This window comes from Esox lucius, chromosome 20 (assembly GCF_011004845.1).
Source record: "Esox lucius isolate fEsoLuc1 chromosome 20, fEsoLuc1.pri, whole genome shotgun sequence".
NCBI lineage: Eukaryota > Metazoa > Chordata > Actinopteri > Esociformes > Esocidae > Esox > Esox lucius.
In genome coordinates, this window is record NC_047588.1 from 35,369,010 (window position 1) to 35,439,892 (window position 70,883).

The 70,883-nt window shown below is 44.9% G+C and overlaps 4 protein-coding genes across 6 annotated transcripts in view; all 4 read right to left on the bottom strand.

Moving 5' to 3' along the window:
* Positions 1–76: 76 nt before the first annotated feature.
* LOC105021931 (gamma-crystallin M3-like) lies at positions 77–1,578 on the bottom strand. Its single transcript, XM_010889961.2, has 3 exons — positions 1,509–1,578; positions 666–911; positions 77–415 (listed from the first exon to the last, which is right to left on the bottom strand). Exons 1-3 carry the CDS (start codon positions 1,518–1,520, stop codon positions 128–130), a joined length of 546 nt encoding a protein of 181 aa, XP_010888263.1. The 5' UTR covers positions 1,521–1,578; the 3' UTR covers positions 77–127.
* Positions 1,579–3,379: 1,801 nt separating this feature from the next.
* On the bottom strand, positions 3,380–4,603 carry LOC117593479 (basic proline-rich protein-like; the record flags this gene model as incomplete). Its single annotated transcript, XM_034288831.1, has 1 exon — positions 3,380–4,603. A coding segment is annotated over one exon (1,224 nt), but the record flags the coding sequence as incomplete, so codon positions are not given.
* Positions 4,604–19,104: 14,501 nt separating this feature from the next.
* On the bottom strand, positions 19,105–54,641 carry mao (monoamine oxidase). 2 transcript variants are annotated; one of them, XM_010889960.5, is made up of 16 exons: positions 54,481–54,641; positions 34,327–34,421; positions 33,579–33,716; positions 27,262–27,366; positions 26,889–26,980; positions 26,576–26,717; positions 25,027–25,176; positions 24,335–24,339; positions 24,180–24,262; positions 23,916–24,012; positions 23,735–23,788; positions 23,579–23,636; positions 22,523–22,620; positions 22,116–22,227; positions 21,734–21,796; positions 19,105–21,626 (listed from the first exon to the last, which is right to left on the bottom strand). In XM_010889960.5, the coding sequence occupies exons 1-16, from the start codon at positions 54,530–54,532 to the stop codon at positions 21,471–21,473; spliced, it is 1,500 nt and encodes a 499-aa protein (XP_010888262.1). In that variant the 5' UTR covers positions 54,533–54,641; the 3' UTR covers positions 19,105–21,470. The 2 variants fall into 2 exon arrangements, with proteins under 2 accessions (XP_010888262.1, XP_010888261.1); XM_010889959.5 differs by having other exon boundaries at positions 24,180–24,339; positions 54,481–54,640.
* Positions 54,642–65,828: 11,187 nt separating this feature from the next.
* ndp (norrin cystine knot growth factor NDP) overlaps positions 65,829–70,883 on the bottom strand; it is a 24,458-nt gene continuing 19,403 nt past the window's right edge. The window contains exons 1-3 of one of the 2 annotated variants that reach the window (XM_034289115.1): positions 70,839–70,883; positions 69,823–70,344; positions 65,829–66,392 (exon numbers count right to left, since the gene is read on the bottom strand). The exon at positions 70,839–70,883 is cut by the window's right edge and continues 30 nt beyond it. In XM_034289115.1, the coding sequence (XP_034145006.1) occupies positions 66,168–66,392; positions 69,823–70,026 (429 nt within the window). In that variant the 5' untranslated portion in view covers positions 70,027–70,344; positions 70,839–70,883 and the 3' untranslated portion in view covers positions 65,829–66,167. The remainder of the gene's footprint in view (positions 66,393–69,822; positions 70,345–70,838) is intronic. The other variant, XM_010889957.5, reaches the window with a different exon arrangement.

Sequence of the window (70,883 nt, forward strand, 5' to 3'; positions counted from 1 at the left end):
TTGCCGCAGTAGGGGTGACATATTGAAACCCTTTATATCTAGCAGGGGGTATTCTGAGTAAATGCAAAAACCAAAATTAGAAATAGAAATACACTTTATTCAAATGTTTCTTTACATAATGAACATATTACATGGACATGTTATCCACGATACGCCTCATGCTCATGAACCTCAAACCGCTCGTTCCCGAGCCCAGGTGACTGAAGGACTTGTACTCGCCTGGCTTCAAGTAAATCATCCTGCCTCTGTAGTGGGGCTGCTCGTACATCAGCCAGTGGCCATCCATGACATTGCATGACTGGCAATCTGACATGCGGAAACGGACCAGGACGGACTCACAGTCTTCCATCGTCTCGTGCATCTGCCCTCCGAAGTTCTCCCTCTCGTAAATCCTCATCCTGAAGTTCCCTTTGTGCTGTGCAGAAGGGCGTACAAATTTCATGGCTCAGATGTGCATAAGCACCAGAGTGCATGTTTGTTGTTGTTTATTAGAAGATTATTGAGATTTAACCGAAATATTTCCACACTGATGAAATGTAATTGGCATTAGCAAAGCCACCAGTGAACCGACAAGGCCATTTCTGGAATGTGGAGATATTGCGATGTTCCTGTGCTCTAGGAGTTCTACATGAAGCGCCACTGCTGCTGTTCATTACGAAACCTACCATTGGGATCATGCGGCAAGACCTGATGCAGTCGTTCATGCCCATTCCCATGCGCTGGTAGTCAGGGTACTCTCCCCTCATCATGAAGTACTGGTTCCCCATGAAGTTGTTGCGATCGTAGACCACGAAGAAGCCGCTGTCGACCTTGCAGGAGTGGCACCTGCTCAGGAAGGAGGACATGTCAGCGCAGTCCTGGGTGGTTTCATAAGAACGGCCCTGGAAGTTCCTGTCCTCGTAGAAGATAATCTGGAAACACATAAATAATGTGTAAGCTACAACATTACGGCAACGTGAATACAAACATATTCATCTGCAGATACGTTACGGTTTCCGAAGGGCTGCATTGCTGAAATTGTCCGACCTGTTTACGCCTAACAGCGGCCTGTCTGTGACATTGCATTACACAGTCATTTTTAGCCAAGTTTGCCGAATACGCTGTTGGCTCGGTAGCAAATAACCAATGTTTCTATTGTTGAATAGAGGTCAAATAAACCCTAGCTATGCTATGTGTAAAGTCGGCTGTATAATGTTAAATATGGGTGGGGGAAAATAACAACACAACATTCAAAAACTGGAACTTAATATAGTGCAGTTTAAAAAGAAATATCTAGAAGAGTCAACTTAGCCATATTATTCTGGACATTCATAAATAACCCTCTGAATAACATGCTAACAAATTCAACAATTGTTTAGAGAATATTAAAAAAATCACAGGAACGTTGGAAAGAAGCAACACTTCAACTATCAAACTTGTGATTTGCTAAACAAGCCATTATTCAGCCGTTTGTGAATTATAACACTGAATGTGTGTGTTTGTGTGTGTGTGATGAATCTTCCGCTTACTTTTCCCATCATGACTGCAGTTGTTCTGAGATCTGCCGCTGCACTGACATCCTATCTCATTTAGCCCTCACCTTTATACCTGACTAAACCCAGAGAATCCATGGCCCCCCTTTGTGAAAAGCCCTGACCGAGCAGCACATGGTATGGAGGCCTATAGAGTGCTAGAAGACTTTACAATTGATTTTTCTATTGAGAAGTCAATGAGTGTTTTGAGCTCACAATAGCCTCTTTGACATGCCGGACAGTGGACGCCACACTAGGTAGGCTACTGTTCAATGTGTGCTGTGAAAGTGCTCCATTGGGGCACAAGGCTATACAAACAACTTTGCTTTCATGCCTGCTGACTGTGTGATACAGTTTTAACATCATGTGTTATGAAACAGGCATACTAGTTGTACAGGTACCACATAGCAGTCTTTTGGAAACTCGGTCCAGTTTAGCGATGGTTAATATGGAGGCAATAAATATTAAGCAGTCATTTCAAATGTTTCTATGGCAACACACAGACTAGCCATTATAATTAGGGAACGTTATTTCTCCCGGGTATGGCTATTCACCGCCTGATTTTCCGTCTGACGGCGCAGCAGGTAAACCCACACGAGTGCATGTGCGCGCACGCCCACACGCATACACACACACATATATATATATATATATATATATATATATATACACATATATATACACACACACACACACTGTCGAGAGGCAACCCAGAGTGAATTACGCACAGCGAGGTGCTCAAACCTTCAGGTCGCTGCCTTGTGCGTTATTGTGCAGCACTGCTGAGACCTCCAAAGGACTTCTTCATCGTTAACATTTATTAGAATCTGTCGGACATACTCTCATGGTAATCCATCCGGAAACTCATCCCTTTCAAGAACGATTATGTCACGTTGGGAACGCGATGTAGCCAATCAGAGTGAAACGAGAACCTTCTTAAGACGGAATGAAATGTGCCTGTAAATCTGAAGCATCTACTTGTCATGCCAGTCCCTGCTCCTCAACTGGCTCGACATTCAACAGATTTTCTCATCCCTGGTAGAATGTTTCAAGAAGTGGACTCAGTTTTTGTAGACTTCACTCAAAACGGTGGTCAAATTTTAAATGCTGTGAGGTACTCCACACGCTTGACTGAGTAGGCCTCCTCTTTAATTTGCTCAAAATATATTCTACAACACCTGATACATTTTCTACCCAGGTTCTGCCCATTAGCCTCCCAATGAAAACAGCTGTGGTCTACCTGTCACGGTCGTGGGGTGGAAAGGACACAGGCGCAGAGTAGAGGTAGGGAAGGTAATCCATGTTTAATCAAACAAAAGAAAGAAGGACTCCAACAAACAAAAAGGCAGCAACCAGTGACGTGGGTCTTCCTTACACAGGATACACAAAACCAAAATGAACCACCCCTTGGGGCCTAACAAACTAAACTTAAATAGGGTCCCCAATTGGAGGCAATAACTAACACCTGCCTCCAATTGGGGAAACCAAAAAAAGGAGTAGAGGTGGCTAAATGCCACCTCCTGTCCTGTCCCGGCTATGCCCCGAGCCCAGCGCAGAGATGGCTAGGGGCACAGCCGGGACGTGACAGTACCCCCCCCCAAAGGCGCGGGCTCCCGACCGCAAGACCGGGACGACCACACCCGGACCGGCGGAGGCTCAGCGCCCGGAGCCGCCGGCACAGGCCGGGGAGGCGGAGCCGCAGGGACAGGCCGGGGAGGCAGAGGTTCAAGAGACGGGAGAGCCGGCGGAGGGACAGGAGCCGGCAGGAGAGCCGGCGGCGGGTCGACAGCCGGCGGAGGAGCAGGAGCCGGGGGAGCCGGCAGAGGGTCGACAGCCGGCGGAGGAGCAGGAGCCGGGGGAGCCGGTGGAGGAACAGGAGACGGGGAAACCGGCGGAGGGTCAGGAGCCGGCGGAAGAGCCGGCGGAGGAGCAGGAGACGGGGGAGCCGGCGGGGGAATAGGAGCCGGCGGAGGAGCAGGAGCCGGGGGAGGCGGCGGAGGGTCCGGAGCCGGGGGAAGAGCCGGCGGAGGAGTAGGAGCCGGCGGAGGAGCAGGAGACGGGGAAACCGGCGGAGGGTCAGGAGCCGGCGGAAGAGCCGGCGGAGGAGCAGGAGACGGGGGAGCCGGCGGGGGAATAGGAGCCGGCGGAGGAGCAGGAGCCGGGGGAGGCGGCGGAGGGTCCGGAGCCGGGGGAAGAGCCGGCGGAGGAGTAGGAGCCGGCGGAGGAGCAGGAGATGGGGGAGCCGGCGGGGGAATAGGAGCCGGTGGAGGAGCAGGAGGCGGGGGAGCCGGCGGAGGGTCCGGAGCCGGCGGAATAGCCGGCGGAGGAGTAGGAGCCGGGGGAGCCGGCGGAGCCGGCGGAGGGTCAGGAGCCTGCGGAAGAGCCAGCGGAGGAGTAGGAGACGGGGAAACCGGTGGAGGGTCAGGAGCCGGCGGAAGAGCCGGTGGAGGAGTAGGAGCTGGCGGAGGAGCAGGAGCCGGTGGAGGAGAAGGAGCCGGGGGAGCCGGCGGAGGGTCCGGAGCCGGCGGAAGGGCCGGCGGTGGGTCCGGAGCCAGCGGAAGAGCCGGCGGAGGGTCCGGAGCCGGCGGAAGAGCCGGCGGAGGAGTAAGAGCCGGGGGAGCCGGCGGAGGAATAGGAGCCGGCAGAGGAATAGGAGACGGGGGAGCCGGCGGGGGAATAGGAGCCGGTGGAGGAGCAGGAGCCGGGGGAGCCGGCGGAGGGTCCGGAGCCGGCGGAAGAGCCGGCGGAGGAGTAGGAGCCGGGGGAGCCGGCGGAGGAATAGGAGACGGGGGAGCCGGCGGGGGAATAGGAGCCGGTGGAGGAGCAGGAGCCGGGGGAGCCGGCGGAGGGTCCGGAGCCGGCGGGAGAGCCGGCGGAGGAGTAGGAGCCGGGGGAGCCGGCGGAGGAATAGGAGACAGGGGAGCCGGTGGAGGAACAGGAGCCGGCAGAGGAATAGGAGACGGGGGAGCCGGCGGGGGAATAGGAGCCGGCGGCAGGTCGGCAGCCGGCGGCAGGTCGGCAGCCGGCGGAGGAACAGGAGCCGGGGGAGCCGGCGGAGGGTTGACGGCCGGCGGGGGAGCAGGAGACGGGGGAGCCGGGACAGGCGAGGGCGCCGCTGAGACCGGGACAGGCGAGGGCGCCGCTGAGGCCGGGACAGGCGAGGGCGCCGCTGAGGCCGGGACAGGCGAGGGCGCCGTGGGACGATGCGGGGGCTCCTGGGCAGGTGAAGGCGCTGCGGGACAAGGCGGCCAGTCAACCGCGGGCTCGGGCGGCGGCGGCCAGTCAACCGCGGCCTCGGGCGGCGGCGGCCAGTCATCCGCGGCCTCGGGCGGCCAGTCAACCGCTGGCTCGGGCGGCGGCGGCCAGTCATCCGCGGGCCCGGGCGGCGGCGGCCAGTCATCCGCGGGCCCGGGCGGCGGCGGCCAGTCATCCGCGGGCCCGGGCGGCGGCGGCCAGTCATCCGCGGGCCCGGGCGGCGGCGGCCAGTCATCCGCGGGCCCGGGCGGCGGCCAGTCCACGGCGGGTCCTGGCGGCGGCGAAAACAGGGCAGCGGGAGGAGCTGGCGGCTGAGGCCACTGGGCAGCGGGGGGCGCTGGCGGCTGCGGCCACTGGGCAGCGGGGGGCGCTGGCGGCTGCGGCCACTGGGCAGCGGGGGGCCCTGGCGGCTGCGGCCACTGGGCAGCGGGGGGCGCTGGTTGCGGCTCCCGGGCAGCAGGGGGCGCTGGCTGCGGCTCCCAGGCAGCGGGGGGTGCTGGTGGCGCTGGCTGCGGCTCCCAGGCAGCAGGGGGCGCTGGCGGCGCTGGCTGCGGCTCCCAGGCAGCAGGGGGCGCCGGCTGCGGCTCCCAGGCAGCGGGGGGCGCTGGCGGCGCTGGCTGCAGCGCTGGCGGCGGCTCCCAGGCAGCGGGGGGCGCTGGCTGCGGTTCCCAAGCAGCAGGGGGTGCTAGCTGCGCTGGCTGCGGCTCCCAGGCAGCAGGGGGCGCTGGCTGCGGTTCCCAAGCAGCAGGGGGTGCTAGCTGCGCTGGCTGCGGCTCCCAGGCAGCAGGGGGCGCTGGCTGCGGCTCCCAGGCAGCAGGGGGTGCTGGCTGCTGCTCCCAGGCAGCAGGGGGCGCTGGCTGCGGCTCCCAGGCAGCAGGGGGCGCTGGCGGCGGCTCCCAGGCAGCGGGGGGCGCTGGCTGCGGCTCCCAGGCAGCAGGGGGCGCTGGCTGCGGCTCCCAGGCAGCAGGGGGCGCTGGCTGCGGCTCCCAGGCAGCAGGGGGCGCTGGCGACGCTGGCTGCGGCTCCCAGGCAGCGGGGGGCGCTGGCGACGCTGGCTGCGGCTCCTGGGCAGCGGGGGGCGCTGGCGGCGCTGGCTGCGGCTCCCAGGCAGCGAGGAGCGCTGGCTGCGGCTCCCGGGCAGCGGGGGGCGCTGGCTGCGGCTCCCGGGCAGCGTGGGGCGCTGGCTGCGGCTCCCGGGCAGCGTGGGGCGCTGGCGGCGCTGGCTGCGGCTCCCGGGCAGCGGGGGGCGCTGGCTGCGAGAACCGGTACGGCGGGTCCCGATAGCCCCACCAGTCCTCACATCTCCCTACACCAGGGAAAGCCCTCATAGGCCCCCCCGGCGTTGTTGCCCGACGCCTAGGAGCTGGCACCGGGCAGGGCTGGGGCACCTGGACTACCCCACACGTGAGCACGGGTGGCACGGCCGCGTCCTTCCATTCCGCCTGCCCCCACAGCACCCCGCCAAGAAATTCTTGGGGCGGACACACGGAGGTTTGCTTACGTCGCCTCCGTCGACGTCTCCTCCGGGGTGGATGCTGTGGAGGCCTGGTGTGCCGCAGAGGACAGTAGGGGTTCTCCTCCTCCTCGGTGTCGCTGTCCGGCCAACCGAGGAGTTCCCCTACCGTCCATTTCTGCTGTGTCTCTTGGTGGTGGTTCATTCTGTCACGGTCGTGGGGTGGAAAGGACACAGGCGCAGAGTAGAGGTAGGGAAGGTAATCCATGTTTAATCAAACAAAAGAAAGAAGGACTCCAACAAACAAAAAGGCAGCAACCAGTGACGTGGGTCTTCCTTACACAGGATACACAAAACCAAAATGAACCACCCCTTGGGGCCTAACAAACTAAACTTAAATAGGGTCCCCAATTGGAGGCAATAACTAACACCTGCCTCCAATTGGGGAAACCAAAAAAAGGAGTAGAGGTGGCTAAATGCCACCTCCTGTCCTGTCCCGGCTATGCCCCGAGCCCAGCGCAGAGATGGCTAGGGGCACAGCCGGGACGTGACACTACCTTTGGTTAGTAAAAAATATATTTGATCTGTATTGACCTATGATTGCTTTCTGGGTTTGAAAATATCTTCATTTGTCACTTTTAGAAAGGTAACATCTGTATCAATATATTTCTATGTACAGTTTACTGCATGTAGTTTGTGAGTTTACTGCATGTAATATGTGAGTGGAGTTTGTGTCTTTCCTGTTATACACTTACTAGTCAAAATGGGTTCATTGCCAGGCCTGGCTCCAGGCTTAAGTGACATAAGTGGTCGCTTTGGGCCCCCGACTGCTAGGGGGGCTCCGACATTTAGGGATCAAATTTTGCTTAGGGCCCCCAAAAGGCTTAAGCCAGCACTGTTCATTGCGTGTAACAATTAAGCCTTTCTCAAGGGCTCAGCTACGTCTTTCCCTTTGTCAGTCCCGGGATTTGAACCAGGAACCTTCTGTTTCCAGTTTTACCAGTGAGATGTTTAATGTGTCTGGGTTGTTGGCTTTTGGGGGCTGACACAGACGTAGCACGGAGAGGCTATCTTCTGATCTCAGCTGTTTAACGATGCACATTACTCACATTGACACACCTGTCACACTCAGCAGACAGATAAAAGCGAAGGGGAGAGAGGGGGAGTTAGAAATGTTCAGGGAGAGAAAGAGCGAGACAGAGACAGACTGAGAGTCTGGGAGAGGGAGGTAGAAAGACAAAGAGACTGGGTTTGACTTGGTGAGAGAGCGAGAGAAAGAAACAGAAGAAATAGAGAAAGGGAGAAAGAGAGACAGGAAGAAAGATGGAGAGACTCCCAATCGGCTTGGAGGGTTTGTGTAAGAGAGCGATGGAGAGCAAATAAAAGGAGAGAAACCAAGAAAGATTTATTTAGTTATACTAAGGGGATGTGTCTGAGAGACAGACAGGCCTTTCTTATGACCATGGCCTCTTCCTTTCATCCAGGGAGACCACAGAGAACATGCAGCCTTTTGAAGGAGGATTTTGTTTGTCATTTTAACGCTGTGCCATTTGTTATAGTAAGCATATCAACTTGGTCCCAACCTGAAATCCAAAGGTCTGATTTCCAAATTGTAAAATTTTCTCATAATGACCACATATTCAACATAATAAAAACCATGCTTTCCCGTCTCAAATTTTTAATAATTACCATAATAATAAAAAAAAATACTACAGTAAGTCCCTATTAATGTGCCTATTAAAATAATAAGGTAGACTGTAAGAAGGCTGACCAATTCCTTTTAAATCAACCATAAATCCTCCACTGCATGAGAAATAAAAGCTTGTTGTATGCAATTGGAAGAGACAAAAAATTATACTTTTTCAGCCAGAGTTATGCTTTATGCTTCAGATTTTTACCACAAAACATGAGAACATTTACAGGAGTAGAACAGGAGTGGAACCAGCTCAACTACCTTCACACAATGATTTGATGTTCAGTGTTACTTCAGAAACATTTTAAATAAATGAATGTACCTTGAAATGAGGGAGTGATCTAAAAAGATTTGTGAACACAGTCAATAATAAAAATTCTGATATTGTTTGTTAAAGCAAAACAAATAATAAATTAGGCTAACAGTGATAGTGGAACATTTTAGGATGAAGTTGTTTGAAGTCTTGACGTGACACAGGGTTGGCTTGTCAAAGCACTGAATCTTTTTACTTTAAACAAGTGTTTGCTTTGCACATTTATATAAAGTAAAATCGGATTAATTGAATTCGTCATGTAGCCGGTGTCAATGGTTGCTTCATTCAATATGACAGGCTTTTAAAATAACATAATTGTGCACATTGTTTATTTCAAAGCAACGCGGAATCTCAACTCAACTAAGGTAGCTACATAGTAATTGGAGACTGGGGAGACTTCAGCAAGCAGACAGACAGCATAACCTTAGAGAACCAGCAGACAGGGTTGAGGAAGGAACTTCAATTACACAACAATTAAATCCTTCGTACTAAAGCTACCATTTGAAAAAAAAAAATTTGTTAATTGCTTAAGTTCAAACTAGTTCACTACATCTAAAGTACTTTGGGAAGTATTGTGTTATTTTTAGATGTTGTAGACTACAAAACCAAAAGCAGATACATTTTGTTGTAATATTTTAGTATTGTGTGGAATTTAGCCCATTAAACACAAAAAAAGATGTGAAATTAATGCTGGTGCTGGAGTTGAAAGAGAAAGGTGATGCCAAAAAGTAACTACTGCTGACAGTATTAGTCCACTGCGCCCCTAAATGGTCAAAATGTCGAAATGTAATCAGTAGTTTAACTAAATGTAGTGCAATGCTATCTAACATTACTAGCAGATGTTTTCTTTTGGCCTGTTGACCATCTATCTGATTACTGATGTCATCTACTGCCTCATTTCCAAGAGCAGCGTTGTCAGTTAGCTGGAGGCACTCAGAGAGAGGAGCAAAGGAGTTTTACTTCAACCTTGCAGAAAGGGAAAAGTAATTAAAGTGAATTACGCCTGGCTTTGAGTTTTAATTTCAGCCTGGCACTTTGTCACTCTGTCCATCCCTTGCCATCCTTCCGTCAGAGCAGTAAATAAATAGATGGAGGGAGTAAATCTGTCGCTGGGTGGAAAGAGTGAAGTGAGCGAGAGTCTAATCCCCCGGGTGGGGAAATTACTGCGGTAAAGCCAAGGAGTCAGGCTTCAGAGTGGCTTCTCGCTGAGGGATGTATGTCTGTTGTAGCTCTATATCTGGTCTTAAACCCTGAAAGGGGGAGAGAGTGTGTGTGTGTGGGGGGGGGGGGGGGGGGGGGGGGGGGACATTCAGCTGTAGTCATCTCCCCACAGCACAGTGAACTGGAGCCTTTGGTTTGAGGGGCTCAGGTAGCATCATCGTTGACGAGGCCCAGGTGCGGCAGACCTCAGGTCAATTCCAGTCTCCAAGGAGACCGGCAGAGGGGGAGGAAGCAACAATACATAAATGACAGCACATAGGCGGGAGGTGCCGTAATCCATAGGAATTCATGTCATTCATTTAAGACTACCGCATATTAAATTAAAGACCTTCAAAATGCTAAATAAGTAAATACACTCAAAATGGTGTGCTCTCCAATTTGAGGGAGAATACAAAAAGGATCTACCGCATATTGTACAAACCTCTTTACTCTGAAAGCCAACGGTTCTCACATCGCAAAGCATGTGTTGTGACAGGTCGCTTCTGAAACACAACGTGTCCTCTGTTCGTTGGTCAGAGGCGGTGAGAGAGTGTCTTCCTACCACGCATTCCACCACAGGACAGAAACCACTATCTGATCCTATTTGTTCACAAACTACCTCAGAGCCCAGACCAGCACATATCGTATATTACAGAGTATCACACCCTGCACTCCTCTCCTGCTTGGTCATAACCTGCATCACGGGGGGGGTGGTGTCTGGTGTGCTGGCTTTAGATAGAGATACAGCTGCATCCCACTTTCACCTCACTTAAATGCAATCTCCTGCTTCGGTTGAGTCACGGTGAGGACATAACCTTTTGAAGATTAGCCAAACTCGGGAGGTTGTGTTTGCGTTCAGTGACTGTGGTGCCAGCGCCTGCGTTTCTCGTTTCTCTCACATTGTCCTTCAGTCCTTTGTGGTTACTCCCTTTTCTTGCAACGAGCCTATTTAGGCTACAACAGTGATCGTGACAGCATGTTAATTTAAATGATATTTAACGTTAATCTGTATATACAATTCAAAATTCAGACTAGTAACGACATAAGACATAACACGTGTTGCCAGACAACAGGCCTGGAAGGCGCATATAGTCACTGACAATGTTTTTTACCAGATAGTACAATTGTTTCAATGCCAATAAGAGAAGTGTTTATCTTCCCCACAGCAAAATTATAATTTTTTCTATTTATGGAGCGGGAAGGACAGAACCATGAACATTTTTACTGTCTTTAATGTCTTTAAATGCACTTGAATTCCTACCAAAAATACTGCTCAGTGACCCATGCACAGACCTGCATACACCCACTCTCACACGCACGCTTGCATTGGGCGCGCACACAAACACAACATTTAAAATCTGCTTTTATCCTTATTATCTGGTTATTAGGCGGTTTATTGTACATCTGAATGAACAGAAGCTTGCTTCAGAATAGATTAATTACTTTGAATTACCGAAATCAATTGGATTAAACAGATCCATCTGATAAAAAAATAAGGAAAAACGTATAATATTGTACATACACAGAATTACCTTAACACCTTATGATGGAGAATTCCACAGGCTGGGCTAATGGTTTTAAATATAGATTCCCCTAGCAGCTAGAATTGGTCTTTAACAAAATCCAGTGGGTCAAAATTACGTTTAAAAAAATATTCCTGCATTTATTTTTCTTTCCATGCTCCCTGCCCAATTAGCATTCATTCAGTGATTGTTAGCGAGCTGGGCATGAATTAATCTAGGTCTGTTATTAATTAATTTCCACGCTATATATTTGATGTTGCTAATTTTGAAAGCACTGAGTACGTGTGTGTGTGTGTGTGTCTGCGCATGTGTGTGTGTGCGTGTGTGTGTGTGTAATCTGGCTTAGTTACTAAGACTTGGGTTTCTGGCAAAGAGCCTCAACATGCTCTCGTTATATGTTTGTGACATTGCAGTGGGCTTATGTAATGGAACTGACTGGAACATGGCGTGTCAGGAATTTGGCTGTGGCAACAGCGTACCTTCGGTTGTCTTCATGACGTTATGAGGAACAAGACAAACGCCTAATCATATTGCCTAAGGAGAGCTACCTCTTAAATAAGTGAAAAAAAAAAAAAATGAAAACATGCACTTATTGAATCACACATACAAACACACACACACACACACTTCTCGCCGTCTTATTGCACTGCAGCCTAACTCTATTGCTCCAGTTGTGATATGAAATCTGACACGACCAATTTGGCTTCCAATCTGTCAGCAGCTGGAGCAGATTCATAACAGTCTGTAATAAAGCCTCAGGGTCCTTGAATCTGGCCTGGGCGACCACTATCCACCATACAGTATACCTCCCGTCTTAACCATACATTCTCCCCTCTCTTTACACTGCCTCTCCCCTCTATCTCCTCTAAGCCTTACTCAGAGGCAGAGATCTCCTCCCATCTGCATAATGTCCCCAATCTGAGCCGAAACCAAGTTTGGTTTCCAATCTGCAGGTTTGAGGCCAGAGTGGCAGTGTTTAACTGAGGACTCTCAGACCCACAGTGTTCAGAAGAGCCATCATTCACTGACATCTCTTATTCATCAACATGTATTGTTACGTTACACCGAACAATATTGGGTTTTCATCCTTTAGGTATAGAAAGAAATAAACAAGCACAGCTGAGCCAAACCAAGCGGCAGTGATCTGGGCCGGTTCCATATTAAAAATGATTTTTACTGGAACCATGCTGAAAAGGGAAATATGTGCATATGCAAATACATAAATCAGAACAAGCCCAGTTTGGTTTTACCGCATTGGCGTGGTGGTGCAAAAACGGTAACAGTTCTCCTTGCTGAAACAGACTATTATTGTTGAATAATGCAATACAGGTTTGTTCTTAATAGACAGATGTTTTTCGTGCATACACTTCTTTGAGTGCAATGGTTTGCCCTCAGTAACGTTCCCCTCGGCTGACAACAAACAATCCTTTGTTCATTTGAGAAGTACACCAAGTTGTGGTCTTAGGTACTGTATTGCAACTTGAACACCTTGCTGTTGCAGAAAGAAACGGCAAAAAACACACAAAATACACCCAAGTAATGTATCCACGTTCCTACACATCTCTCCACCAGTTCTTCCTTTGGTAAGTCTTGCCCAATAAGGAACGTGCAGAGTTCCTGAACTGTCGTCTTGAAACATTTGGAAGCCTGTGGGCCCCACTGTAGCCCACAGCTAATTGGCTAATGTTGCTCATCATTATCACAATTCCCAGAATGCTCTACTGTAAGGAGGATTTTAAAAAAAATGATTGGTCCCAGTTTGTATGTTTTTATAGGATTTCTATGTATTATATCACTAAATAACACACATTCGTAAACTATTGCAACTATTGCAAACCTCACTTGAACTTATTGCTCTGGTCCAGAGAGGGTATTTTAGGGTCAGACATTTAAGGTAGTGTCATGTGTTACTCCTTCCAATGCCGGCAGTCATTCTGAACACATATTGCAGTTGAGTAACTATTCCTGGTAGTGAATATCCTCACTAGCTCAGGAAATACACACTTTACAAACCAGAGTAATGGGACCCAGGGGCCTGATGTTTTAAACTATGAGATTCAGGCCACTGTTGGATATATTGTATTGTCTCAGATAATCTACGATCACATATTCGCACAGGACATCTCTTGGTAAAGGATCGAGGGCTGAAAGTTCATGATTGCAACAACCATTTCTCTGCCACTAGCAAACACAGTCACCGGCTGACTGCTCACACTGAAAATGCACTTTAAAGGCACAGTGGGAACTTCATCAGTACGGAATTAAAAACATACATTCATTAATGTCTTGACACTCCACATTTGGGATTTTTCCGAAGGGTCTTCAAACAATCAACATATCAAGGATTTTTCAGAAAACATTATTTGGCTCCAACTTTATTTGAATTTAATTGTATTTTCATATTTGATTTGCTCCATTAACCTCTACATCCTGCAACCCCCCCACCATTCATTATAATCAAAATAATTAACATTGTTGCTGCGTTATCACTTCCAGCTGTGGGAAACTGACTCAAATTAGGATGCTGCATCTGTTCTGGGTACTGCTCCTGAACTCTGCAGAACACTGATGCTGCTTTTGAACTTGGGTTATGAGTCACAGAAAGAAAAGACACACAGACACACACACAGACATACACACATTCATACACACACATACACACACACACATACATACATTCATACACACCCACACACACACATACACAGACTCACACACACACACAGACCTGGTTAAAATGCACAATTTTAATGAACTGTTGCTCCTCGCTAGCCAGCACGCAATTATTCACTTGCGCCATTCTTTTTTTGATTGTGTTCACCGGAGCTTTAACATGGCTTCTGAGGGATCTGCAATGTACCATGGGTTCGTTTTTACTATATGCATGCTACACTCAAACACACTAATTCACATACATGTGCACGCATTCACTGAACTGGAAACAGGAGCTGCCCAGATTAGCAGAGCTCTCCAGAGAAGTCTCCAGTGGTTAAAAAGATGACAGAGAGATACAGTATGTATACAGGGGACATACCTCAATTATGAACTGTAGATATACCTCAATAATGAACTGTAGATATACCTCAATAATGAACTGTAGATATACCTCAATAATGAACTGCGATATACCTCAACGATGAACTGGTGCTATACCTCAATGATGAGCTGGATATATACTGTACCTCAATAATGAACTGGAGATATACCTCAATAATGTACTTGAGATATACCTCAAAAATGTACTGAAGATGTACCTCAATAATGAACAGGAGACGTACCTCAATAAATATCTAGAGATATACCTCAATACTGAACTGGGGATATACCTAAATAATGAACTTGAGATAAACCTAAATAATGAACTTGAGATAAGCCTAAATAATGAACGGAGTATCACTCTGCCCACCTTTCAACTCACCAATATAGCCACACCTGTGTCTGGATGCTGCCTCCGTGTGGAGGCTCTCGGCACGCAAGGAGGTTCACTCCAAATGTATTTACAGTTTTTTACGATTGTTTACACACTAAAATAACAATTATATTACATATTTGCAAAATTCTACTCCAATGAGCAAAACACCTCCACAGATTTGCACAACATTACACACTATGTCTGCTTCACCCTTTTTGCAAAACATTACACACAGTGATTTGTAAAACTCTACACACATTTTCACACCTTAGACACAGATAAGGATTGTGAGGTTACTTCCTTGGCACTACAAACCCCCGGATTGCCAATGACCACACTAATGAACAAATTGGATAATCACATCCACCAGGTGTGGAAGCACACATGCTAATTTGAAAACACAGCACTCAGGTGTGCTATGAAAGGCAGCAGGCGAGTTCACCTGTCTTCAACCAAAATGGAAGGAGAAGAAGAAGAGTGAGAATGAGAGGGGGAGCTCAAAGAGGAGATGAAGGAGTTAGAGGACGAGGAGAAGAAGGAGATAGAGGAAGAGGCCGAGGTAGAGGAGGAGGCCCAGGTAGAGGAAGAGGAGAAGAGGGAGATAGAGGAAGAGGCCTAGGTAGAGGAAGAGGAGGAGGTAGAGGAGGCCCAGGTAGAGGAAGAGGAGGAGAAGGAGATAAAGGAAGAGGCCTAGGTAGAGGAAGAGGAGAAGGAGGTAGAGGCCTACGTAGAGGAAGAGGTAGAAAAGGACTTGAAGAGTTGATAGATCCTGAACAAAGAAGACGAGGACCAAATTTGACTCAAGAAATCAGTGCAACACCATGTTATCAACCATGGATTGACACTGATGGAAGCTGGACAAAGAGTTCAACCAAATCTCAGCAGAAAAACTGTTGCTCCAGTAATTCTGACATTTCATCGGGGAAACAGGTATGGCAACCACACAGTACATTGAAACTGAAGCTTGCTGTACTTATCATCAATATTGTTTACTGTGACATTTGACAGTAGGCTACATGTGTATTTTTTTATATATATTTTTACATAGAATTGAGGGTCGAGGACACCAAGGTGGAAGGGGCGCTGTTCACTCGTGCACAAGAGGCCACCACTGTGAACATAGTTTTGACCAATAATTGTATCAGGCTGCGAGAAATCCAAGCCAATATCATCAATGATGACCATATTTTCAATGACATCCAAAGAGTCTCTCTGTCAACATTAGGTTGAATCCTCAAGAAAAATCGAATATACACGAAGCAACTGTATCGGGTACCATTTGACAGAAATTCAGAGAGAGTGAAACATCTGCGCAATGACTATGTGGAGGTATGTATTGTTCATCTCACTATGATGTGGTATTGTACAAAAAAAATACTGTGCTATAGATATTGAATATCATCCTATTGTCTTTTACTGTGTTTCAGAGTCTTGCAAATGGATGCTGCAGAAATTCAACATTAATTTATATATGTGGATGAGGCTGGATTTAACCTTGCGAAAACAAGAAGAAGAGGGAGAAATGTAATTGGACACCGGGCAACCACCAATGTGCCAGGGCAGCGAGGGGGTAACATCACCCTTTGCGGTGCTATCACACAAAATGGGGTCCTCCACCACCATGCAAATCTGGGACCCTATAATGCAAATCTGATACTTGCATTTCTTGACAGATTGCAGGAGATTGTCACAGCATTAAACCAAGTGGACCAGATGCGGTACATTGTCGTTTTGAAAGCAGCTTGGGCCTCAACAACATCTACACCCGGGAACAGAGACAGCAGCAGTGCCGCGACATGCTCCTCCAGTCCGCCAGGGGAGATTGGTGTGCATGTCATTGGCGTTCTCCCTCCGTCTATGTCCAGTAGGAGCTGCTCTGTTCCGGACCGATAATGATGTTCTTGTCCATCTTTGCTTCACCTGACCACACAGCTGCACTGTAGTCTGGGTGTGAAGACACGTCTTGGCGGGGACGGCAAAAAGATGTGATCACTGTGTGAGGTGACAGGTTGTGGGTATAGGGATGTACATCATTTGGAATTCTAGAAAGTCAGCAAAAGTCTGTAATATATTGATTAAAGCGATAAAATACGATCACTTGGTTTGGCTCTTAGTGATGTCAGTGTTCGCACCTTCAGAAAACACTGATAGAAAATCCTGAGCATTCACCCCGAGGGAAGACCTCTTGGGAGAGGACAATGACGATTCGCTATTCACCCTTTTTGTATTTCATTTGAGGATCACACTCATTACCTCGTGTTGACTAAAACTAAAGTGCCACTAGCAGTCAACATGAGGAAATAACTTGGCGAAGAAAAAGATCAACCTTATACATTCTTTTGATTATTTTTAAATGGTGGATTTCTTTGTAGTTGAGCTAACCCTTTTGGATTCACAAAACACTCTGAAGAGGTAAGGGTTGAGTGCGCAGGGCACAGTAGATCTGTTCGCCGCAAAAGAACCCCCTTCCGTAGCGAACGCGAACGGCAGAACCTCAGAGGGTTGGAAACCAGCCGGCCTGCAGCGCTCTGGGCATGTTGCAGCCATGGGGATGGTGCGGGCAGGGAGTCCTGACGACGAAGCTTCGGAGCGGGACGTGACGACCTGCAGCGTTTACTAGGTGGAGGACAGGCTGTCTGTAGCGGCGGTACAGAGAAGGAACCGGCAGGAGTGAGTCACTACTTTGACGTATGGAGAGAATGACAGGGGTGTCAAAGCCTCATGCTTGGTTAATGATTTCCATGGCATTTGCTCATGTCCCAGTTCACTCACTATGGGGTAATGCAGAAATAAACACCACATCAACACTACCAACACATTATCTGATTAATTCGGTGGCGAGTGTCGTCACCGGACCCAATCAAAAGGTCACAGTGTTCAATATGGTAATCCGTTAAGATGGTGTTAATCTTCCCGGCGAGGGAGAAGAAAAGGGCAGACGCTCCCTGTCACAACCATCCTGACATGCAAAGATGTTTGTAGAAAACACACGTGAAGACATTTGTGTAGGCCCTACACCCTCTGACTCACACACACACACACACACACAAAAAGACACAGACCTGTGACACCAAAAGACCAGTAGGAGGTAATTTTTTTAATCATCAGCTTTGTAGAGGAATCATACAAAGACATCAAAGAATGCAATTACACATAGCCAGCCAGTGAGAGAGGGCAATGGAACACAACAGGGGTGCGTTCAGTTCGATTAAAAGTTTGCTAAGTTGCGGCACGGTTTGCACTGAACTGAACAATTCCACAAAACATCAGTGAACAGACTAAATAGTATGTTTGATCCATTTGGTGTGTGTGGCAGAGTTGAATGACCTAATTAAAGGTGAAGGGACATTTTGGTAGCTTCCTTAAATCACAACCCATACACCTTATTTTTCATCTAGTCGTTCAGTACAGCACCATTTTGTTTATGTTAACATTCCGTAAGTTAAATTGAACGCTGCCCAGAAGCATCTATGGCTTACAACCCAGATGGAAAGATGGAAAGAGGTCCTTCAACCATGTCTTAGAACCAGACAGAGATGGGTGAGATAGGGCACTGATGATGTCATACAGGTAATCAAGTATTGGTTGGAAGCTGAGGTTCTAAAGGTTCCACTTGGTTTCTGTAGTTTTGATTCGCTAGTTTTCAGTCAGAACAATTTCAGAGATCATTTACAGACTATACCACTACTATATTTCTGTAAGTGCGATCTTTGTAGACATCATTGTCCAATCCCTCTTTGTCAGATTCTAGTTACATTGGAGTTTATAAAGTTGAAAAACAAGAAGAAGTTAAGATAAGGGATTTATGGTAGAGGTACAATAACAACATCATATAACAAAACATTTGGAAAGTTTACCTGGAGCTGGATGAGTGGAGTTACATAGTTCATTATCTGCCATTTTAAGAAGCGTAGTGTATTCATTCTGTAAGTTACTAAATGTTTTGTTAAACAGAGTTTCTATTGGGCAAATTCATGAAACTCCTTGATATGTTCCACAAAATGTTTCGCAATTACAAATATTTTGACTGGCAGAATAAATGGTAGACAGCTAACTGTTACGCCATGGATGTAGGCGTGTCCTGTTTGTTCAGCTCCACAGTCTAACCCAAACCTGCAGGCAAACAAGCCCTGTCATTGGCCTAGGATGGCGTCACTCAGTTCAAGAGGTGCCAATGAGGTTTCGGTGCTACTTGACGCAGGAGGAATTTGAAACGGACAGAAAAAGGAGTGACGGCGGCGACAGGACAGGAGATGGTCGGAGTGTTGACAGTCACACAGGCACTTGATAAATGACAGAGCACCACCACAACTCGTATTAAGGCACGACAGACTACACACAACGGACACAAACGTCGATGGAGGATGACACCACAAAGGTGCTAATGTACAGTAACACACCTCGGAACACCCTGGGTCTTACGGCTTGATTCTCTTGTTCGGCAATAACTATGCCGAGCTACTTATGTACGTCGTATTTTACTTACATTTATCTTGTTTGAACCGTTGTTTCTTTTTTCAAAACAAAAGTAGAGGAATATAAATAGCTTAGGTTTACTGGATATAAATCTGGTGTGTGGGATAAGGATAAAGCCAGTGACTCTGAACGTATTCAGTATGGTGGGCAGATTTGTGTAGAATCAAGTTCAAAGTAATGCTCTGGTTCAGCAGATATACAGTACATGGTAGAACCAGAACAAATATTTTGTTTATCTAGCTGGATAACAATAAAGCAGCTAAATCAATACTGTCAAACATTTATTTATGCTCAGTCTCACCAAGTGTCATGATAAGCAGCAATGAGAAAATGTCAATAGAACAATATTTTTTTCACCATGATTACAGAAAAATGCACACACACATACATACAGACACTGTACTTGTGCTCACACACCCAACTTCAGGTTGTGAGAAATAGGTTGTGAGAAATAGTGGATGAAACTCTACTGACAGATAAGAGAAGATTCTAATATTACTCTAGTAACATTAATAGTATTTGGTTTAGTTCAACGTTATCAAAAACTGTTAAAAGTGTGGATAAAATATGTCCCACATTTTGGGTTAGGTTTTGAATTACTAAAGCACTCAAAAGTTTGAGCATATTATAATGAACCAATTATTTTTCTAATTACTGACGTTTTTCCAGCCCTGATGTGGACTTTGAGCCGAAATGATAGCCCAGCCCTGCAGCGAATCAACAATGACTTCCTCTTCAACACACTGCACGCAGCTACCACAGATGACTGAGACCCAGAGTGAGCTGTGGCAAAATGAAGTGAAATGCATAATATCTGAAACATTGAAACAACGACAATCACAGAAATCACATAACGTGGTGAAAACACATTCAAATGCTTCCCTTCTTTATAACTATCGAGGGTAACTTGATGCTTAAAATCCAACAGAACAGGATTCAGAGTTCTAGTTACATTAATTCCATGTTTTTTCCGACTTATAATTTTGTTACTATTGTGTTTTTATGCAATTACTCACATTTACCTGGTTACAGATTTATAGAGGAAATCAGTCAGCACCCACAATCCGCAGAGATGATTAACACACACACACACACACACACTTATGTACACACACAATAGTTGTGACTATTCCTAAACAGTCAACATAGATTTGTGAACACACTGGCAATTTCTGGAATTACAATGGCTATCAGGGAAGCGACTGTTTCTGCTATCGGTATTATTCTAACGTTGTTGTACTAAGAGTCAATTGCAGGCTTATTTTGGTTTCATTTTGCTGCCGATTCTCTCTTTCACTCATTCACTGCCCCTGTCTGAAATCACCACTCTGAAGTTTGAAAGACACAAATCCCGGCAGAACAGACAACATTAGCGACAGTTGGTCCGCCTGTTGGGAAACGGGGTGCGTGGCGCGGGGGGGAGGCCCCTTCAGGGGGGGACTGGTCTGATGATGTAGCAGTAGTGAGTGATAGGGCTGAACAGTCCGAAAGCCTGTGGTATTGAGTGGCTCCATCTTACACGGCACCTTGGCTTGTTCCCTATATGGTCCATGACTTTCAACTAAATCCCTAGTCAGTCAGAAGTCTCATTTTTACAATGGCATTTTATTGATTTGGCAGACTCTCTAATCCAGAGTGACATCCTATTAGTGCATTCATCTTAAAATAGCCAAGCAGGACAACCACATATCTCAGTCACAGTCAAATGTATCCTGAATATGGTAGTAGTATATTTAAGCAAAAAGGCCAGAGGGGGTGTGGTATATTGCCAGTATAGCACAGCTAAGAACTGTTCATGGGCACGATACATTGCGGAGTGCCTGGACGCAGCACTTAGCCGTGGAATATTGGCAACATATCACAACCCCCCCCCGAGCCTTGTGGCTTTTATAAACGGGTTACAAACACAATTGGAGAAAAAAGTGATGTCATGTCATACCCTTGGTATAGGGTCTCATACACCACAGCTATCAGCCAATCAGCATTCGGGATTTGACCACCCGGTTTATAACAGTAATTCTATCAAATCAAAAGAGCTATCAGCAACTGTCTAGTTGGTGTGGTCAAAATAAGTGTACTGTAGAGGAAAGAGAGCTACTAAATATGATCAAAAGAAGTGTACTGTAGAGGGAACAGGGCTACTAAGTGTGATCAAAAGAAGTGTACTGTAGAGGGAACAGGGCTGCTAAGTGTGATCAAAAGAAGTGTACTGTAGAGGGAACAGGGCTACTAAGTGTGATCAAAAGAAGTGTACTGTAGAGGGAACAGGGCTACTAAGTGTGATCAAAAGAAGTGTACTGTAGAGGGAACAGGGCTACTAAGTGTGATCAAAAGAAGTGTACTGTAGAGGGAACAGGGCTACTAAGTGTGATCAAAAGAAGTGTACTGTAGAGGGAACAGGGCTACTAAGTGTGATCAAAAGAAGTGTACTGTAGAGGGAACAGGGCTACTAAGTGTGATCAAAAGAAGTGTACTGTAGAGGGAACAGGGCTACTAAGTGTGATCAAAAGAAGTGTACTGTAGAGGGAACAGGGCTACTAAGTGTGATCAAAAGAAGTGTACTGTAGAGGGAACAGGGTGCCGTCGTAAAGTTGCCCTCTTGGAGATGAATGAGGATGAGAGAGATGAGAGGGCTTAGCTCCGGTTGAAAACACCCTTGTGATAGGCCAGAAAGCCTGCTGCTGAGGCAACAGACAGGACAGAGGCTACGCCCAGGAAGTTGAGAAACCCGCCCACCGATGGGAGGTTCCGCTCCCAGAACGTGGTGACGAATGGGATGGCAGGGACTTCCTGAGAAACAGAGAGTTAGGGAGGCACTAAGTCAGGTACAGAGGCTCAAATGTCCTCACATTGTCATCCAGAATACTTCAGCGGATGATTTCTAAAGTGTCCCTCACCGTCGACTGAGGCTCCGTTTGCCAGATCTGAGCCATAGGGATCTTGCCCATCACACACAGCACCTAAAACAGCACACACGTGAACTGTCAACACACACGTGAACCGTCAGCACACACGTGAACCGTCAACACACACGTGAACCGTTATGCAGTTGTCACTATTTTGTCAAGCTGTACAGTCAAATGTCTGTGAATAAAGTGGTTCTCATCACTGTGACTCAGGTAATAGGGGTGAATATTCTTCAGTGGAATACAGTGGTTCTCATCACTGTGACTCAGGTAATAGGGGTGAATATTCTTCAGTGGAATACAGTGGTTCTCATCACTGTGACTCAGGTAATAAGGATGAATATTCTTCTTAATTTATCGTGAAGCCTCTCACCTCCCTGGCTGCTCTCTCTCCAGCCTGCACAGCCCCCTCCATGTAGCCACTCCACTCTGTAGCTGTCTCAGTACCAGCGAAGTACAGCCGGCCAACGGGCTCCCTCAGCACCCTACACACAGAGGAGGAGAGAGAGGGAGGTGTGAGTGCAGAGAGAGGGAGGCGAGAGTGAAAAGGGAGGGAGAGCCAGGAGACGGAAGGAGGAAGAGGAAAGAGAGAGGTGAAGCGAGGGAAGTAAAGGGGGAGAAGAGGAAAGAATGGAGGGGGAGTGGAGGAGAAGAGAGATGAAGGTTAGAAAATGTCAAATTGTGAGCGCATGTCTGTCTGTGTGTGGGTGTATGTGTTTCTGTGTGTGGGTGTATGTGTGTCTGTGTGTGGGTGTATGTGTGTCTGTGTGTATTACTCACTTGCCGAACTGGGTGAGAATACCAGGGGGGAAGTATGCGGTGTAGCAGCCTCCAGAGTACTCCTCCTCACACCAGTTCTTCTCCTCATAGTGCACGGGCTGGGGAGGTCAGGGAGACGAATGGAGAAAGGGGGAGAGATAAAGGTAGAAATGAGTAGTGTTCTGAAACCACTGCTAATACTGGTTTCAGAACACAGTATTAATAGCAGTAGCAGCTTATTGTCATAGTGGTAGTAATAGTAGTAGTAGTACTAGTGGTAGATGTACTGGTAATAGTGGTCGTAGTATTAGTAGTAGCAGCCTTTTGTTATAGTGGTAGTAGTAGTATTCATATTAGTAGTAGTGTTGGTAATAGTGGTAGTAGTATTAGTAGTAGCAGCCTTTTGTTATAGTGGTAGTAGTAGTATTAATATTAGTAGTAGGGTTGGTAATAGTGGTAGTAGTATTAGTAGTAGCAGCCTTTTGTTATAGTGGTAGTAGTAGTATTCATAATAGTAGTAGGGTTGGTAATAGTGGTAGTAGTATTAGTAGTAGCAGCCTTTTGTTATAGTGGTAGTAGTAGTATTCATATTAGTAGCAGTGTTGGTAATAGTGGTAGTAGTATTAGTTGTAGCAGCCTTTTGTTATAGTGGTAGTAGTAGTATTCATATTAGTAGCAGTGTTGGTAATAGTGGTAGTAGTATTAGTAGTAGCAGCCTTTTGTTAGTAGCAGTGTTGGTAATAGTGGTAGTAGTATTAGTAGTAGCAGCCTTTTGTTATAGTGGTAGTAGTAGTATTAATATTAGTAGCAGTGTTGGTCATAGTGGTAGTAGTATTAGTAGTAGCAGACTTTTGTTATAGTAGTAGTGTTGGTAATAGTGCTAGTAGTATTAGTAGTAGCAGACTTTTATTATAGTGGTAGTAGTAGTATTCATATAAGTAGTAGTGTTGGTAATAGTGGTAGTAGTAGTGGCATAAGAATTGCAGTAGTAGTAGTTGCTGTGGCAGTATATGACTAGTAGTATATTAGTAGCACTTTATTAGTAGCAGTAGTAGTAGTAGTGAGTGTTCCACTCACATGGAGAGCCTCTTCTGAGCCCAGCACTCTAGAGTAGATCTCACAGATCCTCTTCTTCCTATAGAGGACAACGGCCATTTTCAAGGGTTAAGCACAGAACAGAACTCTAGAAAACAGGTGGAGTTAAGGGTGAGGAACCTTCAGACAGACGTTTACCTCTCCTCTCTGGTCAGTTCGCACAGCTTTCTGCATTTGCGGGCCAGGATGAAGCTGAGACAGTGGAAGGGCAGAAAGAAAACCAAAGTTTCTGGTTCTTTATGGGTGTCGTAAAATGATAAACCTAATCATATGATAATCACATTTGGGGTGCAAACTAAACTAAAGCCCTGTGTTTTACCCCATGATGGCTGGCACACTCCCGTCAGGCTTTGTGTCATCCAGAGTCAGGCCAATGGGGGCCTCTTCCTCCTCAATTACCATACTGCCACAGTACCCTGGGACGGAGGAAGGAGAGGAGAGGGAGAAAGAGAGGAGACAAAGAGGAACACAACAGATGTAATAACACAGTCCCTCCCTCTCCTCACCTCTGTCCCTATTCCTACCTGCACCCCTCCCTCCCTCCCTCGCTCCCTCCCTCCACCCCTCCCTCCCTCCAACCTACCTTTCTTCCTCCAGAAGTTCTCTTTGTAGTAGACCATACACTTGATGACGGACCCCATTGGGACACGGTGGATCAGCTGGTTTCTGAGTGGGGGCAGCTCAGGGTTAAAGTGCATCTTTAGGTTGAGACCAGGAGGGGTCGCCACAATCACATACTTGGCCTTGGAGAGAGAAAACAGACCAGTGAAGAGTTGAGGTGGGGTCAAGCGCGCGAGTCCCCAGTCCTTCTCTGGTGGCCACGCCGCTCCAGGACATTTATCTTTATCGGGGCAGGTAGATGTGGCCAGGACAGAGCGATGAAGACCAGCTTACTGACAACGATCACCCAGGGGGGAAACACAGACAAACTCACACACACACACACACACACACACTGTTAAAAGCTATACATTTACCCTTACTAATATTTTAAGAGTCAACACATGTGAATGGTTATAACGGTTATATACACAACACTGGTCTCTTAATGAGCGATCACATTGTCTGCTGACCAAACATCCTCTAGATGGCAGCAGAAGCACGACCTGAAATCAATGAGCTACCTCCGTGATGTTAGGCAGAGGACTCGCATGTCTCCATCCACCTTGTCTTAGTGTGGACATTGCTATTCAGGGCTTCCACCATAATGTTACGAATATGAATTACAGTATTACATTCATTTTATTACAGCAAAGAATTTCAAAGTTGCTTTGAAAACAAACATTCAGGGATCTGAAAGTATGGCGTCCCACTGCTTTTGAATGGCATTTTGTGAGCATGACCAGGGTGCAGTCCTGTATTCACCTCTGTGACCTTACTGGGCTGTTGGCTAAGGAAATTATCAGTAGGTCAGTGGCTCTCTCACCCACCTTATATGTTTCCCCGTTGATGGTCTCAACCTGGACCATGTCCCCTGTCTGGTCGATGCTGCAGACCGGAGACTCCAGCTTGACCCGGTCACCCAGCTCCCTGGCCATACACTCGCTGATCTGGCTGGACCCACCCAGAAACTTCCTCTCCTGAAGTGCAAAGACAGTACCGTCAGTCATGTTAAATTGTGTTAATAAAATCCACTGGCTGCTAATCAGGCCTATCCAGCTGTGAGAAATCATGAACAGTAGTTCATTTGGACGGTGGCCCATTTTAATAGGCTGGAGTTTTAGCACAACAACACGCCTGAACTACAATGACCGCCTACCCTTCAGGAAGGGGAGCTGGCTGCCAAGTGAGAGTCGGTCTTGCCCAGGTGATGTAGACAAGCTTTCTCTGATTGGTCGACACAAAGTGTGTATTTCCGTGACACCACAACAACTATAACCTCTGTTCATCACGACTGGTTCAAATCGGATGATGGCTCACAGAATCTCATGTATCGTAATGAGGGAAAATGTTCCAGTCGCCTTTCTTTCAATAAAAAACATGTGGAACTACAGAACTTCAAAGTCCCTGGTGTTTCTATTCCTCTGTCTGGAAAGTAAACATGCTGGGAGGGCGTGTTGGACAAAAAAACTAAATAAAAGTGGATGACCTCACAGAAAAATCCTTAAGTTACCCCGATGTGTCCCATTCTGCCATCACCTAGGCAACGGAGCCACTTAACGTTCCAAAGTACACCAGAAGAGTGTCCTCTTGGGCTCTGAGGAACAGCCAAGGGTGGGATTATACTTGTGGAATCAATGGATGACTTGTGCTACCACAGGGGACAGCTCTCTGAGCTCTGTTCAAAGGCTGCTGGATGAGAAAGGCTGCTACTCAGAAACCGGGAACCTAAGCCAAGACAGGGCTTAACTTCTCCTCATTGTGTTTGCTCTGCACATACACTTAGCCAGACAGCCATGCTTTTGAATCTGTGTGATTATGGAAGAGGCCATCCTCAGGATTCAGAGGGACAGCCTGGCAGCAGGCTATCCAAGACATACAGGTATATGGAAAGTCAAGCAGACAGACAGACAGACACAGTAACCAAAAGGCAGACAGACAGGTATACGGAAAGTCAGACAGACAGACAGACAGACACAGTAACCAAAAGGCAGACAGACAGGTATACGGAAAGTCAAGCAGACAGACAGACAGACAGACTCAGTAACCAAAAGGCAGACAGACAGGTATATGGAAAGTCAAGCAGACGGACAGACAGACACAGTAACCAAAAGGCAGACAGACAGGTATACGGAAAGTCAAGCAGACAGACATACAGACACAGTAACCAAAAGGCAGACAGACAGCTATATGGAAAGTCGAGCAGACAGACAGACAGACAGACACAGTAAACAAAAGGCAGACAGACAGGTATACGGAAAGTCGAGCAGACAAACAGACAGACACAGTAAACAAAAGGCAGACAGACAGGTATACGGAAAGTCAAGCAGACAGACAGACACAGTAACCAAAAGGCAGACAGACAGGTGTGTTGGGTACCTGTCCTCCGTTGGTGGTTGAGAAGATTCTCATGGTGCCTCCACACTGCTTCACATACCAAAGGAACCACAGCGCCGACACCTCGTGAGGTTCAGAGGTCACGTTCACATTCACGAACAGTGTGGCAAAACGCCTCGCAGAACTGTGGAGACACACACAGACACACACACACACACACACACACACACACACAGGCACAGACACACGTCAGCAATCTATCACAATGACTATAACAAAGTTTCAAATAATCTGATCTAACATGCTTGGGGCGATATGGTCCTGTGTGTACAGTGAGACGTGCTGAGAACATCACCTGGTCCAGCAGATCTGGTCGAACAACTGCTTCATGGTCATCTTGTCCCACTCCTCCGCATGGGGTGCCCTCCACGGAGCCTCTCTGGGGATCTACAACACACATTCAAACATGCGTTAGCATCAGCCATGTGAGCCTCCCTCTTATAGCGAGAGGAGCATAAACAACTAAGGGTCTTTCAGAAGCATGGTTCCAATCCAACTTCATATCTGAACGCAGCATCAAAAAGACTTGTTTGGCGATGTTCTGTTTCTCAAGGGAGGCTTTGGATGTGGTCGGGGATGATGTTCGTTTTGGACAGGGCTCGACGAGGAAGGGATGACGGCGGCACAAACTAAGAACAAACAGATTGTGTGTGTGTGTGTGTGTTCACCTCACTGCCCATCTCGTCCATCTTCCTCCAAAGGTTGTTGAAGTCCATCAGGGCAAATGGGTTCCACATGGGGGGGAAGGAGCCTGTGAAGGGGTAAGACTTCCCCTGCAGAACACAACAAGGCAGGGTCACTCATCAGCTTATCTGCATCGCTACATTTACATTCCAGTCATTCCTCGGTATGCTCTCATTCAAAGCGGCACACAGGAGCGACCAGGGTTTAGCGTCACGCTCAAGAGGCTCGTCAACAGACGAGTCACTTTGTCAGCCCTGTGATCAGAACAGGCAGCGTTTTGGTAAACGGTCCGGCAAACATGCTGCCAGGCTCCCTGCTGTCCATCATTACCTACATCACCGTTGCCATTGTTTCTGTTTTACCGACATCTAACTTAACTGGCGAACAACTTCCTACCTTCTCCATCTCTGTGGGTCACGGCACAGAGCCGTGACCCACAGAGATGTGACCCACAGAGATGTGACCCACAGAGCGGTGATCCAGAGATGTGACCCACAGAGCAGTGACCCACAGAGTGGTGGCCCACATAGCTGTGACCCACAGAGCAGTGGCCCACAGAGCTGTGACCCACAGAGCAGTGGCCCACAGAGCTGTGACTCACAGAGCAGTGGCCCACAGAGCTGTGACTCACAGAGCGGTGACCTACTGAGCTGTGAACCACTGAGCTGACCCACTGAACTGTGACCCACTGAGCGGTGACCCACTGAGCGGTGACCCACTGAGCTGTGACCCACAGAGCTGTGACCCACTGAGCTGTGACGCACAGAGCTGTGACCCACAGAGCTGTGATCCACTGAGCTGTGATCCACTGAGCTGACCCACAGCTAGCCACAACGGAGGTGGATTACGATACGCCAGTTTGCTTAATGTTTCAACAGAGATCAAAGATAGCATCTGATTGCACGTCTCAGCAAGGCCGATCAGAGTCTCTTTCTCTCGTGCTCGCCGTCACGCTCGTACTCTTTCTCAACACCGACAGGGGTTGTAAATGCAGTCACGAGAAGCGGCCTGTTCAGACGCAGGTCATGGTCATATGGCCCTTCAGTCTGGCATTCAACTGATCCCCACACTCTGACTGTCAACGGTCTTCTGTGTGTCAGGTTTACCCTGACTATCTTCACAGTCCAGTAGGACGTCACAAGACAAACAGGATGTCTATGATGACTCGCAGACATGTCTAAGGAAGACAGTTTAAAATCCTGAAATCATGCCTTGTCAATGAAGGCTGTAGTTCGGAGATAAGACTCAAGGCACATTCTGTCTTTCTAACTTTGCGTTCTAGACATTCCCACTGGCTGGGTGTATGTGTATGTTTCACGTCTGTGGGTATTTTCGGAAAATGACACTATTAAGTGCAGCACATTTCGACATTTAGAGAATAAATTAATGCATAACTAAAAGAATGTAAGCATTCTAAACACATCTGAAAGAGGTCTTGTCAATGAGGAAACACTCCATCTTTCTGAAATATTATCATCTCCATTCTGGCTTTGTTGGACAGGAGTGTTTTCTCTGAATATATACACTGAATTTGTGTGAAAGAGATGAAAGAGAGGGCGAGAGAGAGAGAGATGGAGGATGGACAGAAAGACAGAGAGAGTCAGAGGTAAGGAGAAACAAAGCATATGAGAAGGCAGAGTACAGAGAATTGCCCAGTACTGCAATGAGCAACATGCCTGTCGCCATGGAAACAGAAATGAAGTGACTGCAGAGTGAGGAAAGAAGAGGAGGAAAGAAGCAGAGGAGAGCAGCGTGGAGGAGGTGACTTTGCGTGTGCGTTGTGACTTGATTCCAGGGAACAGAAACCTAACGAGGACTACACTGAGAATGACCACGGCATAATGGGCTTGGCCTCAAACCCGTTCGCCATTTCTCAATATACGATAGCCACTTGCCACTAGCTCGATACCGACACCACAAATCATTCTCTTTACTGGACTCTGCAATTTCTTACTGCCGATTCCTCGGTCATTAATCAAAGCAGTGCTGAGGTTCGCATTTTTCAGCTGAGCTGATATAGATAGCGTATAAGGCAGTTGTTTGCTGATACGAGGATCTTGCCCTGGCCTTTAGGATTAGCGTTAGCACTCGCTAGTAGTAAAGCTGATTAGCACCTAGTGCGGCACACTTGGGTGCTAACCCTAATTACAAAATGGGTTGTAAATCGGGTCTATGGCAGGACCATGATTGGCTAACTCAGGAACTAGCCAGTTAGGTATTAGTGTAGTGTAGAGTCCATGGTTGTGATATAAAGTCGAGATAAAGGGTAATGCAACTTTGGTCCTAGTGGGCCGTCATGGTAAATACAATTAGTTCTTAACTGATCATCTTAACTTGACCTTAGCTATTCAGGTTAAAATGTCAGGAAAGACATTCTTTGTCCTGTACTTGAACAGCTCCTCCTGGCACTTGTAGCCTGATCTGAGCCAATTCCGTTTTAATTGAATTTTGAATTGAACGTCTACTTATCCAAAGCTACTTAGAGCCTACACACTGGACACAATAGGCCTAAAGCACTCCGCAAAACACATGAGTGTTGATGTAGATTGGTATCCTGACTGTCTCTGATGGCCTCACAGGCAGGAGAATTAGAGGCTGGCAATCATATATTTGTGCTTCCCACTTCATTATTCTACGTCTTTCCCTCCCTCAAAGACAACCTACATTGACTGCCTCCCTCTAACTCTCTAAGAGGAAACCCAATTTGCTTGTCTCTCTTTTTTCTTCTCTCTCACTCTTTCATTTCTCACTCTTTCAAATCTTGGGGGCTGGTCAGTCCCGTTGTTTTCCTACTTCTATTAAAAAGATGACTATTAATATTACCACTACCACTACTACAACAACAGCTAGAACTACTAGTTTCTAAACATTTTCCGGCAATTCTACACATGTCCCAGTGGGATGTACTGAAGGCTCTGCAATGTTATTTGCCCAGTTAATTTACCATGGCAGGGAGGGAAACATTTGCTGTTACAAAGTGAATTTCATACAATTTAGCATAGCTAAACAGGCAACCGTTTTGCTTAGAAGTTTAGGCCCACTGAGTGAAAATCCAGACACTGTCCAAAGACATGTCTTGTGGTGTAAATAGTGTTTGGCCTAGTTAACAACAATAGAAATCCAACAGTGTGCTGAAACCAGATCATGTTAAAATGATGTCCTGATCAGCTGTAACCTGCAGTACATCCCATCAGGACTGTCCACACATTGTCAGTACAGTCTCATGATAATCAACTCTAATCTGTGTTTCCCTGGTGAAACGGAGGGAAATTCACACGCACGCACACACACATACACACACACACACACTCTTGGTGATACAGGGCGAGCGCCTTTTGGCGAGGCGCGCTACCATGGCAACCAGCCAGGAAGCCACCAGTGAGTGCTCGTGCGGATCTCAGACGAGACAGAGATAGTAACTAAGGAGACACATTCACACTGGGGTTCCAGAGAGCTGCTGCTGACGTCGTCTCTCCGGGCCTCGGCTTGCATTACAACGCCTGCCAAGATCTGAAAACGTTCTGAGAAGTTTGTCTTTGTCCCCTGAAGACTCATGACACACACGCGCACACGTGCACAAGCAATCAGCCACCTGAAGCCGTAGTGTCACCTTACGAAATGCCTGTGTGACCACGAGCACACCACATCAGTCATTTGCTACGTCTTTTGACATGACATACCAAATGCAGACAGTGTCTGGTGGAAATCGGTCCAGTCAATCAGAGTACCGGGCTCCAGCGCAGGCTGGAGGGACCAGATGGAATGCCTGAACACTGAGCTCAGTCCTCTGCATGCTAGATGACCTGAAACAAGTTGACCACTGAATGGAACAGTATCAGTAGTTGATCTACAGGAGGCGGGCCACCATGCATTTAAAGGCATTGCAAAGTGGCTTGTTTTGAATCCCCAAGCTGACCTAGTGAACATCTGCGGTTCTGCCCTTAAGCAAGGCACCCAAATTGCTCCTGTAAGTCATTCTTGATAACAGTGTCTGCTAAACGACCAAAATGTGAATAGCCCAGTTGGCCAAACCGGCGCTCCGTTTCTCCCTGTAACATGGTTTCAGACAGAGGCCCAAACTATGACCCTGAGCTCTGTCCTCTCAGCAGCCAATCAGAGCATTGTGTTGGGCCTTGTGTTAGCATTGTGTTAGCTAAGACTAACAATGACTAACCCTTAAAGCATGTGGACTGCCAGTGACGCCTGCTCACCAGATCCAGCTTGGGGCAGTCAGCATCTCGTAGAGCTGGTTTGGGGTGGAACCGGGACAGGGGCGGGAGGCGGGACCTAGTGTTGACTAGAGGCTCGGGTTCAACTTAGTGTTTACCGAAGCCAAACAGATGCTCATCGGCGATGTTCAACAGCAGTGCACATGCAATAGCCAGCTCCCACCCTCATGTATCCACCCCTTAGGGGTGTCATTCCTTTGTGACGGACCCAGGCGAGATACTCCACCGGGCAGTCAGTTAAACCACGTGTGTCGTTTGGTCCCAAGGCCATAACAGATGAAAAACAAATGGTAGCACAATAGTGTAATTGTTCTGAACTGTACCTGTGTATTAATGTTCAGTGTTCATGTCATGACCTCTCTTTTCTAGCCTGGGAAGTGTTCTAGGCAGCTACAGGAAGCGGAATAGGGAGGAAGTGGCCATACGCTACCGAAACTCAGGGACGGGAACAAGGACAGGAAGTCACTGAGGACAACGGAGATAGAGCGGTTGTTCTTAACATGCTCAGTAGAGCAAAGTGATGTTGAGCTGCAGGCCCTGAACGCACACTACTGGTCATGTGTGAATGTTCTCTTGTGTTTGTGCTTAAGTGTGTGTGTGTGTGTGTGTGAGAACAAGAGGAAATGATTGCAAAGACCATGTTTTCTGGTGTGAGTGAATGACCTCATCCAGTCTCAACATGCCTGATTGTACAGGAAGGGTAAAAAGATAAGAGGGTAGAAGCAGGAAGAAAAATGCCACCCTAACTAGCTCAGAGAGTCCATTGATTTACAGTGGATAGAGTATGTAAGCCTGGGAAAAAGGGCTGGAACCAGAGGAATCAATCTAATAAGAAAATAGAGCTGGCTGTGGGTTAAGGGCAGTGGTGCGGCTGCTATAATAAGATATGGAGGGATATCGTAAAAAGAGAGAGAAAGTGAGAGGGAGTGTTTGAAAGAGAGGGGGAATAAGAGATTGGCTGCTCTATCTGTCTCTCTACTTTCTCCACTCAGAAGGAGAAACTACATTAGAAGACTCCTCCAGACTGCGATTAGGATCTCCATTCGCCAGCGCACCGCTAATGTTCCAGAGACACTGGGGGCACCAGGGGGCATGTTGTAAATACACAGGTGGGTCCATATTTACGAGCAGAGACAGTTGGCTGAGTAGTTACTAAGACAGACAGGTGGGTAGTTACTAAGACAGACAGGTGGGGAGTTACCAAGACAGACAGACAGGTGGGTGGGTAGTTACTAAGATGGACAGGTAGGTAGTTACTAAGACAGACAGGTGGGTGGTCACTAAGACAGACGGGGGGGGCGGTTACTAAGACAGACAGAAGGGTAGTACTAAGACAGACAGACAGGTGGGTAGTACTAAGACAGACAGATAAGTGGTTACTAAGACAGACAGTTGGGTGTTTATTAAACCAGATAGGTGAGTGGGTAGTTACTAAGACAGACAGGTGGGTGGTTACGAAGACAAACAGGTGGATGGTTACTAAGACAGACAAGTGGGTGTGTAGTTACTAAGACAGACAGGTGGGTAGTTACTAAGACTGACAGGTGGGTAGTTACTTAGACTGACAGGTGGGTGGGTAGTTACTAAGATAGACAGGTGGGTGTTTACTAAGACAGACAGGTGGGTGGTTACTAAAACAGACAGGTGGGTAGTTACTAAGACAGACAAGTGGGTAGTTACTAAGACAGACAGGTGGGTAGTTACTAAGACAGACAGGTGGGTAGGGTCAGTGATAAAATGACATTCATGGTAAGTAAGCTGCATTCATTTGTCCGTTGTCAGGGCCAAATGGTTATGATTGGAAGACAATATGCATTTCCTGTGCATTAGAGTGGTCGAAGGACAGAGCAGGAAGTTATCTGTCATCTAATGGAAGTGGCCAATACTGACTGGAGCTAAGCCCTGCGGCCACACACCAAGTGGATCCATCATGTGTGTTCTGTTCAACGACAGGGAGAGACATGGCCAATACTGCTCCTGCACTGGGTTTTAGCACACACCCACACACACACAAACACACACATACACTGAGAGAGAGAGAGAGAGAGAGAGAGAGAGAGAGGGATGCCCACCTTCACATAATGCACCAGCCTCTCCTGCTCGTTGACTTTGTAGGTCTTGACGCCATACTCTTTAGCCAATCGGAGGATGCGGTTCTGGGTAGGCCCGATGTAGGCCCCACCCAGGTCAACCCATTTAGTCTGCTCATTCTGGGAAGAAAGAGGGGGGGGATCAACTGTGTTAAAATCCATCGCCAACACTGTTGCTTATAAATGTCTATATTATAAATCTGGACAGTTATATTATAACAGCTGGACAGTAGCAATAAAAAACTAACATTCCTGAAAGAGAAAACACTGGATTCAAATAGGCCTCTTGTTGGTAAAGAGAAGGCAAGTAACAGAAACAGAAATATTAATATTTTATGTTTTGGGTCATAAAAGACTGTAAAATCACCAGGAATGTAACTAAAAACAAGTTGAATTTAGTGAAATTGGTTCCCAAATATTCCAATTAATGACATTAGAGATACAATGTGAGTGTCTCAGTGTAATCCAGGTATGAAATGATTTATTATAATTTCATTTTCTAACACATTCTCTTTTGTGGGCATAGTTGTGGGAAATTTACAGCCTGAAATATTGATGGAAAAAAGAAATACTCTCACACACAAAGCAGCTGTGAACAAATATGATTATAATAATGTAACACACACGCCCGACCCTCCGTCTGGACGTAGTCTCCCTGTCCCTGTTTTCAGGATAACACTGCCACCTTACCTGCAAAAACAGTAACACTTTGACTTGAAAGAGGGCGTACCTGCACTGTGAAGGTCCGTCCACCGACCCGATCTCTTGCTTCCAGAACCACAGGACTCAGCCCTTTCTCCCTCAAGAGCTTAGCTGCACTTAGTCCTGAGAGAGAATAGAACCACAGGGAGAAACAGGAACAGAGAGAAAGACAGAGATAAAGGCAGAGAGACAGGAACAGAGATAAAGACAGAGAGACAGGGAAAGAGAAAGACAGAGTCAGGAATAGAAAGAGAGAGGCAGGAACAAAGAGAATGACAGACAGAAACAGAGAAAGACAGAGAAATTGGTTGTTATTCCCAAAGCAAGTAAACAATTATAATAATTATTGTTATAATAATAAATTACAAAATAGGTGGGGAAAAAAGCCATCTTACATTCAGTGAATAAGTAAACATTACACTCACCAATGGTTCAAATGGTATTTTTAAATATATTTTCTGCCACTTCTATGCTTTATTTGACTAGATAAAAGGAGGGAGTTTTTGCTGAAAGACAGATCAGCATGTGGAATTCAAACCCATGTGACCAGGGCAGCAGTTTGAGTCTATTGGGCCTGCACATGTGACCAGGGCAGCATTTTAGAGTCTACTGGGGCTGCACATGTGACCAGGGCAGCAGTTTAGAGAACACTGGGCCAGCACATGTGACCAGGGCAGCAGTTTAGAGAACACTGGGCCAGCACATGTGACCAGGGCAGGTGTTTAGAGTATACTGGGCCTGCACATATGACCAGGGCAGCAGTTTAGAGTCTCCTGGGCCAGCACATGTGACCAGGGCAGCAGTTTAGAGTACGCTGGGACCGCACATGTGACCAGGAGCAGTTTAGAGTCTACTGAGCCTGCACATGTGACCAGGGCAGCAGTTTAGAGTCTACTGAGCCTGCACATGTGACCAGGGCAGCAGTTTAGAGTCCACTGAGCCACCAAGGCCATGACAGGCATTTCTAATGCTGTGTTATTAGTTACAGTCAACTTGAAAATGATTGACATTGTTGATGAAGCCATCACTCAACTCCTCCGTCCCTCCTTCCCTCCTCATTACCTCCCTCTGTCCCTCCCTCCTTAACCCCCTAATGACCCTACTGAGCCACATAAGCCTTTATATAGGCCACCGGAAACCTGGCTCTGACCTTTAAACCCCCTGAGCACAGACCTCAGAGTCTATTCCGACCTTTCTTTCACAGCTGAACCACGAGGGCTGTGATGCTGGAGCATGTAAGTCACACATCCAAATCGATTTCCATCCAACTCTGGTATAAAGTATCATCTGAGGAGTTCTGATGACACACCTTTCCTCATGGAAAATTAATACAGTAAAAATGTATTGGCATAGCATTTACCAACCCCACCTCAACGCACATGTGACACCTTAAATCCGTTACAATACCCTTCCATTTTGTTGGTGGACAACAAACTGAAGACATTTTACTGCGTGCCGTATGTTTGCTCATATGACACCCCTCAGTTTTTTTTAACCAAGTGTGCAGAGCAGAACAGAAAGGAGCGCAGTACTTTCACATCCTCAACACACACGCACATTGAGAGGAAGTCTGATGTCAACTAGCCAACTGTGTGCGACTGACCTACTAGCCCTGTTCCCACTGACCACTTCTCCAGGTCTCCTCAGTCTAAAGAACAGCCAAGGTCAGTGGCGGACCACTCATTAAGGCTTTAGGGGCGGCGTCCCATTTGTGATTGTAAAATACAGAAAATAAATAAATAAATAATAATATATACATACACCGATCAGCCATAACATTATGACCACTGACAGGTGAAGTGAATAACACTGATAATCTTGTTATCATGGCACCTGTCAGTGGGTGGGATATATTAGGCAGCAAATGAACATTCTGTCCTCAAAGTTGATGTGTTAGAAGCAGGAAAAACTGGCAAGTGTAAGGATCTGAGCGACTTTGACAAGGGCCAAATTGTGATGGCTAGACAACTGGGTCAATACATCTCCAAAACTGCAGTCCTTGTGGGGTGTTCCCGGTCTGCAGTGGTCAGTACCTATCAAAAGTGGTCCATGGAAGGAAAAGCGGTGAATCATGGGCAGCCAAGTGTCATTGTGCGTTAAAATTAACGAATAGCTCTCTACGTATGCTTGAAGGTAGTTCTCTATATCAGGCATTGTCTTGAGCGCTCCAAAGAGCAAGCCATGTAGTCACTCAGTCACTGTTATCATGGAGATGCCACAAGGTCACAAAAAGCTAAGAAATGACACAGATAGACTGGGCTAGAAGATGATTTTTGAAGCAAACTTTTGAGCTGTTAGTTACGGGGATAAGAAACCAAAGAATTATAGAACCCAGGACTGTTTTGGGTACTGTTTTTGAAATTTGGAGGACCACTTAGAAAAAGGGCAAGATGGACAGTATTGATGACATACCTCAAGGTCATAACTTTATTATTTTCAGAGTTGAGAAACTTACAGTATCTTGCAACACATTTTGATGTGTTTTGTGTGTTTGTTGGATTGAAGTCATAGTGCAAGATCTGCTTCGCGATCAATGCTCCATTGTTGATGTCTATGTCATTATGTGATATAATAACAGTTTAACAGTTTCAGCGACCAAAGGTAATACCCCCAGTCTGTTTCAGCACAATCACGTTACCAAATATGAACAGTGCATGGCTCAAAAAATGAGACACTGATAAGCGCCTAGCCAAGTGCATCCGCAAATCAGGTGTTGGTAACACAAACATTTCCCAATGCTACACATTATGAAAAGGATTCAGGAAGATGGAAATAATTAACTGACACCATTTGTTACCACACTGCGAGGGACATGGCTCCCAAAGCTACAGTGGAGCGCAGTGGGTTCAAACACCTCGTTAAAACTCTTGACAGAAGATATACTGTGCCATTGCGGCCATATTTTTCCTAAACTGCGCTGCCCAATATGTTCAAAACTTGTCGTCAAGTCAAGTAGGACGATGGGCCCATATTTGAGCACTGTCTGGTTGGGTTGGCTACTTTTTATGAGCCTAATGTTCTCGACAGATGAGTAGATAGTAAGGTCTGAAAAGGGGTGTGTCCGGTGTGCAACACTCCCCCATGGGAGCTGATTTGGCTAACGGCAGCTTGTCGTGCTGACTTTGACATTCCGAGTTACTGCAGTGTGAGGAGGTCACATTTAACTAAAGAGGCAGCAGGCTTTGCTGCTTCACCTCCTCCACCCTGATCCTGAACACTGGTGTTCCACAAGGCTGTGTGCTGAGCCCCCTCCTGTACTCCCTCTTCACCCACCACTGCGTTCCTGTACACAGTGTCAACACCATTGTCAAGTTTGCAGATGACACCACGGTGGTAGGCCTGATCAGTGACAATGACGAGTCAGCCTACAGGGAAGAGGTCATGCGCCTGGCTGCATGGTGCGCTGATAACAACCTGGCCCTCCGTGCAAAGATAACCAAGGAACTCACTGTGGATTACAAGTCTAAAAATCTGCAGCCACACCCCAGTCCTCATCGAGGGTACTGAGGTGGAGTGTGTCCAGCTTCAAATTTGTGGGTGTCCACATCACAGAGGACCTCTCCTGGGCCCTCAACACCTCAGCCCTGGTCGAAAGGCGTAATAGTGACTGAAGAAAGCCTGCCTGTTTTCCAAGAGCCTTGTGAACTTTTAACGCTGCACAATCGAGAGCATTCTGACAAACTGCGCCACAGCCGACCGGTAGGCCCTGCAACAGTTGGTGAAAACCACCCAGCATATCACTGGTGCCCAGCTTCCTGCCATTGCAGAGTGCGAGATCATCAGGGACCCTTCACACCACAAACTGTTTGCCCTCCAACCATCAGGCAGGTGGTACAGGTCTCTTCGTTCCCGCACCAGCAGGCTCAGGAACAGTTTCTTCCCATCCACTTTAATCCTGCTGAACTCTGTGACCCATCACTCACCATAACCCCCACCTCTCAGGGACCTTGTTGCACTACTCCCTTGTACTACTCTGACACTGCCTTGCAAAGCCTGATAATGGACTTTTCAGTAGTTACAGGTACATGTCTTCCTCAGGAACCTCTCCGCTGCTATCCCTGCATTTCAGTTGCACATGCACCTTGTACATTAAATTTGCCTCTTTGCACGTTAGGCATTGCCATCGTACTTGCATTTGTACAGTTGTTACACACACGTCTACCTCGAAGACCTTAGTGCTGCTACCTCTGCATCATTGTTACTCATGCTACCCTATTACAGTACTCCTTCATTTGCTTCGTTTGTTCATCTTGTATGCAATTTAGAAATTGCCATTTGTACCCGAACAACTGTTATCCCACATGTAACATACACTATACCTAATACTTGTAAACTTTCTGCCCTCTTCTATTTGCCTTAACTGCACATTTAGTATTGCCATTTTTACTGCATTTGCCTTTGTTGCACATCTACACATTCCACCTGTAACATACATATACTTAATGAAAATACAGTTGAATCTAATCTAATATGGACTTGATAAAGACATACAGTATTCTGTCAAGAGGACCTTATACAGCAACTGCCTTCATGGCCCCTGTCTCTGCATCACCAACTCTCCCTCTGATTCTCTTCCTGTCTCTCTCTTCCCCCCTTCTTCTTTCCTTCCTTACTTCCTTTTATCCATCTCTCCTTCCCTCCATTTCTGCAGGCCACTCTGTGCCTGGAAGGCTTCCAGGCTTTATACTGGTTTATGTGTGGCTGTAATGTATTACAAACTTCTCAGTTTCCCTTAGGGACACAGAAACAAAGATACACACATACACACAAGTACTATTTATTCTAAATATGTCTCAGCAATTGGGTCTTCTCATTACAATGGTAAGGTCAATTTTCCAAAACAAAAACAAGATCTGACTGCTTCTCTTTGTAATTCCCGCCAAGAGTATTCTGAAAAAAAGAACATCCATCTGTGCGATTGCTTTGATCAAAAACCCATTTGCGGGTATATTATATTTCTTAGAAGGGAATTATGCATATAAAGGCTTCCAAACTTAAAAGGATCTATTTAGGTGATTTCTCTGTTGCTCAGTTCCATTTGGAGAGTGGAAATTTGCCTTGCCAGGACATATGTTTGTGATAAAAGGCTTGAAATAAAAAGAACAACTAAGTCTGTAAGAATCTGGACATATGCAGTTCTCCTTATTCCATTTGTCTAGTTCTAAATATTTTACATGTACATTTGACTAGGGAAATCATAAAAGGAAGACAAAGAGAGATTCTGCATCTGTATAAGCCTCAATTCACTTTTCTTTCAATTGATTCTATAACCAGAAATAACACATTGACCAAGTCAATATTCACTGAGATACTGAATTGGGGTTCAGTTACACAGAGGGCAATGTCATCCAAAGGTTTTATTCAGAGTATTTGTGGGGTTCTAACTATGTATTGCCACATATTGTATTGCTTGTGTTCAGAACAAGACGTGCAACGGTGAGAGTGAAAAGCAGTGGTGAAAGTGAACATCCCTGTTTTGTCCCACTATGGATAATGAATCAAGGTCATATTGATTGGTTCTATATTTCTATCTGAGATAATAAAGAAGAAAAATAATACCTTTTAGGCTTATTTGTTCCTGGTCCAGGACTGGGATATATGGACAGGGATATAGGGCTGGTGGGTGATGTATTGAACAGGGATATATGGCTGGTGGGTGAGGTATTGAACAGGGATATAGGGCTGGTGGGTGAGGTATTAGACAGGGATATAGGGCTGGTGGGTGAGGTATTGAACAGGGATATATGGCTGGTGGGTGAGGTATTGAACAGGGATATATGGCTGGTGGGTGAGGTATTGAACAGGGATATAGGGCTGGTGGGTGAGGTATTAGACAGAGATATAGGGCTGGTGGGTGAGGTATTGGACAGGGATATAGGGCTGGTGGGTGAGGTATTAGACAGGGATATAGGGCTGGTGGGTGAGGTATTGGACAGGGATATATGGTTGGTGGGTGAGGTATTGGACAGGGATGTAGGGCTGGTGGGTGAGGTATTGGACTGGGATATAGGGCTGGTGGGTGAGTTATTGGACAGGGATATAGGGCTGGTGGGTGAGGTATTGAACAGGGATATAGGGCTGGTGGGTGAGGTATTGGACAGGGATATAGGGCTGGTGGGTGAGGTATTGGACAGGGATATAGGGCTGGTGGGTGAGGTACTGAACAGGGATATAGGGCTGGTGGGTGATGTATTGGACAGGGATATAGGGCTGGTGGGTGAGGTACTGAACAGGGATATAGGGCTGGTGGGTGAGGTATTGGACTGGGATATAGGGCTGGTGGGTGAGGTATTGAACAGGGATATAGGGCTGGTGGGTGAGGTATTGGACAGGGATATAGGGCTGGTGGGTGAGGTATTGGACAGGGATATAGGGCTGGTGGGTGAGGTATTGGATTGGGATATAGGGCTCTCTTCTATCCATCCATTCATACTCTCCCCTCTCTCCCTAAATCTCACCACTCCTCCATTCTTTCCATTCCCTCCTCTCTCAGCCTGGCACCTTCAGGCAGTGGCTGACCTAATTGTTTGGTGGTTTGTCTCTCATGTTAGTGGAGGGAGTGATCAAGACAGCTCAAATCCCGTTGTCTGCATGGCTACAGTTTCGACAGCCATCCAACCTCACCAACACTCTACTACCCAGAAACAATGACCGGAGAAGACAACTGTGGATTACAGAGTGGGCCTGATAAATAAAATAAGAATACACTCACACACATGCTGAGAATTCAAGCACAGGAATCCATAGCCATCTCACAGTTTTCACATGACAGATCTTGGGTTTGGAAAACATCCACCACCCCACACACACGCAAACACACACACAGACACATTCTCTTGTCTCATCTGGCTTGTACCGATGTCAGTACAAATGGTACTTATCACTCTGTAACAAGATTGGGAGGACAGCCTTGTTACCATGACAACAGAAAATCAAAGATGGAGCCACTTGGGGGTTGTGTGTGTGTGTGTGTGTGTGTGTGTGTGTATTTCTGTTGGCTGGGGTAAAAGTGTTCATTGTTGTGTATGTGTACAGTGTGTGTGTGTGCTGGCTGGGGTGAATGTGTTGACTGTTGTCTGATCTTCCTGCCTCTTTTTTGAAGAGACAAACACATTGGACTAATAACAAAACACAAGACAAACATATTGGACTAATAACAAAACACACAAGACAAACATATAGGACTAATAACAAAACACGAGACAAACATATAGGACTAATAACAAAACACAAGACAAACATATTGGACTAATAACAAAACACACAAGACAAACATATAGGACTAATAACAAAACACAAGACAAACATATAGGACTAATAACAAAACACAAGACAAACATATAGGACTAATAACAAAACACACAATACAAACATATAGGACTAATACACAACACACAATACAAACATATAGGACTAATACACAACACACAATACAAACATATAGGACTAATACACAACACACAATACAAACATATAGGACTAATACACAACACACAAGACAACCATATAGGAGTAATACACAACACACAAGACAAACACATAGGACTAATACACAACACACAAGACAAACACATAGGACTAATACACAACACACAATACAAACATAATAGGACTAATACACAACACACAATGCAAACATAATAGGACTAATACACAACACACAAGGCAAACATAATAGGACTAATACACAACACACAATACAAACATAATAGGACTAATACACAACACACAATGCAAACATAATAGGACTAATACACAACACACAATACAAACATATAGGACTAATACACAAGACAAACATATAGGACTAATACACAACACAAGACAAACATATAGGACTAATACACAACACACAAGACAAACATATAGGACTAATACACAACACACAAGACAAACATATAGGACTAATACACAACACACAAGACAAACACATAGGACTAATACACAACACACAATACAAACATAATAGGACTAATACACAACACACAATGCAAACATAATAGGACTAATACACAACACACAAGGCAAACATAATAGGACTAATACACAACACACAATACAAACATAATAGGACTAATACACAACACACAATACAAACATATAGGACTAATACACAACACACAATGCAAACATAATAGGACTAATACACAACACACAATACAAACATATAGGACTAATACACAAGACAAACATATAGGACTAATACACAACACAAGACAAACATATAGGACTAATACACAACACACAAGACAAACATATAGGACTAATACACAACACACAAGACAAACATATAGGACTAATACACAACACACAAGACAAACATATAGGACTAATACACAACACACAAGACAAACATATAGGACTAATACACAACACACAAGACAAACATATAGGACTAATACACAAGACAAACATATAGGACTAATACACAACACAAGACAAACATATAGGACTAATACACAACACAAGACAAACATATAGGACTAATACACAACACACAAGACAAACATATAGGACTAATACACAACACACAAGACAAACATATAGGACTAATACACAACACAAGACAAACATATAGGACTAATACACAACACAAGACAAACATATAGGACTAATACACAACACACAAGACAAACATATAGGACTAATACACTACATTCATTTGTACACTACATTCATTTCCATAACTATTGTAAGATATCAGCTTTGAAAGTAGCTGAACAACACACAAGTAATGCTGTTGCTACAACCAAAGTCGTTGCCTTAATAAAGAATTTATTACAATGTTTGTAACACTGTAAAATCCTGTCAACCAAGGGAAGGAACTGTATTCACTGATTTAAGATCAGTTTTGACTTTTGGTCCGTAATAAATAATATGACACAAACCAGGAGACACATGTTCCCTCTCTCCCATCTCTATCACCTATCCCTATCACCTATCGCTGTCTCACCTCCCTCACTCACCTCTCTCCCATCTCTCTATCTCACCCATCTCTCTCTCTCACCTCCCATCTCACTCACCTTTCTCCCCCAGTTCTCTCTCAACTTTCTCTCTCACCTTCCTCTCTCGCCTCGCATCTCACTCACCTCTCTCCCCCAGTTCTCTCTCACCTTCCTCTCTCACCTCCCATCTCACTCACCTCTCTCACCTTCCTCTCTCACCTCCCATCTCACTCACCTCTCTCCCCCAGTTCTCTCTCACCTTCCTCTCTCACCTCCCATCTCACTCACCTCTCTCACCTTCCTCTCTCGCCTCCCATCTCACTCACCTCTCTCCCCCAGTTCTCTCTCACCTTTCTCTCTCGCTTCCTATCTCACTCAACTCTCTCAAACAGCTCTCTCTCTCACCCATCTTCCTCACCTTCCTCTCTCACCTCCCTCTCCCGTCTCTCTCATCCCTCTCAACCATTTCTTTCTCTCTCCCATCTATCTCACCTCCACCCCCCCCAACTCTCACACTCACTCCTCTCTCACCACCCTCTGTCTCCCCCCATTTCTCTCTGTTACCTCTCTCCCCTCTCCCTTTTCCACGTTCTCTTGTTCTCCTCACCCGCCCCTCTCTTCCCCTGTCTCTTGTTTTTGCCTAATCCTGTCGTCCAGCCTCTCCCCTAACGGCTAAATCATATTATCACTTTACAAAATCGCTTTACATTATCACTTCACATTATTCCTGGCAGAGGTGCAGATTGCAGGTGACAGGACATCCTTCCCCCTCCACCGCCTCAGGAATCTCTCAGCTCCAATATGTCAGCCTAAGACAGCCAGCAGTTGAGCCTGGACCAAAACTGTTGGTGCTCTATGGTCTACCATCACCATCGTTACAGAATTCCATATAGAACTTCAGTTAGAACACATGAATAACCGGGCTATAGTTAGAACCATAGAAATAAAGCATAAATTGGACATGTAGTTCTGAAAAGTCAAGCCACTTACACTAGACATGGAGCTGTTTTGTGCTGCAGCAACTTGCTCCGCAAAAAGGAAACTATTAACACTTACAGCAAAACCACTCACTGAGTTTGCAAAACTAAAAGCACAAACACTGCTTTGCACTCAGTTTGCAATTTTGTAACACACACTTTGCAAAACTGTAGGTACAACCCACTGCACAGCACTCTTTCTGCGGAACTGTACATACAACTCACTGCTTTACACTCATTTTCCAAATGATCAACACACTCCTAGCAAAACTATACACATGTATGGCTATTATTTACACTATTTTGACAACTGTCTGGCACATTGTCACATGTGGAAACTGTTTTAGATAATTAGTTCACTTTGCAATCAGCCTAAGCAATATAAATAAGCCACAGGTGAGCTGTCAGTGTGGAGTACAATGGATGGAGCAGGAAGAGTGAGAAGAGTGAGAATTAGAGGAGGCAGAGGAAGAGGATGTGGAGGTGAAGAAGCGAGAAGGAGAGGACGACAAGGACAAGGAGGTGAAGTTTGAGGAAGAGGTAAAGGAGGAGGAAGAGGAGGATGAGGAGGGGGAAGAGGAAGGGTAAGAAGAGGAAGAAATAGAATTAGTGATGACATCAGAGCTACAATAGTGGACCATGTAATCACCCATGGAACGACCCTGAGGGAAGCAGGCCAAAGGTTCAGCCTAACTTGAGCCGCTACACTGTAGCAAGCATCATAAGGACATTTGGAAAAGAGAATCGGTTAATACAGTCACTTTGCACTGAGTTTTGTAGCACTGCCATACTCTAATGAGAAATACAACAATACCATACATTTAAAAATACGGAAGTTGTTACTTTACAGGATTGCTAGACGTCCAGATGCTGGGTGCAGAGGAAGAATGTTCACTGCAGAACAAGAGACCCATATAGTCATTTTTTTTCCTCTCAGTGAAATTACTATTTTGTGTTTTGACTTGGGAAAAAACACTTGTGTTTGTTTTGATGTGTGTAAATAAACACCAATACTTGAAGTTTGGATCCCTGTATGTTTACAGAGCTATAACAAAAGTATGACCTCAAACTGACATAGCCTACCTTGTGCACAGAGAGGCAAAAGCCAGATGTGTTTTTCATTCATGCCATCAGTGTTTAGTTGGCACATTGCGTTCTTATTAATGTGATGGCTTGTGTTAACTTTTTGAAGAGTTAAGCAAGGTTCATTAGCTTTTGCAAGAGAACTACAATGTTTTGCTGATTTGGTGAAAGGTTTTCTTATTTGTGTGTAGAGTTTTGCAAAAATAGCCAAAGGTTTTTAAAAAATTGCTTAAGTCATCAGATTATTTTTTTTTACCGGTTAACACTTAACCGGTAATTGACCACCAGTCTATTGACCCAAAAACGAGCTTTTGAATTATAAGTGTTAAGTTTTGATTGCAGAATGTCATTTTGACATGGCAGTTAGATGTTAATCTCCAAGTGCTTTGTCTAGTTTTCATGTGTGCAGAGCTTTGACACGATGAGCCCAATTCTGCATATTCTGTGTTAGCAATTGGGAAAAAATATAACAGAGTGTCAAAGAAGGCTGAAAGTTGCTGACCTTTGAAATATGGATTTTGCTCTTGTCGAAATCTCAATTTAAATAAAAATGTCATTTGATTAAACGTGTATCCGGAGATCCAGCTGCAATCATTGTCTGAACTACGAAAACATGAGGCAAGGAAAATGTTATTGCTGTGAGACTTTTTAATGTCTCCCTTCCGTAGGATCAATACACAGCGTTTTAAGGCCTAGGGACAGTGATAGAAGAATCTCTTTTCATTTTGCTGGTATTGGATTTTTGTTTTGTGTTGTTGTCTGTTCTGTGTTGGCAGAGCTTAGGGACAGAACATTCCACATTACAGTTTTTCCCCACCTCAGTGTCTCCGCATGCCTCCTCCACTGCTTGCAGGAGCGGCATGCGTGTTTGGCGGTCATAGACTTCTCCGATGCCAAGCTGAAATTAATCCCTCAATCGGATTGAGGAATGGGGAATAAGGGGGCAGGCGCGGCGCTGTGAAATGATTGTGTTTGGTGAACCGGTCCCTGACCAGAGCAGCCCTGTGGAAACAAATGATCCCAGATGACAACAAACACGGGCTGCTCCGGTCTGTCCTGTGGGACTGCAGTATGTAGTGCATCCAGAAAGGTTAGTATGCGTGCAGTATTGTAGGGACCTAGGGTGGCATGGTGATGTAGGACTCCCTGACCACTAATGGCACCACACTAAGTGATATTTCCCCCGCGCCGCCCAGGGACGTCCACGATGGCCCTTTGTCCTATGACCTTCCGGCGCCGATGCCTGGTTTTAGTCAGACTGAATCCAACTTCATGAATGAAAATGAACTTGTGCGGCTTTAAGCTGCATCAGAGTCCAGGACTGTCTGTAACAGTAGTGCTACTGCTGTGACTGACTGGTGTTCAATGACCGGTTAAGTGTTTTAATGTCTGTGCGGGGGGGGGGGGGGTGTTGCAAATTGCAAGTGATTTTTACTTTTTGAATGGAAGTGTTTTCCCAATGACTGCAAGGGGTTTCATTATTGAACAAAGTGTGTAATGTACAAAACTGTATGTGTAGTGCAGAGTGTGTGTCGCAGAATTAAGTACCAAGTGCAAAGCTGAAAATGTGTTTATACCTTTTGTAGGGTATTCATGCTTTGGTCTGAGCATTCACTTGTAGTGTGTTAGCATTCGGGAAAAACTCTAATACAACCTAAACTAAATTAAACTAAAAAGACACATAGAAATAACAGAAGCCATATCACACAGTCAACCAGATGGTAGAAATGTCCACAGTTTGTAAGGACGGCTTCAAAAAGCCGATTAACAAACTCGACAGAAGATACACATTTCCATTGCGGAAAGATTTTTCTAAGGTCTCAATCCGTAAAGAATAGTACAAAATTGAGGAACAAGTTGAGGCAGCTCAAGCCAGTTGATTATTACCGTACAACTGCGTCAAACTTCTAGAAGTTTAGTGGAACTACCAAACCCTACATTAATTTAAACGTGCATTTTAAAAAGAGCTTCAGCTTCAGAATCGTTGCCTGCAAACCACATACTTCCCGGAGTATCATACTGGAAAGATATTTCTGGGCTGGAGAAAGGCCTTAAGAGGGGGCTTGAATGAAGAGAAACAAGTTTGCATGACCATGCAAAAGTACAAAAGTGGTAAAGGCCATCAAATTGAATGGCTGGACAAGACTACAATGTTTTGGACACCGGCGGCTCCTTGCAATTGCTAAGTGTTGTATGTTTTAAAGGCGCTTTGAATTGTAATTTCAGTTATAATAATGATTATTTGAGCCTAACTTCAGTAAACAATTGCACAGTGATAAGCTTCCTATGTTATTCAGTAACTAATGTTGAGTAGGGGTAAATGATCTTGTGTTAGTGTTTTTCTCTCTCTATTTGCAAATCTTATATAATTAACTGTTATTTGTGTTTGAGAGCATTTGGATCTCTGCCTTACCTACCTTGAAAAGTGTTATATTCGATGGAATTGCCATCACACTTCCCTGACTTGTTACCTTCTCAAGTGGATAATCAGTTTTAGAGGACGGCCTGTTGTTGACAGATTCATATTCACTCCATTTCTGAATAACAGAGTTTACTGTACTCCGGGGGATATTCAGGGCCTTGGAAATGTTGTTACATCTTTCCCTGATAGGTGCTTTTGAATAAACATATTTCAGGACAATAAAGAGCTCACACCGCGTCAGAGTGTGGGCTCATCAACTACCTTCATCTAGATTGCCCTCCTGCTGGACAAATCACAATATAGCACATGAACAGACGCCTGGGATAAGCCCTTCAGTCTCTCCAGCTGAGTAAACAAGAAAAGCTATGTTTCCTAATTAGAAATCTCAGTAATGTGTGTGTGTGCGTGAGTGTGTATGTATTTACCTGCCAGAGAAGAATCGAGGTATGAGATGCTTCTATCGCGCTACAGCTGTGATTCTCATCCGACACAATGGCAGCTATGGATTTTGAATACTTTGTGTTTGATTTTAGCTGGGATGTGTTTGTTCAGTAGATTGACTTAGAGAATGGAGGACGGCCCGTAACTGTTCGTTACAGAGGCATGTTTATGAAAACTGTCCTCTCCACCCATGCTGTTAGACTCAGCTCGCCTTCCTTTCAAACAAGCCTCTCTTTCACTCACTCCCTCCCTCATTATTTCTCTCTCTGTGTATACGTGTTTTTGTGTGTGAGGGTAGGTTACCCTGCAGCCGTAAACAGTACTGTAGCTCCACTGCCGTAGATAGTCCAAACATTACTGTAGCTCCATTACCGTAGACAGTATTAACAGTTCTGTAGCCATAAGACCGTAGATAGTCCTAACTGTACAGTGGTGCCATTACAATAGATAGTCCTAACTGTACAGTGGTGCCATTACAATAGATAGTCCTAACTGTACAGTGGTGCCATTACAATAGATAGTCCTAACTGTACAGTGGTGCCATTACAATAGATAGTCCTAACTGTACAGTGGTGCCATTACAATAGATAGTCCTAACTGTACAGTGGTGCCATTACATTATCGTAGATAGTCCTAACAGTACTGTAGCACCATTACCGTAGATAGTGCTAACAGTACTCTAGCACCATTACCGTGGATAGTCCTAACCGTACTGTAGCACCATTACCGTAGATAGTCCTAACAGTACTGTAGCACCATTACCGTAGATGGTCCTAACCGTACTGTAGCACCATTACCGTAAATAGTCCTAACTACTGTAGCTCCTTTACCGGAGACTGTCTTAACAGTACTATAGCTCCATTGCCATAGATAGTCTTGACACATTGCATCTGTTGTTCCACACGAAAGTTACTCCAGGTCTATCTGCCTCCCCCAACACCAATACAACAGCCTAGATGGAGTTGGCAGGCACATGTATAGAGTCTTAATGCAGAATTTCTATTGAGCGTGATGCAGTTACATAGCCACTTAACTTTCACACCAACGTTCCAGGGGAAAGGCTGAGGAGAAGAGGAATCCAGCTGCTAGCTATAAATTTCTGGCCGTCAGTCAACGGCCAAGTCAAGCAAGCCATTTACTTAACCAACAATTTACTGAGACTGGCTGGAATCCTGGGCCTGTGTGGAGCATTTCAGAATAGGAGTGCTGACCCAGAATCAGGTTTGCCTTATAGATTGTAAATCATTTGATCAAACGGACAGGAGAACCTGACGACAGACCTGCACTCCTATTTTGACACAGCTTGTGGATTTGGCCCAGTTCAACTGGACAGAATGATCAACAACGTTCGCTGTTCATTGTAGGAAGTGATACATACAGTGACCAGACCTTCCTTCTTCATCTGTACCTCCCTCTTTCTCCTTTTTCCTTCTCCTTTTTCTCACTGTTCATTTGTCCACCCCTTCCCCCTCGCCAACTCCATTTCTCTGTACTTCTAAGTCCTTCAGTCTATCATGTTATCCTTCTGCCTCTATCCCTTATTTTCACTTCCACTCCGTTCTCAAAGTTAAGTTATGATTTCTTTAACGTAAAACAATCTGCATATCGCCAAAGCATAGTCAAGTTACACTGATTTGTCAATTCACAGTTATAGTCCTGTTGACAATCAGTAGAGCAGCATAGAAAAATCAAGAGAAAGGAAAAAAAATACAAAAACACATCTTCTTTCCTGCCTTCTCTCTCTATTGCCCAATCATACTCTGGCAACAGTAATCCCTCAAATTGCTCTTTCTTCACAGCAGCCATGACAGACCCGTGGGATTTCTAGATGATTTTGTTGTCGTTCCCTCATTCCCTCGTTCCCTCTCTCCCGTACCAGTGGTTTCGTAACAGTCTCTCCGCAGTGTTTACTGTTCTCGAGAAAACTGCTGCGTTTGCTGCTGGGTTCCCTGTGGGGCCAAGGGGCTGGCTGGCAGATGACAATTACATTTCTGTCCAGAACAACACAGCTCTACACTGGTTCATGAGGAGAAGCAGAGAGAGAGAGAGAGACAGAGAGAGAGAGAGACAGGGAAGACATGTCTCCCTCACTCTTTCTCCCACTATCTCTCCGGTTAGAGACAGTGATTGTAATAAGTGGGCCTTATTGTCACCTTGGAAAAGGCCAACAGCTCAGACAAATAGAGACATTTAAACCTCGTTCTAGTCGGACTGTGACAAGAGCGAGAGAGAGAAGGGGAGAAGGGAAAGGGAGAGAAAGAGAGGGAGAGAGCGGGGGGGGGGTGGCGGCGAGACGGCAACAGAGAAGGAAACAGAGAGACAGAGAAGAAGGAAGAACGAGAGAGATGAATATTACGAAGCACACTGTTGATGGGCGAAGCGACCGTGGCATCAACGTGCCCTGTCACACGCCCTCACAAACACAACCGAGAAAACAAGACTGTTTAGCCACTGCATAACAATAGTAGCGGCCGTTGCGTACATTTCTGGGATCTTTATCTAAGTGTTCTCTCTCTATGGAGCTCTCGTGTCATTTATAAATCATACTCCTTCTGGGCACTGATGCTTGCGCCGGGTTCTCCCTACTAGCCATCTTTAGATGAGAGCACTAACTCTAAGTCTTAATGGATAGGAGAGTCTGTTTAATCACTAATGCAAATAGCCATTCACAGACAGGCCAGACAACAAACATTAGCTGGAATCAATCTATTTGGCTACAATATGGTGGTTTGATTAGACAGGATGTGAAACCAGAGTATGTAATTTTGCTAAACAGAAAATTTTTATTTTGTGTGTTTCATCCATACTGCTATTAATCCATTTCTAGACAGGTCTATCAGGAGGTAAGACAGGTCACTGTCAAGCTGATCAATGCTGGTCTATAACTGACTGGCCTACATTACAGATAGGCAAACTGCTAGACACTGAAAGATGAAAAGACAGAGAGAAAAATAGGCAGGTAGACAGACAGGCGGCAATTTAAGAACTGTAATTGCTGTAAAAGATTTTCCTTGGAAACCCACTTTCCCACTCAAATCACTCGCGTAAAATCCTCACAATGGTCTCAAACTGTGTTTTTAAAACGGAGGGAAATTAAACACAGACTAACCCAAATTAATCATGAGACTATGTGGTGGTATTACAAATGCTTCACTGGAACTTGGTAAAATCATGTTTTTAGTGTGGCTAGCCACTGAATGGCAGAATGAACTTTCAGGGAACAGTCAAAGCAAATACCAGTGACCTTTGGAACTACCCACATTTGGAGCTCACAAGTGCCTTCATAATAGAACAGAACCCTTGGGATCCCCAAAGGGTTAGTGTTAAGGTTTTGGTTTAAAGTTTGGCCTGTCGGTCATACAGCTTTTAGTGACCTGAAGTCTTCAGGACCAATGGTAGCTTGATATTAAAAGTGATCGGGAGCCCAGATTTCTCTGCGGAAAATATGGTGAGTTACGTCAACCCATTTCCTGTGACCTGTGCCACAAACAAGATGGTCAGCTAATTGGGCAATTTAGGAATTTCTATTCCATTCCATTTCTATTCAATTTAATTTAATTCAGTAATGTTCTATCCTGAACTATAATCAGTCGGAGTGCTCTCAAACAAGAGGTTCTGGAATCAGAATGTGGAACATTAGACAAGTTCCACCCATGTCAGTACATGCATGACGTTAAATACACAGCCTTTGGTCGCATGACTGTTGGAGCACATAAATCAAATCACCAAAATGAGTCTGATTCCAGGTATGAGACCAATGATTAGTGCTCAAGTTCAATTCTGAATTACAGTCATTTTGATGATAACAGTCATTTTCTGATGATAACAGTCATTTTCTCTGGGTGCAAAGCTCAACAGTTCCCTATCATCAACAGCTGTAAAAGCCCCCTGCTACAGTAAACCAACATATCTGTCACCTCTTATTCTGTCCACAGGAAAGGAAAGAGTTAACTTTCCTCAAACTGAAGACAGGGAATAACAGAATGACGACCTGGCAATGAATGTTTCATGATCTCCATCTCCATGTCATTAGGAGACACTTGAGGCTGTATGAATACAGCCGAATCCCACATTTCACTTCAGTCCATGATAAATGACCGGAAGCTACGCTGGTGTCTGTATAACGTACAACTAGTGTCAATTGGTGATGGGTCGTTCGCGAACTAGTCGGCTCTAAGAGACGGCTCTTGTAGGTGAACGCTGGGAGCCGGCTCGCATATCAGAAGAGCCGAATCTATTAATATATTTTTTTTTTTATTAAAATACGAATAATCAAACCATTTAAATGAATGGAGTTAACTAATTCAAAGAACGAATAAATAAATAAAATAATATAGGCCTAAATGCTCAAGCGCACACATTCATTCTGTTTGCTCACACTACCGTAATTCCGTAACACACTACTTGTGCATACAGTAGAATGTAATAAAATATGTATAAAATGACCATACAGTGCAAAACTTTCTATTTCAATAAGTGCTCCCTAAAGTCCAAGTTATATGGGACACCCGGTCACACAATTCACAGGTCCAAAAGCATTTGAATTATGCTGTTCAGATTGTATTCGTTTTGAATGGTTAGATTTATATGCACTTTGTTTATATACATTAAAAAATTATACTTTAAATGCAAATGTTTAATAGCATTATTTTTGCTCACTGAAAAGAGCCAAAATGCCTATCACTAGTGTCTGTTGTTCAACACAGTGATTGACCTTGACAAAGACACTGTCTACATACATTACTGCTATTAACATGAGAAAAATACAACCTGCTATATTTGTAAATGCTCCACAAATCCGACATGCGTGACGTGGAAGGAGATCAACTCACTACAACTGCATAAAGAACAATGTCACAGACAGGATGTAGCTTAATGGTAAATTATTTGATTAACTCTGTTACAGCATTTATTGTTGAAATGTGTGGAAAGACCCGGACGGCATTCCCTTGTGGGAAGACGAACAGTAGATAGCCGTGTACATTTAAGTCATTTGTTTTCCATTGTAGCCTTCAATGATCAGTAACCAGGAATTTATGTCCCCGACTCTCTGCCTTTGAGTGACAGTACGAAATGTCTCAAAATATAAAGGGTAATGCAGAGCAATTCTGCTCCCATGTGAATTATTTGTGCAGAATATGGGTGAGGACGTTAGGGGAGAGGGGCCCAGGATTTATTTATGCACATGGGCCTGCCACATTAGTTGCGCGTGACTTTTGAATCTCGCCGCACACAAAAATAAAACGGGAACCTATATTGGCTCATGAGCACCATTTTTACAACTAACGGCTGAAATTATGCAAAACCTCTCGAGTAAATCTTGAAGCAAAAAGTAAGCTAAAATGTTAGTACGTCATCACATTCTGTCTTTTACCTACATGTCCGTTTGGTGTTAACACACCACTGAAAATGTAAAGGTTATCTTTATGGAGATTTGACAAAAACTGACTGAAACCTAGTTCGTGAGGTTAGGAGCATCACTTTCCAATCAGGGCGCTGAAGGTGAGAGATTTAACTTCAAAAACGTTCATTACATCTCGGTGAATGTCGCATGATCCAATTTGGTTAGATATTCACACCAATATTTATATTATGAGTTTGGCATAGTTATACACATTTTGTATGAATTAAATACGTTTGAAATATGCTATCATGGCAAATAAGATAGGAACACCTGTTGCGTAACTTTCGACTACTGCCTGGATGAGCATTCAACAATGCGAATTAGCCTACTTCTGGTGACGGGTAGTAGAATAAGGTAGGATGACAAGTTTGTGATGGTGAATTTGGAGCCTTACAGCAACCCGACCAATACAGACTGTCCATAACATGTGCATAAGGCAATTCATATCGCGTACAAAGATGCATCAGTTTCATATTGTAATCAATACATAGCACAGCAAGGTTCAAGATGTTGCAATTGGACACTCACGTACAGCGACATGTTATGCAGAGGATGCAGCTTCGCGGAAGAGACTACGTGCAAAGCAAACGCAAATAAACAAAAACTACACAGAAAGTCAGCAATAACCATAACGCCCATTATGTCATGAATCAGAAACAAATCGTGGTCCTTGTAGGCGATATTGCCTTTATAATAATAGCGCGCGTTTCGCGTCTGACGTGTGGACTACAACGTCGCTAATGTGGTGCAGCAACAGTTGGTTAGGGAACTTACATAAACCGAGGTGGCTGCGATTCGTACGATATCATTCCGAGCTGCTAATACCCTGCCTCGCATTTTATATCCCCAATAGTCTATTGACTCACTGGAGTAAAAGTGCTTTGGAAGCTTCCCTTTAAATTGCACTTACCTGATATTCCTCCTCCGATCACTATAACGTCGTATGTGTTGGGTGCTGTCATTGTGTTGTTTAGCCGCTCTCTCTCACTCTCTCACACTCTCTCGCAACCGCGGCTGCCTGCCGTTCGCTAGCCTCCCTGGGTGCCAACGCCAGGCGGACAGAGGGAAGCATCTGTAATAAAAGCGGGGAGACAGGCCCACTTCAGCAGACTCCGCCTACGGGTAATAGCCTAGCCTATTCTGCATGACTCTCTGGCAACAGTATCATCCGAGACAGGGACAATAATTGCTCTTTGCCCTAGAAATACACCGATTATTGTCTCCCATATAACAATAGGCTATCTGTATAATATGATTTGGACGTTGTACAGTGAGATAGGCTGATGTGATTGCACGTTTAATAGCTTAGTAGTGCATGTTATTTTGCAATGCTGAACAATAGGCCAGTGAAACAAGATTAACCTTCAGATACTTTGGTGAATTATTTCAGATACAGTGAAGTATTTGATACACTGTCAATTTTGCAGGTTTTCCCACTTACAAAGCATGTAATTTTTATCATAGGTACTCTTCAACTGTGAGTGACGGAATCTAAATAAAGAAAATCCAGAAAATCACATTGTATGATTTTTAAGTAATTCATTTGAATTTTATTGCATGACATAAGTATTTGATACATCAGAAAAGCAGAACTTAATATTTGATACAGAAACCTTTGTTTGCAATTACAGAGATCATACGTTTCCTGTAGTTCTTGACCAGGTTTGCACACACTGCAGCAGGGATTTTGGCCCACTCCTCCATACAGACCTTCTCCAGATCCTTCAGGTTTCGGGGCTGTCGCTGGGAAATACAGACTTTCAGCTCCCTCCAAAGACTTTCTATTGGGTTCAGGTCTGAAGACTGGCTAGGCCACTCCAGCACCTTGAGATGCTTCTTACGGAAACCACTCCTTAGGTGCCCTGGTTGTGTGTTTCGGGTTGTTGTCATGCTGGAAGACCCAGCCACGACCCATCTTCAATGCTCTTACTTAGGGAAGGAGGTTGTTGGCCAAGATCTTGCGATACATGGCCCCATCCATCCTCCCCTCAATACTGTGCAGTCGTTCTGTCCCCTTTTCAGAAAAGCATCCCCGAAGAATGATGTTTCCACCTCCATGCTTCATGGTTGGGATGGTGTTCTTGGGGTTGTACTCATCCTTCTTCTTCCTCCAAACACTGCAAGTGGAGTTTAGACCAAAAAGCTCTATTTTTGTCTCATCAGACCACATGACCTTCTCCCATTCCTCCTCTAGACCATCCAGATGGTCATTGGAAAACTTCAGACGGGCCAGGACATGCGCTGGCTTGAGCAGGGGGACCTTGCATGCGCTGCAGGATTTTAATCCATGACGGTGTAGTGTGTTACTAATGGTTTTCTTTGAGACTGTGGTCCCAGCTCTCTTCAGGTCATTGACCAGGTCCTGCCGTGTAGTTCTGGGCTGATCCCTCACCTTCCTCATGATCATTGATGCCCCACGAGGTGAGATCTTGCATGGAGCCCCAGACTGAGGGAGACTGACCGTCATCTTGAACTTCTTCCATTTTCTAATAATTGCGGCAACAGTTGTTGCCTTCTCACCAAGCTGCTTGCCTATTGTCCTGTAGCCCATCCCAGCCTTGTGCAGGTCTACAATTTTATCCCTGGTCCTTACACAGCTCTCTGGTCTTGGCCATTGTGGAGAGGTTGGAGTCTGTTTGATTGAGTGTGTGGACAGGTGTCTTTTATACAGGTAACGAGTTCAAACAGGTGCAGTTAATACAGGTAATGAGTGGAGAACAGGGGGGCTTCTTAAAGAAAAACTAACAGGTCTGTGAGAGCCGGAATTCGTACTGGTTGGTAGGTGATCAAATACTTATGTCATGCAATAAAATGCAAATTAATTATTTAAAAATCATACAATGTGTTTTGCCGTATTGATGGCAACCAGACATTATTTACATATAGCATAATTTCCTGCGGTTTTAACACATTTTGCCATAGGGCAGAGTGAAAAGAAAACTGCAACTGTAATACATTCTACAAATGTTTCCTTCGCACCAACATTCATATCATGTTATACACAGCTCACCTAATGTAAAATACATCTAATTTACAACTTACAACATAATGTTTACAAACTCCCGTCTGGTTGAAAGTTGTCTGAATAAAGATTGTGTCTATCAGGTTTTACGTCGCTATATTCTTGTGATGTTGGAGTATGGATCAGTCCCCTTGTGAATCCAAGGAGTGCTCTCTCTAACGTTGCTTGTGTCCTGTTCTGTTTAAGCGTATGCGGACATGGGTCCTTGGAACACACCTCCAGGCCCAAATGACAGCTGTCCCTGTCCAAAGTCCCCCCTGATTGTGTTGCAGATCAAGTTGTTTGCCTGATGATTCCAGCTGCCACTCTGCGTCCCAACCCTGACGGTCCCTGTCCTTGTCCACCTGGTCATGCAGTGGACTTGGATTCTGTTTACAGACTCTGGACACATCCCACTTTTGTTTATTAATTATTATAATCATTTACTCTTGTAATTTTCACAGCCAGAAGAGGACTGGCCACCCCTCAGAGTCACGTTACTATCTAGGTTTCTAAGTTCCTACATACCTGGGAGTTTTTCCTAGCCACTGTGCATAAACTCCAGTGTTGCATGCTCTTTCGGGTTTAAAAAATTTATTAAAATTTATTTTACCATTATTTTACCAGGAATTCCCTTTCAGGCTGTATTATCATGTTGTGACAACTGCTGAGGTAAAAAGGGCTTGATAAAATATATCTGATTGACTGATTGGGATAGAAGTGTCCTTTCCCCTGGTTTTCTGGAGCAATTGCTACTGTCATCATTATGTAAGGGAAGCTGCATGAGAGCACTTAATATTTGACAGAAATAACACATTTTAGCAAAGTCAGTATCAGGGTGACTGTTGAATCATTTTACATTACTAGACAATGTTATGGTTTACATGTTGCAGGGGAAAAGAAAAAACAAGTGAAGCACTCTGAACAGTCTCTGTCATACATAGTTGTAAATGCCCAAGCGAGTTCAATGCCAATACAATTCTGGTAACACCAGAGGGAATGTGAAATCCCTTTGACTTGAACTCTATCCTTTCTGGTCATCGTCCTGTAATTTTTTCCAAAATGCATTTTGAGGCCTTAAAATAATTATTTAGTTTCCTCACAATTAATATGAAGCCACAGAATAATAATTACTAAGTAGTTTATTTTTCTTCATATCACCTCTGGGGCTCTGTACATTTCATGTAATTCTATCAATTTTGCCATTTGCAATTCTACTCATTTTTAAATCTCTTCGTATGCCAGGGCAGAAGCCCTGCATGCCCATTTGATATTCAGAGATAATTACTACACGTTTAGAAACACCTTACAGTTTATTGTGAGTCATTTGCAAGCCGTTGAACGCTTTAAAGAGAGCTGCCCAATAACATTTCCTTTGATTTTGGATTTAGTAATTTATTTGGCCCCCTTGTGGACACATTTGGTAATCCAAATGTTCTGAGAATGTAGTATTATATATACGTATAGTGTGTTATGTAATTATGAAGATTCTACACCATGCCAGGGTGTCCAAAAAAGCCTCACAGATACACAGATACACATGCCCATTCACACACCCACACCCACTCGCCCGCACACACACCAACACCCACAAGTTACCTCAGAGATGGAGTAAAAGTTACTGAAGGGCTAGTACTAGAGGTCTAGTGTAACTGGAAATTACTTAATGCTAGTAGACGGGGCCATGGGCTACAGGAAAGTCTCAAAGGGCAATGGGAATTGGTTCAGTACTAGTGGAAGGGGCCATGTGCTACATGAAAGTCTCAAGGGGCAATGGGAAATGGTCTAGTGCTAGTGGAAGGGGCCGAGGGCTACAGGAAATGATCAAGTGGCAATGGGAAATGGTCTAGTGCTAGTGGAAGGGGCCGAGGGCTACAGGAAATGATCAAGTGGCTACCGGAAAGTCTGTGTTCACAGTGTCTATGTATGGGATCCATAAGGTGCATATTTGGTTAATCCTATAATCTGAGTTAGATCCCGTATGGGTTTAGCCAGTAAAGCTCCACGCTGGCACATCTCTGTTTGTTTGTGTATATGTGTATTTCTGTGTGTTTGTGTGTATGTGTATTTGTGTGTGTTTGTGTGTATGTGTATTTCTGTGTGTTTGTGTGTATGTGTATTTGTGTGTGTTTGTGTGTATGTGTATTTCTGTGTGTTTGTGTGTATGTGTATTTGTGTCTGTTTGTGTGTATGAATATTTGTGTGTGTTTGTGTGTATGTGTATTTCTGTGTGTTTGTGTGTATGTGTATTTGTGTCTATTTGTGGTGTGTATGTGTATTTCTGTGTGTTTGTATGTATGTGTATTTCTGTGTGTTTGTGTATTTGTGTCTGTTTGTGTGTATGTGTATTTGTGTCTGTTTGTGTGTATGTGTATTTGTGGTCGTTCACAAAGAGACAAGGACCAAAATAGCTTTTGAGCTGTGGCATCCAGTCATTCAGACTCTGATATGTCACATACACGGATACTTTCTGTTTCAGTCTTGATTTGTAATAAATATTTGTAATAAATATCAGCACAAGGAATGTGCCGTTAATGTCAAGACATGTCTGACTTGGCGGTAACCAAAATTCAAGTACAGGCAACTAATTTCAGGCCATTACTTGTATTGTAATTTTGTATTGTATCAATCATGTATTCATTAATGGTTTTTGTATTCCTGTAGAGCAGCGCCCTTGAGGCCATTTCTATTTCGAAGTAGTGAATGTTCTTGTCACACTTATAAATCAATGAACAAACGGGAAAGGTGTATACTGCCACCTAGAGTAAGCGAGTATGAACTAGTGTACTCCTGGGATGGGCAACTTGCTTGCTGTCATCAATTGTAATATGAATATTATCAATTCTGTACTTTTGGGGATAAATCAGCTTAAGCATTGTAATTATACACAATCATTTAACATTTCTTTCATAATTTATTCTGTAATTTTGACCTTTCATTTATATTCCTTAAAATATCCTTTGAATTAAACTGGTAAATGTTATGGTTTATTGTTTTGCATCATTTTACTTTTTTGACCTGTGGAGACTGTATTTAGTGCATACTTCATACTTTCATGAATACATTCATAAATGTAGCTGTCAGAACTGTAAGTCAGTTCCAAATTGACTTTATTGAGGTAACTATAATTTAATCTCAGTGTACCTAGTTATGGTATCTGTAGCTGGAGTTGCTCCTAGAGTGCAGGCATGCATTGAGTGGTTTAACAGGTGAATGTGCCAGAAAGGCCCAGCAGAGGGCACTGATGATATACAATACCTTATGACTGGAGAACCAGATTCAATTCAATCACCCAGTACAAAAACAGCCTACCATTAGAGCAACAAATATTTAGTTAGCTTTCCCAAAACTCCCTGGTTCTCAACAAAACCAGGTCTGAAGTTCCCAGTAATTATAAAGTAATCATGGGAAAACCCAGACTGCGCCTGGAACACCTGGAACATTTCAGAAAGTCAGCTCTGCCCAAATCCCAAAACAGCTGTGGTGAGACCAGATATTATTCTTTAGATAGTTGTAAGCAGTAGGTTCAGTGACTGCTAAGTCTTCCAGTGAGCTATAGGGCTTTCAGTAAAAGTTTTTTTCAAAAGTATTCACCCCATAGGACAAGATGAAATCAAAATCGATTTAATCAGGAGTGTTTGTCACTGATCAACAAAAGAAAGTCCATAATGTCAAGGTGATAAATGAAATCTACAAATTGTTCTACATTAATTATAATTACAAAGAAGACAATAATTTATTGAATAAGCAATAAACTTTTGTCAGTTTTTGGTACCTTTGGAACCTTTAGGGCACCTTTGGCATGAGTCTATTTGGTATTCACTTTTCCCAGCTTTACACAATGATGACTTTGATGACCAACAATTCTCAACTCTTTCCACATGGACATTGACCTTTTAGTTTTTAAGTCACTTCTGTGTGGGTTATCAATGGTGTCATTGTCCTGCTGGATGAGGAATCTTCTCCCAAGTCTGAAGTCTCTTGCAGACTTTCTGCAGGTGTTCTTTCAGAATATCTTTGTATGTTTAATCTTTAATCTTTAATGCTCCCTTTTTGCCCTCTATCTCCACAAGTTTTCCATGTCCTGATGCAGAGAAACATCCCCGTAGCGTGATGCTGCCACTACCATGCTTGACGTTAGGTATGGTGTTCTCAGGAGGCTGTTCATTATTAGGCTTACTGTAGGTCAAACACAGCTCTTCGTGTTGAGGCCAAAAGCTCATTAGACAACTGAATACTCTTCTACCCTCAGAATCCCCACATGCCTTCTGGCAAACTCTCGCAGATAATTTATGTATGTTTTTTTTCAACAATGGCTTCCTTTCTGCCTCTTTCCCACGAAGGCCACTTTTGTGGAGCGCTAGGGCTGTTCCTCTGTCCCTCTGACTACACTCTGTCCAGCCTTGTTAGACTGTAATTCCTTTAGGTTTGCATTGACATCTTGGTGGTCTCCCTGACCAGAGCCCTTCTTGCCCAGATATTCTGTTTTTGAGGACATCTTTTTCTAGACATATTCACAGACATATTCACAGACAATATTCTCTCTATTTCTAAATAATGGACTGTATTATGCTACGGGGGATATTCAATGCCTTGGAAATGTTCTCACGTCCTACCCCTGATTAGAGCTTTTGAAGAAATGGATTTGCATTGTCTTCATGATGTATGTTTTTATGAATTGTACTAACCAACTGTGGGACCTCCCAGAGACAGGTGTATTTTATCTGAAATCATGCAAAACACCTTAAATGCACACAGGTGGACTCCATTCAACTAATTATGTGACGTCTAAGACAATTGGTTACACCACAGCGCACTCAGGTGTACCATAGCCGATGTGTCTGTTTCATATTTATAATTAATGTAGAACAATTTTCATATACAAACCCGATTCCAAAAAAGTTGGGACACTGTACAAATTGTGAGTAAAAAAGGAATGGAATAATTTACAAATCTCATAAACTTATATTTAATTCACAATAGAATATAGATAACATATAATATGTTGAAAGTGAGTGATTTTGTAATGTCATGCCAAATATTGGCTCATTTTGGATTTCATGAGAGCTACACATCCCAAAAAAGTTGGGACAGGTAGCAATAAGATGCCGGAAAAGATAAATGTACAGATAAGGAACAGCTGGAGGACCAATTTGCAACATATTATGTCAATTGGCAACATGATTGGGTATAAAAAGAGCCTCTCAGAGTGGCAGTGTCTCTCAGAAGTCAAGATGGGCAGAGGATCACCAATTCCCCCAATGCTGCGGCGAGAAATAGAGGAGCAATATCAGAAAGGGGTTTCTCAGAGAAAAATTGCAAAAAGTTTGAAGTTATCATCATCTACAGTGCATAATATCATCCAAAGATTCAGAGAATCTGGAACAATCTCTGTGCGTAAGGGTCAAGGCTGGAAAACCATACTGGATGCCTGTGATCTTCGGGCCCTCAGACGGCACTGTATCACATACAGGAATGATACTGTAATGGAAATCACAACATGGGCTCAGGAATACTTCGAGAAAACATTGTCGGTGAACACAATCCACTGTGCCATTCGCCGTTGCCGGCTAAAACTCTATAATTCAAAAAAGAAGCCGTATCTTAACAGAGATCCAGAAGCGCAGGCGTTTTCTCTGGGCCAAGGATCATTTAAAATGGACTGTGGCAAAGTGGAAAAGAAGTTCATTTTGGAAAACTGGGACGCCATGTCATCCGGACTAAAGAGGACAAGGACAACCCAAGTTGTTATCAGCGCTCAGTTCAGAAGCCTGCATCTCTGATGGTATGGGGTTGCATGAGTGCGTGTGGCATGGGCAGCCTACACATCTGGAAAGGCACCATCAAGGCTGACAGTTATATCCAAGTTCTAGAACAACATATGCTCCCATCCAGACGTTGTCTCTTTCAGGGAAAGACAAGACCACATACTGCATCAATTACAATGTCATGGCTGCATAGAAGAAGGATCTGGGTACTGAAATGGCCAGCCTGCAGTCCAGATCTTTCACCCATAGAAAACATTTGGCGCATCATAAAGAGGAAGGTGTGAAGACCTAAGACAGTTGAGCAACTAGAAGCCTGTATTAGACTTGGACAACATTCCTATTCATAAACTTGAGCAACTTGTCTCCTCAGTCCCCAGACGTTTGCAGTCTGTTATAAAAAGAAGAGGGGATGCCACACAGTGGTAAACATGGCCTTGTCCCAACTTTTTTGAGATATGTTGATGCCATTAAATTTAAAATCAACTTATTTTTCCCTTACAGTGATACATTTTCTCAGTTTAAACATTTGATATGTCATCTATGTTGTATTCTGAATAAAATATTGAAATTTGAAACTTCCACATGATTGCATTCTGTTTTTATGCACAATTGTACAGTGTCCCAAATTTTTGGGATTCGGGTTTGTATTTGTATTTTTATTTTGACCTTACGGACTGGTTTGCGTTGATCCCCTGATTAAATCCATTTTGATTTCCATTTCGAACACAATAAAGAGTGAAAAAGACAAACGTCGGTTCTTTTGAGAACCAAGGTCTATTGATTGCTAGAAGAAATCTTTCAAATCTACATTACCTGAATAGAACATGACTAGGGGTGCTTTTCGGACTGGGTTATAGAAGACTTTGATTATCATCATTAAAATTAAAAACCACGGATGTACTATTTTTGATTAACAACAAATTATGATGATGACTGTTTGAATACATTAAAAAAGAGAGAATAGCACATATATTCTATGACAAAAATAAACAGATTTTTTTTTGCTCAACTTTAATAACATCAACACATTTAATCCATTTTCACTCTCATGCTCAGCCTTGCATTTGTGGTGTTGCTACAGAGCTACAGGATATTTGTGTGTATTTGTGTGTGTACACGCTTATATTTGTTTCGTCTTCATAGCACTAAGTGTTCGTCTTCATAGCATTCCTATGGTCTCTACAACTCGTTTTACTGAATGGGCGTGATGACTACCGACGGGAGAAAAGGCAAAGTATGTGATGAGGATTATTTCAGGGGTTCTGAGAAGACCATATGTGCCTTATTGTCTCGCACCTGGAAACATCCCAGCCCCGGCAACTCCTGGAGGAAGTAAAATTAATTCTGTATTCAATGGAATTTGAGCGGGTAGTTTCTTGTAATTTGAACTGTGTGTGTGTGTGTGTGTGTGTGCGCGCGCGCGTGTGCGCGTGTGTGTCTGTGTGTGTCAGTGTGTGTGTGTGTGTCAGTGTGTGTGTTTGTGTGTCTGTGTGTGTGTGTGTGTGTGTGTGTGTGAACATGGCTGCTGTGAATGCCAAATAGCTCTCAGGGCAACCATAAGAACATTGTTAGAGTCACTGTGACAAGGAACATGTAGGGGGCAGATCAATCTCCTGAGTTAAATGGAAGAACTGTGTTAGGCTCACATGTGAAGTGACTGGCCGCGCTGTCAGCAGTGGTCTGCGTTACAAAGTCATCACACCAGCAAACTGTACGACTTCACAGGACAGGGTACAGTTTGAGGCCGTAGTGAAGAACAAAAGCATGTGTGTGTGTCTGTGTCTGTTTTCCAACAGGATCTCAAATCATTCCAATGATAATTCCTGTGGAACTTTGTCTTTTCTCCCAGGTCATTGTAGTACCATTTCATGATGGAACTCTGTCCCCCAGATCCCCAGTGACTGAATGCTGAACATACATGGGTTTGGGTCTTAAATGTAGAGTCGGTTTGGCTTTGGTCCCGTGGCAGAGTGAAGTCAACCTCTACATATGTGTGCCGAAGCTGTCTGTTACTCAGTGTGAGTGAAGTCAGGTGCCTTGCTCATTGCCGCGGCGACACTGTTTCGCTGAGCTGTCCTTTAAAGGCGCTAATGCACAACGAATGCACTTAGTCAAAGAGCTTGTCAAAAAAGTTGTGAAGGTAGTCATGAAGATAGTCATGAGGATAGTCATGAAGATAGTCATGAAGATAGTCATGAAGATTGTCATGAAGATAGTCATGAAGATAGTCATGAAGATAGTCATGAAGATTGTCATGAAGATAGTCATGAAGATAGTCATGAAGATAGTCATGAAGATAGTCATGAAGATTGTCCTTTCTGAAAGCACACCCAAAGTATTACTATAGCATAGTTAGTGATGTAGTGATTCTTAATGATAACCAACTCGCGGCATGATAACAAAGTATAATAGTGTCAATAATAACAATCATCAGTTCCCCAGGATATTTTACACAAGCATCGTCAGATCGTGTCCCTTTGGCGTACAATAATGACTCCTCAAAATGGCTCCCCCTTCGCTGCACCTCCAGGCCCCTGTCCAGACAGAAAGCCTCTCCGGACCTTCTTCCATCACCCACTGCTTTACAATTCTCTGGCTGGGGCCAAAGCGCTCAGCCCTGCGACTGTATATCCGCTGGGAATGTGGCGTGCCAGCAGTCGTCATGTTTAACACAGATATATATAAAAGGCACTGTGCTGGTGCGTAAAACGTTAGCAGTCTTTCTGTGGAGGCGCTGTTCTGGTGCAGTCGCACACATAGACGCCATCCATGTATCTCGTGGCAGCGCCACCCGGCTTCTAATGATGGCCGCTGTACTGTTGTATGGCACCGCCGGGGTTTTACCACGTTGGCCGGGCTGCTTTATTGATTCCTGTAAAAATGTGTGTCTAATTAAAGAAGGGAAGTGGGAGAGCGTGAGCGTGTGTGAGCATGTGTGATCGTGTGTGAGCGCACGTGAGTGTGTATGATCACGGGTGAGCGTGTGAGTGATCGCGTGTGAGTGTGCCTGCGCATAATATGTGTTGTTGTTGTTGCTTGTTATGAGTAGTTTGACTTTGGCTGAAACCTAAAAAAGCACTTAGTTGTTTTGTGGTCAGAATTCATGGGAGGGAATGGAAGGTTCTGTGGAATTCGGGGGAAATAACATCTACACTGGACGGATTAGCAGAAATTACCCCTTCAGGGAACTTTAAGAATCCAAGTGCTTTGTTAGTTCTAGACACACAGAACTGAAGGAACAGGGTCCCTAATGGGTTTTAAGGGGACTGAACCACGAGATTGAACCCCTGGACTGAACCATGGGGAAGAGGTGAATTGCACTGGAGTCCAGACAGACAAAGGAGGGAATTTAGAGGATTTACAATTAGGTATGACAAAAAAATCAAGAAGAATACACGTTCCCATGACTAACGTTTGTCGAGCCCAGAAACACAAGTAGGACCATTATATTCCCCCCCTCCCACCCCAAGATTGAGTGCTAATGCCCGGGATTTCTGTCCTTCATGACAAGATAATTATTGGGGGACTGGGACAGTGCAGGTGCCAGAGTTCAATGGGATTTTAATATTTCCACTCCTTGCAGACGAGAAATCGGAAAAAGCTCTTGAATCCGTTGCGCAGGGGACAAAAACATTGGCTCCGCCTGTTGGGGTGCGCCCGGACTCACGGGCTTCGTTGCAGGCACGGGCTGTTCGAATTCTCTTCAAGTTCTAGGATCCAGCCTCGCCACCGGCTGTACACCCAGAAAGGGCCGCAAGCGTCCTGAAGGGGCCGGCTCTGGCTTTTGATGGAGCTCTACAGTGTTCCCCGGAAGGTTCTCTTGTTTGCTCAGCTGCACTCCTCGCAGTTGCAGGCGAGGATGTAGCGATAGGTGGCGGTGATGCGGGTCCCTCCGGCGCAGCGAAGCCTCACGGCCTTCAGCTTGGACGTGTGGGGCCGGCAGCAGGAACAGGTGCTCCTGAAGGGCTGCTTCAACACGGAGCTGAAGGAGATTAGCGGATCGGAGCGGGAGGTGTGACTGCAGTGGCCTTCGCACCGGGCCAGCAGCACCATCTGAGGGGAGAGGGAGATGGGGGGAGGAGAGGAGAGGAGGTGGGGTTGGGCAGAGGAGGAGAGAGGGATGGGGGGGAGGAGAGAAAAACATGAACGAGTCCAGAAAACAATGAGGTTGTTTTAGCCTGATCAAAGAGCTTCTCTGCTGTGATCCCCGGCCTGCCGCCTGTCTAGTCTGTGACCTTTGCACCTGTTGGGATGGGCACGAGTCATGCTCCTCCTTGACGGCACCAGCCGGCCCAGCTTACATTCCAGTCCTTGAGTCATGGCCAAGCAGTGACCAAACAACGGGCCGTGCCGAGGAGTGCAGGGAACGTAAGAGACAAAGGCCAGGCCACTATCACTGTTAGTGTTGTAAGCTCAGCTTAGTCTTACACACACACACACACACACACACACACACACACTGAAGGCTTGCCTTAGCTCCCAGCAGGCTAACAGCTATGATGCACAGCCGGTATCACTGTCACAGTACAGTTACTCTACCAGGTGAGTGTGGAAACAATGTTTTTACAGAAACGACCTGGGAGTCGTTAGGCCTAACTGTCTCTCTCAAGGACAGAATTACCATTTCTCTTCACCTTGTCGGCTCTACGTTTAGAATCAACCGACATTTCGTTTACTGGCCACCCTGCTGGTTAAATACTCCCCGCCGCTTCTGCGTCCGGGTTGGCGTGGACACATCTACAGACGCGTATATTCACTGTGTGCTACGAAACTGTGCCTCCGCTTGAGCTGATGGCCTGCCTAAATTGGACCAGATTCCACTGTGAACCCACACGCAATAACACGCTCTGGGACCTAAACAGTGTAACGCCACGCAAACACGCACACGCACATTCCTGTGGCGTCCGTAAGTGGACTCCTGTGTCATGTCCCTGTCAGCTGCCTCGTGTTGCCACCGATGTCACCCTCTCTGACAATAGCTCGTCTGGGGCCAGGGGACGTGGATGTCACACCTCCTCTCTGTCATTGCTATCTCCCTTCCACTGTCCCTCTGACTACAGTCTGTCTAGGGATATGACACGCACACACACACACACACACACACACACACTTGTGTCTGTGAAGAGTGTAAGTGAGTTGGCAGCCACTTTAGGGACATGTCTGATCATTAGACAATGGCCCAACACCAGACAGTGAACTATCAGCTAGGAAATATTTTTATAGGGAGAGGTTGGAAGGAGTGTGTGTGTGTGTATGTGTGTGTGTGTGTTAAAATGACAACAGCTGGCCAGCAGATGAAAACCCTGCCCCACATCACACTTACAGATCACATGATCACATGCAAGATACTCATTCGCAAGAACTCACATTGAGTCACACTCAAAGAGAGAGGGGAGGAGACACGCAGGGGCAGATAGAGACCAAGACAGAACGTGGGGGATGAATAAGATGAATAAGAGGTAATGACCCCCAGGCTCCTCAACAAATCACAAACAGTCCCCTTCAGACCCTGGTTTTACCCTGGACCCAGTCCTCGGCCTAACATGGACTCACTAACACACAACTTTACATCATCAACTGTCATTATCACTAACACGTTAACAGTCCTTTACATAACAGAATGTCACTGCCATTAACACACGTTAACAGTCCTTTAAATTGCTTACTGTCACTATCACTAACACGTTACCACTCAACACACGTTAACACTCCTTTACATAACAAACTGACACTATCACTAACACATGTTTACAGTCCTTTACATCACAAAATGTCATTATCACTAACACATGTAAACAGTCCTTTAAATAGTTTACTGTCACTATCACTAATACACTTTTAACAGTCTGTTACATCCCCAACTGTCACAATCACTAACACATGTTGATACTCCTTCACATCACAAACTGTCACTATCACTAACACACATTATCACTAACTTTCCACCAAGCTGCCCGTGAATTACGATAAAATCCAAGGTACGTTTTCACAGTATTTCATTTGCAATATGGTATTGTACTGTGTTCCATTTCACAGTACTTTATTTGAAACTGTATTTAGTAGGTTTTCAGTAATATTAAATACAGAATTGCCATCAAGCTGCCTGTAATCTTCTATGAAACCCATAGCAGACTCTTGAATCCTAATAGTTGCATTAGGGAGAGAGATGAATAACACCATCATGAATAACACCATCATGAATAACACCCTCATGAATAACACCATCATGAATAACACCCTCATGAATAACACCATCATGGATAACACCCTCATGAATAACACCCTCATGAATAACACCATCATGAATAACACCATCATGAATAACACCCTCATGAATAACACCATCAGGGGTACTCAACATCTGCTACATTCTATCTCTCTTTTTCTCTTTTTATCTGTTCCTTTCTATGTCAATTTTTTCTTGTCCACAATCTTATTTGTGCACTTCTACATAGGTGGAGACAAACGGTAAACCTCCTCAAATGCAATGCAAATAGGGGTGTCTACATTTTATTAGATGTTCCTTGACATTGATGGCTGATAGCTGTAGCACTGCAGCATTGGTTTATGTACGGCTTACTGCTCTTTTGGAAAAAAAGTTGTTCATCAATCTTTCCCCACTTTCCTGTCAAACAAAGCATTTACACGCAGAAAACATTATTTGAGTTAAAATATCTTCTTGAAAACTCTTGTCAATATGAAGAGAGAATCACTGAGTTTGTTGGTTTGAGCCCCTGTTCAATATTTAAAGCATTTAATTCTTCCCTTCTCAGTATCATGAGATTTCCATGAATTAAGAGAGAAAGAAAAAGACAGAAAGAATGAGAGTCTTCACCCATTAGATTTTACCTTATTGTTATTACTATTTTGTATACCCCCCCCCCCCCAGTAATTGCATGACATCTAGTTTGTGATCAATTCATTTGCAGCTAGAGCCATTCATTGCAGCTGGACCCATCAGTCTCGGGGCAGTCAGTATCGAGACGTGCCCTCGGATGCACATCCAATGTCGTTCTGGTTCTCATCATGCTGCTCAGTCATCCAGGAAGTTAAACCGGAATCCCTACGCGCCCGAGGGAACACATTTTCCAGCACTCTACCTTGATTTGGCCCAAGCCACCACTGGGAGTGGCCTGAACACGATGAAGCAAGGCAAACATATTCAATTACTTAACCCCCCCAAAAAAAACCTGGATGGTGCTTGCCAATATTACCGGGACTAATCCGTTAGCCTGATTCAAACTCTCAGTGTTCACAGTGACTTTATCACTGAGCTATTTAGGGCCCCCTGGATGTTCCATGAATATATATACATACATTAATTGCTTTGTAGATAATGAAAATCCTAGCAACAGAGGCATGAACCCCAGCTCTCTGTTGTGATTTTGATGCTTCTTTTTTACTAGCCAGGCTGGTTATATTAACTTATTAGCAGGAAGACAGTTTCTGCCCGTGCGCGTGTGTGCACACTCAGCTAGCTCACCTTGGAGTTGCACTTGTAGATGGGGTGTGTGATGGTCTCTACGTAGTGATGCCTTAAGCAGCGGTCTGGGTCTGTGTCTCCCATTGGGGCATTGTGTCCGCTCTCCACCTTGCTGCTGCTGCCCTGCACTGTCACCAGGAGGGGACAGAAGACCAGCAGGAGCACCAGCCCTGATTGGGGAGACAGGGGGGCTGAGGGCCGCATGCTGGCACCAGGGAGAGGAAAGGGGCAGGGTGTGAAGTCCAACAGGCGACCTCAGAGACTAAACTGAAAGTGCAGAGGAGTGAAACGCTGTCTTTCTCTTTCCACTCCTTTTTCTAGTTCCCTCTGTTTGTCAAGGGCAGTGTCACCGGCCTCTCTGATTTGGTCTCTTGGATTTTCTCTTTGCTGGTGTGATGGGTCTCTCTGACAGTATTGGATGGAGCTCCTAGTCCTGGACAGGCATGCTGCCGGGGGGGACAGAGGCTGTTCTTGGGGTCCTTGCCTTGGTCCCCTCCATCTCTCCTGTCTGGATGTCTGGATCTGGGGACAAGAAAGAGAGAGAATGGTGGGAGAATGGTCTACACGGTTCTTGAAAAAAATTCTCACATTGAGGGAAAAAAGCATTTCTGGTTTACAGATATGATCGCAAATCAGGGAGCCATTACCACACGTCTGTGAATTCTCTGGCCAATCAGTATTAGGAATCGATTAACAAATGAAAATGTGAGTTCTCTCAAAATGTAATCTCTCCTTTTTAGTTTGGGCTTTTAAAAGGTGCCTGTGAATGTTTTCCTCTCGCTGCTCAAAAATGTGTTATTCGGTGAAACTGTTACAAGCTAATACAGATTTGTGGCAGGATGTGTTGGGCTCTGAATTGATTCTACAGTTATTTTCAAATTATTTTTAGTCCTCAAAGAACATCCGCTCATACAGTCCTTGTCTGATATAGCTTATGTTGCAAAGAAAAAAAAGGGAATTTCGTCTCGAACTGTCTGCCATTCTTATACAGTATTAATGATTACTATGATCCAAACCTTATACAGGGGAAAGACAGGCAGGCTGGTAATCTGGATGTCACA

Excerpts from the sequence above, each read along its gene's own strand:
- LOC105021931 (XM_010889961.2), bottom strand. Across the intron at positions 416-665 it reads CTTGCCGCATGATCCCAATG|CACAAAGGGAACTTCAGGAT; the intron begins GTAGGTTTCGTA and ends CCTTCTGCACAG.
- mao (XM_010889959.5), bottom strand. The coding sequence starts at position 54,532 with ATGACAGCACCCAACACATACGACGTTATAGTGATCGGAGGAGGAATA. Across the intron at positions 22,228-22,522 it reads ATTCTCACCCAGTTCGGCAA|GGTGCTGAGGGAGCCCGTTG; the intron begins GTGAGTAATACA and ends CTCTGTGTGTAG. Across the intron at positions 21,627-21,733 it reads AAACGGAGCCTCAGTCGACG|GAAGTCCCTGCCATCCCATT; the intron begins GTGAGGGACACT and ends TCTGTTTCTCAG.